Source organism: Rhipicephalus microplus, unplaced genomic scaffold, assembly GCF_043290135.1.
Source record: "Rhipicephalus microplus isolate Deutch F79 unplaced genomic scaffold, USDA_Rmic scaffold_24, whole genome shotgun sequence".
In the NCBI taxonomy this organism is placed as follows: domain Eukaryota; kingdom Metazoa; phylum Arthropoda; class Arachnida; order Ixodida; family Ixodidae; genus Rhipicephalus; species Rhipicephalus microplus.
Genome location: NW_027464597.1, coordinates 6256021 through 6328109, shown reverse-complemented (window position 1 = coordinate 6328109; position 72089 = coordinate 6256021). Strand labels below are relative to the sequence as shown.

At 48.7% G+C, this 72089-nt stretch overlaps 1 protein-coding gene across 1 annotated transcript; it reads right to left on the bottom strand.

Moving 5' to 3' along the window:
- Positions 1-19974: 19974 nt before the first annotated feature.
- On the bottom strand, positions 19975-71484 carry LOC119181565 (MIF4G domain-containing protein B). Its single transcript, XM_075884180.1, has 6 exons — positions 71155-71484; positions 60143-60306; positions 38490-38682; positions 29528-29646; positions 24324-24632; positions 19975-20371 (listed from the first exon to the last, which is right to left on the bottom strand). The coding sequence occupies exons 2-6, from the start codon at positions 60302-60304 to the stop codon at positions 20087-20089; spliced, it is 1068 nt and encodes a 355-aa protein (XP_075740295.1). The 5' UTR covers positions 60305-60306; positions 71155-71484; the 3' UTR covers positions 19975-20086.
- Positions 71485-72089: the final 605 nt, after the last annotated feature.

Sequence of the window (72089 nt, the reverse complement as noted above, 5' to 3'; positions counted from 1 at the left end):
TTCTGGCCATTCCATGATGCACTTTGTTTTCCGCAAGTTTTGCTTCACTATTTTTCGCCCACTGCAATCGCATTCCTTCAAAATACTCAAAGAACCCGAGGCTGGTGAATAACCTGCGTCGCTGTGCGACTGGCTCGAAGGAGAGTTCCCATTTACAAGGAGTCATTCCGCGTCGAGCGGCCGTCCACCGTATACGCCATAGCGTTTGCCTTTCGGCGCCGTCTTGGCGGATTTCGTGCTCCCTCCCCCCCGCTCACCCCAGCCAGCGTTGCTCCCACAACGGTGGCGTAGATAAGCGAATAGTTGCGTCACCGAACACCTGCGTCGACAGCTGCGGCGCCGCCGCCAGTGCCTCCTCCTTCTCTCTCTCAAGGTTGCTCTCTCTGTCTCATCGTCTTCCAAATGCGTTGTGTTGGTCTGGGGTCTTAGTCGCTGTGTGTGTTCTAGCGAACAGGCGCATATTCAATAGTGGTCACGCATGACACCGTGTTCGAAGTGACGCTCGGATTAAGGAATATTCATGGAGTGGCGGACACGGACAACGTGGGCCTGTTAACGGTGAGTGTACTGTTTTCGTAGGTAGTAATCATACAGCACTAGCTGGGCACCTGCAGCAGCTCTGCCGAAGTAGGCTGCCAGCCATTTACAACAGCAAGTGTTCGCGGGCCTGTTGCAGATGCCCGATTAAACGTGTGACTTAACGAGTTCACACTGCTATGCGCGATGTTGTGTAAGTGCCTGCATCACTCATACAGTGAGTGATGTGATCACTTAACAAGGGCGGGATTAGTTGCTGATCGCACATTGTCTCTACACTGCACAAAGTGATTGATATAGTTTTAAGATGTGCTTTGGGCTACATCGTAATAACATTTCTATTAATACTCAAATGTGCAACGTGCTTCTGTAGGTGTAAGTGTAAAAAAAGAAAGAAAAAATTCTGCCATATCCACGAAGTGAATGATGATGAGTGGGCGAAGCTCCGGAGGTAAACCTGGTAAACCATGAATCCTCTGTACATTTTGCCCACTCGATTTTATTACATCGCTCCCCCTAGCGTACGTCGCCGCACTATATCGAACGATTGCCTTCAACCAATGACACGCGCCATATGTGACATCATTCCTATTTTATAGGATCTCGCGTCTTTCATCAACTACAAGTACCGCTTTCTAGTTTATAACATCTTGCATCTTTTCATCATCAGCTACAAGTACCACCATCTAGTAAACACTACAAGAACTAAACGAGAGGTGGCTACATACAGGAGACGGTACCGCGATCTAGTGAACACTGCAAGAACTAAACTAGAGGTGGCTACATACAGGGGACGGTACCGCCATCTAGTGAACACGGCAAGAACTAAACTAGAGGTGGCTACATACAGGCTACAAGGGACGCACAGCCCACGCGCTAAGGAGCTTCGCCCCTAAAAGAAAAAATTATGTACAGAGGCGCACTGTACGAAATGGCTTTTTTTTGCTTAAATACGGTATAGTTGGAGGTGCTGATATACCACGATGCTCCCAGCACGTGTGCCTCGGTCTTTTAAGCTATTTAGGACAAGTGCCACCAGCAACAGGGAAAGATCTAGCAGACTTCCAAAGGCGCGTTGTTGTGGCCATCGCTGTGCGTTGTTTTCCCTCGTTTCTGTTTGCTGTTTTCGTGCTTTGCCTTCATCTGCTATAACGTTCGGCGTTATAACAGAATCGAGAGAGTACACGTGACTGTGGGAGCTATGTGCGGTAGCTCTAGCATAAGCCATGGCTGCTGCAACGTAGACGGCGTCCGCGCGCGTTGGTGTCGTTCGAGCGCTCCTACTTGCTTGATTGTCTTTAACGGAGTATTTAGGCACGGGTTACGTTTGTAAATCCTGTGGCCAATAATCGCTAATAGCGTGCCCTTGATTGCCATCAGAGGATGGGCTTGGTTGTCGAAATATGCCAGACGCTTTTCTGAAGGCGAGCTTTGAAAAAAAATTTTTAAAGAAATACTTTCATACGTGCTAGGCACTGCCTATTGCAGGCCCGCAACTCTTTAAAAACTGGACGAGCTATCACATCTTTTATCAAATTACAATGAATTAAGATTATCGAATTATAGATGACGAATTTCTGTGCTAGATTAGGTGCACAAAACACATGTTCGCAGCCCTACGTCTACAAAGCAGGCAAATAGGAAGCACGGCGTCAAATTTGGATTCGATTCCATTGACGGAGCGTCTTTCGAGGCTAGAAAGAACGAGAAAATTGTTCATTTTTGATGTCCTTATTGAGGCAGTCAGAATTGCACTGATTGGTGACTCGTAACAATTCCTCAGATTGTTAGAGGCGTGGTTAAAGTCAGTAAATCTTTTACTTTTTTTTGCAGACCTGTTCGCTAGTGCCACGCCCAAGATTATTTGTTCTCATGTAAAAAAGAAAGCAGAGATGTCTTCACTGTTTGTACATGAAGAGGTAAGTTTCTTGTGAGTTTTTATTAATGCTACATGTTCAGAACGTTGTACTTCAAGAATTGTTTTTCACACTGGCTCACTACCCTAGAAGCAATTTGATTCTTAGGTGAGTTCAGGCTTTCGTAAGTGCCATTTTGGAGCTGTAGTCTTACACTTCACCTCATTTCGGGAATTTGCTGTATGTTGGAAAACTCTTATCTTTATCATACGAAATTATTGGAATGTATGGGTTGTATGCTTCGAGTTCAGTGTAATGTCAATTACACGCCATTTCGAAGGATACACACTACACATTCTTTATATATGGTGCTGCCAGAACAGCACTAACTTTCTTTTATGAGAAGTCATATTTGCTTTTATTACAGGATGAGAGGGTGCCGCTGACGTCCTGCGTAGTCTACCCCGGCCCCAGCCTAGAGCAAGCCTACTTCCTGAACCTCCACGAGGATAACCGAAAAATCTTCCGTGTCAGTAATGACGAAGAAGGACTGACAGCACTGATGAGTTGATTTTTTTTTATTTCCAACATTGTCTACGGCCGCAAGGCCTTTAACAACCACCGTGATTGAGCGGCTTTTTGTCGGCGTGAGTTTGGAGTTTATCAAAGAAGTTGTTCAGGCAGTACGACGCTGAAAATTTTAGTGTCACAATGCCTGAACAACTTTTTTTAGTGTGGTCATGGCAGATGAACAAATATTGTTATTTGTGTAAGTTATTTTGCTTAAATATAGCTGGACCATTCCATTCCAAACGTCCCAGCCACTTTGGCGACCATCTGAATTATATTTAAAAAAAATGTGCTGAATTACTGCGTTGAAAACAGTGAACTGCTAGAATAATTCAGCGAGAAAAAAAGTTTTGTTCATGTGGTTGGCTTATAACTTCCTGGCATAAAGCCGTCTGTGTGCTGTTTGTGAAAAATTTCGTTTTAAAACTACCGCCTATTTTTTCTAAAGAAAATTCAGTCTACCTGTTAAGTAAATGTGCTTCTGTAAGGTATATGAAGCTCAATAATAATAGTGCAATTTTTTGCCACATTTGTTTCCAAGAATAAAGCCAAAATGTGTTATGTTTGCATTTTTTATTGCAATATTGCACTTTGTATGAATATCGGAGCAGTGAATACTTACTCCACAGAAGGTATATTTTGAGAAAAAAATATCTTTAGACTTCTCAAGCTGCTGAAATATACGAGTAAATATCACGAATTTCACAAAATCGTGATTTTTGTCCGTATTGAGATGCAATTTGCTCCATGTTGTGATACAATGAAAACTCATCATTATACCTAAATTGTAAGAAAATGAAATTCTTTCTGTAATAAAAATCTTATCGCAAAAAGGACAGGAAAGAGCGCTGTCAACTGAACTTTATTGAAGGTGCTACGAGCGTTTTATACTGAGCACAAGACCAGGGCTCATCCGAAACAATACATGTGTGACCATGACAAAATAATTTTAACCGAGAAAAGAATACTCTTTTTTGGAAAAGATAACTGAAGGTGTACTGATGCATTGATCCTTGGCCTTCCTGATAAAAAGTTATAAAATCTCTCATTTTTTCTGCTTGCTTTTTTTAAAAACCGTGTTTTCTGAAACCTAGGACTACATTTAAATTCTTTACGGTGTCCGGCCATGAGACTACTATAATCTTCTTGACATTTAAAGCATGCTGTCTTGCTTGATCATTGAAGCATTGCCCAGTTTGTCCTACGCTTACTTTTCCACGTGTTAGCGGTATCTCATACACATTAGATTGGCATTCAGTAAACCTATTCTAGTGACGAATGGTGCAAGATTGACTATTGTTGTTGCTGTAAGTACAAGCACTTTTGAAAGCTCGCAAGGGGTGGAAAACAACAATGTCATATCTGCTGGCTCTTTTCCTAAAGTTGTGAGACACCTTATGTACTTAGTACCCTGTGACATGCAAAGGTGATTGGTCATTCTCTTTTTTCTTTTGGTCCTGTTTCCTCTAACTTCACTTTCTGCAGGAGGGTTTCGCAAACAAGTGTGATGATGCTGTTGGGGTATTGGCTGGTGCTATCAGCCCAGGAGTGCTAAGAATGTTCTGCCTTTTGATACTGGGCATTCAAAATTAGTAGAAAGAAGAATTGATACCACATGTGTTCAGGCCAGCCTTCAGAAGTCATGTTAGCACAAAGGTGAGGTCGAGCTTAAAAACAAGATTAAAAGACTAAAAGATGCTGGGTATTCCAACAGAATCATCACACCCGTTTGCGAAACCCTCCTGCAGAAATTGAAGAATACAGGACCAACAAAAAACAATGACCGAAACCTTTGCATGTTATACCACATCACGTGTCTCACAATTAAAAAATAGCCAGCAGATATGATATTAACGTGTTGTTTTCCACGCCTTGCAAGCTCTCAAAGGTGTGTGTACTAAACAGCAGGAATAGTCAATCTTGCACCATTCGTCACGAGAATAGGTTTACTTAATGCTAATTTAACATTTGTAGAAGTAATTTTTATCAGGTAAACCAATTATCAGTGCATCACTACACGTTCACTTATCTTTTCCGAGGGGGAGTATTCTTTTCACAGTTAAGATTATTTTGTAGTGCTCACACAAGTCGTCGCGCATGAACACGGTTCTTGTACTCCATATAAAGACACTCGTAGCACATTCATTAAATTCAGTTGACAGTGGGTGCTCTTTCCTGTCCTTTCTGTCTCTTCTTGAAGTTGTCACGCTGTGACTAGCACACAACCACGATGAACCAACTCTCCCAATCTAAGCTCTTGTAACATAACACGTAGACCCAGTTTCGTATGGAAAGAAGGAGCGGTACTTTTAAAATAATTTTTTTCACATAGAACACCTAAACGGCATTCCAGGAAGTTCAGAAGGCAGCCACGTGACCAAATATTTTCCCTCTCCTAAATATTCCAGAAGTTCACTATTTTCAATGCAGCACGAGTTTTTCGAATACATTTGAGATGGTTGCCAAATTGGCTGGGACATTTGGCATAATGTGACCCAGCTGTGTCATTAGCCATAATTATGCATTACCTCTTTTGTTTTTTGTGTGTCCTGACTCAGTTTTGTGTTCGTTTTTAGCTTATTGTGTTTCTGATCATTGTATTGGTTTCTTAAGTATTCGCTAAAGGTATATGTGCAAAAACCCGTATATGTTTGCATGTACATCATTTCTTATAACGAATTGTTATACATATAGGAATACAAAGCTTAAACCACTGTGATTGTATACATTTGAAAACACCATCTATATATATTTTGTGTGCATCACTTCTTGGGAACGATTGTGTACATGAAGGCGTATATAGTGAAATCATGGTGATTATATATATTTGAAAGAATCATAAGTATATATTTGCCTGTATTTCATTCCTATTAACCGATTGTGTACATGAAGGAGTATTAAACTGGAAACCACTGGGATTGTAGATACTTGAAAGAAATATAGGGATATATTAGCGTGTATTTCATTTGTAGTCTCTATGTACTTGAAGCAGTATACTAAACTGAAACCAGTGTAATTGTATGTTGCAAAGAATCGTCAATAAAGTGAAACTGAATAAATATAATAAACATTTGACGTGTTGCATGTGTAGTGTAGGTATACGTGAACGTATATCTGGTGAAAAAGTTGTGTGGCAGAAGAAAAGTTTATGTTTTATTTGCCTAATAAATTAACGCAATATGCAAGGGCAGCAAGGCTTCATTTTCTGTAACGCGCATTATGCATATACTGTGAAGTATATATAGATCCAGCACAAGTTCATACACGATTGTACGCGTTTTTATTTTTGCCCACACGCAATGAATGGAGCTCGACAGGTGGCGCACCATCGATAATCAGGACCACTTTCTCCAAGTAGTGTGTAATCAGGGCATGACGATATCTATTAGTGCAATCTAAAGAATACTGCCACCCCTGCCATGGGCACTCAACACCCTTGTGCACCCTTCTCGCACCCTCCTCAGAGGGTGCTAAAAAAGTGAAGGACATCGAAGGCACCCTTCCTTAAGGGTGTTTTTGTAACACCCTACAGTTTTTTTACATGTACACCCTAGTCTAAGGGTGCATGGTAAAGCACCCTTTTTGGAAGGTGCTGAATTAACACCCTTATGGTGTCTTCCACGGGATAAGCTCATTTACACCCTTCTGGGTGTAAAAATTTTTACTGTGTGGCGCACTACATCACTGTGCCACACTCCGTCGTAACCATGGCCTATAACTGAACATGTATGCCCTTTATCGATTTCGGTTTCACGCAGGAGTCGGCTCAAACACATATTTCTACAGCAACAAGAAGTCTGGCAATTGATCAGTAGCTTATTGGCAATCGCCAGGTGATAAAGAGTGCCCCGGTGTCTTCGGAATTTTCAAATGCTGCTACAACCGTAGCAAGCAGTGCAAGGTGACAAAAAAACGGAAAACGGCTTCGCTTTGGCTTTGTTCATCGAAATTTTGCAACAAATTGTTACGGTAAATGTGTGTTTCACCATTCAGTTTGAAAAACAAAAATCTAAATGATGGTTGCTGCAACGGTTGGTTCTGTATAAAAACCCATATGTGTTGCGCTTCGCAAGCATGAGCTACTCGAAAAAGGTGCATGACAGCAGATTTCACTTCGCTGTTGTGCCGTAGAAAACACGCGTTATACCTTTCAGCTAACTTCGCATTCACAGTGAAAAGAGTGCTTGCGAGGCGGGAAATCGGCTGTCATTCGCTTTCCATTAGGTCAGCGGTTTAACCATGTCTGCCAGAGTTACCTCCGAAAGGTAGAGAGAAATTTCCCTTGCAATGGATTCAGGCGTACTGTATTGGTGGAGATTATTTTGCCAGATGTTTCTGCTTCGTCCTGCTTCAGAATCTGCATTCGCGAAGCTGCTGCCGCTCTCTTGCGTGTCCCAACAAAATAAGCCTCCGACCCAATTACGGAGCAAAGCTTGCAGCGTGCAGCTTGTTGGTTTTCTTCGCGAGCAGTTTGAAAAACTAAAAGCAAAGAAGAATCTGTCTAATTTGCCATGTTCACGGACTTACTATGTGCGTGAGTTGCTGGGTGCAGGAGCCAGTCGGGTAGTGCGCTGTGGTGGGGTCGAACCGCCAAGAGACGCCGGCGTCACTCGGGCCTTCCTCCGCTCTAGAACAAAGCGAACGCCGGGTTCAGTCGGTTCGGCACGAACCGTTGTGTCCGGGCTCGAGGAGGAGCCGCCGTGAGCGCGCTCACGTGATCTCTCGCCTGATTCGGCCGGCTTCCCGAACCAATCATTTCAAAAGTTTGTTCTCCTCTCTCTCTCACACTCTCTACGGAGTTGGCGTGCACGTGTTGTGCTGCCCTTGACTGGAGACCTTCGCTGACTTTGTTTCGGCAAAGGATCCATGTGTGTAGACTGTGAGGGGTGAGGGGGCGACGGGGGCTCTTCTCTTCCGTCGTTCGACGTGGACGGTCGTGCGGCAAAGCACGATGCTGTGCTCCGGCTGGAGAGCATTCTTGCTCTGTCATTCTCGCTCTGTGATTCGACACTCATCTCGCGTGCGTGTTGTGTGAAACCTCTTTCACCGGCGTCGTTCCAAGCGAAGGTCTCCGTGCGTGCAGCCCTTTTCAGTGCTCACCATGGCGACTAAACGGACACTAGGGGATATCCTCAAGGACGAAGACCCACACTCTGTTGCAGCCTGCCGCACCCGCTCCCAGCTATGCAAGCTCTTAGATCGAGGCTCTTGGCAGCAGAGAGATAAAGCTCTTGCGCTGCACAGGCAGAAGCTCGAAATTACTGCTGCTATAAGAAGGCAGAGAGAGAAAGAGAAGGAGCAGACAACACCCACAGCGGGGGGAAATCCGCTTCAAGCCCACTCCGAGCCTCCTGAATCAGCGGCTCTAGTCACTACAGACCACTTCATCACAAGCTCTAGGTATTCCACCAACCTGACCCCGCCGCGCGCGCAAGAAGAGCGCTCCACTCAGGACACCCCTCTTCAAGCGGAATCTGCCGAGACCGACACCTCGTCCGACTCTAGCTTCTCATGGGAGCATACGACGCCTCCCTCGTCGCCTGCAACAACAGACACGACAGGTGCGCCGAGTATTGTCTCTACTCCGCTCTTCTCCGCCCCTCCTCCGACCTTATCCCTCACCCCAGCCGCCGAAGTAAAACTACGGAGGCGCCCGAGCGTGTTGCCCCCCTCTCTTCCACATTTGTGAGAAATCGCGGCGGCACCATCATTTACAGACCCGTGGGGAAGCAAGCCATCTTCCTTGCCGTGACTCGTGACTCAATCACAGCGTTCCTTTCTGGTTTCACTGCGAGCCGGCGTGTCCGCGTCAACTTCCCACGCAACCTCGTTGCCGTCGACATTCCACTGGCAGCAGATCCCACGGAGCTCCTCGATGTTCGGCGGATCTGCTCCCTAAACGTCAAGTCCAAGTTACTCACCAACAACACGTGTGTTGGACTCATCTATGGCATTGACCAGGACCTGGATCCCGCTGACATTGCGGTCAACATCGATTCGACCGTTCCGGTCCTCTCGTGTACACGTCGAGGCGGGTGCGTCACTGTCACGTTTGAGGGGACCGCCATACCACCTGAGGTGTTCCTTTTCAAGCTCCGCCGGCCAGTCCGCCCTCGACTGCCGCGGCCCCTCCAGTGCGCCCGCTGCGGCCGTTTCGGCCACGCCACCGCGATCTGTTCGCGAGACCAACGCTGCCTCCGCTGCGGGGGAAGCCACGCCAAAGCGCCCTGTCCTGCGGAGCGCCTTCGCTGCATTAACTGTGTAGCGAGAGAGAGGAAGACGGGACGGCGGCCAACGTGGTCGTGTCGTTCTCTCGCCACTTTATTCCACGCCTGAAGCGGAGCCGCGGTGGCTGTCCCCGTCCGACACACCAAGTGCGCTAGCTTGTTCTAAACCTCGCGCAGCTCGAGCTAGCATCAGCTGCACGAGAGGCGCGGCGCAGTGATCCAGAAATGATGATGGTGATGATGGCACTACAGGGCTCCCCCCCCCCTAGCGCTTTGCGCGATTTGAAGGCATATGAAAAAAGAAAGAGAGTGACAAATGCTATATACATGAACGACAATCCATAAAGAGTTCATTTGGCAAGTCCAGGTTGTCAACGTTTATGGGCCATCGGTAAGCGTGTTTTTCCGGTGGGCGACTCAGGGAGAAGCGCAAGGGACGAAGGAAGAAGTGCTGGGTCGCTGTGGTAGCCGACAAGCGGGTCTCACGGTGACCTACCTGGTCGGACAGGCCGAGAGTGGACCGTGTGTCGCGAGGTCATGCTGCTAACGTCGGCAGAGGGTTGGTAGTGCGGGTTTTGATGTTGGAGTCGACGCAACACAGACCTCAAAGTCGAGCGGCGTCTGACGTGCCGGTATAGATAGACGTGCCGACGCTCGCAGGATCGTGTCCTTACAATACCGCCAAGTGTGCGGTGGGTAGTCGGATACACGACTAGTGGTGGGACATTGCGTCGGATAGGCCGAGTAGGCGCTTGCGCCGTCTTCAGGGCTGTGACTGCAACTCGTGGCTGCGTAGCAGGGCGGCTCAAATGTTGCTGCAATGTGTAACGCCAAGCACGTTGTCGTCGCCGACGCACGGTAACGGGTGGTAGAGATGTATGCGGTATGAGCGTCGTCGCGGTTGTGACACACGAGCTGGCATGGTGGACACACGTCTGGTTGTTGCCGTCCGGAGGCAAAGGCTCCGAGGAATGGTGGTGGTGGAACCCAGTCAGCGTGGGCTCGCCCGGAGTATTGGACGGGACACCTGTGCTCGTGTAATGACCTCCGGTAGTCCGCGTACGAAGGTTGGCGTGCACGCCCCGCCGCAGTGGTCTAGTGGCTAAGGTACTCGGCTGCTGACCCACAGGTCGCGGGTTTGAATCCCGGCTGCGGCGGCTGCATTTCCGATGGAGGCGGAAATGTTGTAGGCCCGTGTGCTCAGATTTGGGTGCACGTTAAAGAACCCCAGGTGGTCTAAATTTCCGGAGCCCTCCACTACGGCGTCTCTCATAATCATATGGTGGTTTTGGGACGTTAAACCCCACAAATCAATCAGGTTGGCGTGCACGTCTGCATAATTGTTGGCTGCCTCTAGCCAACACCCCCTAGTTTGCTCCACCGCAGGCGTGGTATGCCTGGTGAGCCCTGTCTGAAGCGGACCGGGCACGTCGTCCTCAAGCGCGTCAGTCATAGTCGCAGCGTCTTGGAAGCTTGGCCTTGGTTGATGGCTTGTGGCTTTAACTTCGGCTGCGGGAAACTGCGAGGACGATGGTGGTCGTTGCTGGCAGGACGTGCAGAGCATTGAGGCTGGTCGACAGTCGCCTTCGGACATCGGGGAGGGTGAAGCTTCCGCAACCGGGAGGTGAATAGCAGGCGTGACAATGCCCATAGTCGTGGTAGCCACCAGGGCGTTCGGTGATGTTGCCGTCGTAGAACCTGACGTGTCAGCCGTGTTGTGAGCCATGGAGGTCGGCCGAGACGAGACGGTGGTAAGCATGCCTGCAGCGTCGTCAGCCGAGGACGATGAAAACACAAACCTCGTGGCTGACTGGTTGCATTCAGCCCAAATGTCGAAAACCTTGGCGGATGGGCAGTCGGGCGCAGGACACGCGTCGCTAGTGGCCAGACGAGAGGTTAAGTCTCGTTTATCGGACGTTGTTGAAGGCGAAAGCTTCGAGGTCGGGAAGTCAATAACGGGCGAAAGGTCACCTGTGCCAGACTCCGATGCGGGCGGCAAGGTGGTCGTCATGAAGTATGGTGGGGCCACGGTGTCGCGTGCCGTCGCTTTCGTGGAAAACATGGAGGTAGCAAGCATGGCAGAAGGACCATCGGCCGAGGACTTCGAAAAAACGCACTTCGTGGTGGACAGGTTGTCGGCAGCAGGAACGACTTCAAGAACCTCGTCGGATGTGTGACCGGGTGCGAGACTCACTGCGCTAGTGGCCGGACCCAAGATGGAGGGAGCCGTTGTCGGGGAAGTTAGGCTGCGGTCAGATGAGAGCTTCGGGCCGGAGGGTCCAGCACGCTGCGACGCAGGGAAAACGGCAGCGGGTGGTAGGTGAGGCCATAGCTGGCAAGCACCGCAGAGCAGAGGTCATCTTAAGGCTGCTGGCTGGAGGTTGAAGTGGCAGAGTTATGACGCAACTCTACCGGAAGGGCGTCATGAAGAATGGCGTGCATCAGCGACTGGTCCGTGACGCCATTCAGCGCAAGAACGGCATCGAGCTGCATGAACCATACCTTGGGGTAGGTCGATTGGAACGGCGGCACTGGCGGGCAGAGTTGCGGGAACATGGCTGCGGGCCGCTCGGCGAAGGGCGTGTTCTCCGGGTCACCAATGTAGCGTGAGAGAGGAAGACGGGACGGCGGCCAACGTGGTCGCGTCGTTCTCTCGCCACTTTATTCTACGCCTGAAGCGGAGCCGCGGTGGCTGTTCACGTCCGACACACCAAGTGCGCTAGCTTGTTCTAATCCTCGCGCAGCTCGAGCTAGCATCAGCTGCACGAGAGGCGCGGCGCAGTGATCCAGAAATGATGATGGTGATGATGGCACTACAACTGCAGTGGCACGCATGCGGCTAACGAACCGCGCTGCCCTTCCTGGCTAAATCAGCGCAAGGCCGCCGTCATCATCGCCTCCTCGGGTGGCCCCGTGACGCGCCGCCAAGCGCTGGAGAAAGCCAGAACCGCTGTCAACACCATCGACAAGGGAAGCAGCGCGGAAGTCATCCATGGCCGCTCCTTTCGCGATGCTGTCGCCTCCGGTCGTCCATCGGTGTCAGTGCCTGCTCCTCGCCCTCCTACCAGTGCGCCTGCTGCAACCACAAGTGCCCCTTCGCCCCCTCCTCTGGATTGCCCCGACTCCGGGGCGGACCCGATGGACGCGGTGACCTCCGCACTTGTAGCAGCTATCCGCGCAGTGATGGTGTTCCTGCCCCCTGATTCTCCGGTTCGTGGCCTGTGTGTGGCGGCTATCACTGCACACGAGGCAATCGTCCCGGCAAACTAGAGCGACGGGATTCACACATCGAGTTCCTCAGAACTCTCACCTGTGTGTTCGGCTAAACATTATTCTTTTTTTTTCTTTCTCCTGCTTTCTTTTGGCTGAACTGAACTTTTTTTTTCTTCCCCTTCTCTTTCGTGTTCGGGCTATCTGCCCTTGCAGTGTTCTGTGCCCCAGTGGATTATTTCAGCAAGGTGAACAGGACACTGAGCTGTAAGTTCAACAGTTTTGTTTTTCTTTCTCCTTTCCTTATCGTTGAACTAGAACAATGTTTCGTTTTTTTTGTTCCCCTCTTCCGTCCCTGTGCTGTGTGCCCACGCGCGTTCTCCAGAGAGTACGTTCAGCTTTTTTTATTCTTCTCTCTCGTTGAAATGAAAACACTCGGCTCCTTTTTTTTTTCTTTCGCTCTCTCGTGCTTCCACTTTGTGGTCACGCGAGTGTGTTCGATCATCATTTTATGGGCCTCTTAGGCTCATTCTCTTCTCCTTCGGTGAATTATTTCTCCGGCCTTCCCGGCGGCTTTTCCTGGTGGTTGTGGATCATCGCAGCGGTATCGGACGCACGCTAAGTGATGCGGTGCGAATGCTTTTCACCACTCTACTCTTACCTCTTCTCTTCTATCTCTTTCATTCCCATTCCCCCTTCGCTGCGCTTAACTGTGGAGGTGCCCTCGTTCATGAGAGGCAGTAACGGGACAGCGCTTTTTTCTTCCTTTTCCTCTTTCAAAGCCACTTGGTTGGGGCGACGGGGACGTTGAGGTGTGACGGTGGCCAAGCTGGCATACGAAAGCTGCGCGCATTAGAGAAGCGCTTTTTCGAATATGTGTCCAAGTCGGCGATGGCGGCAGAAGCTAATGAAGTGAAGTTAATGGGGGGGGGGGGGGGAGCTGACTGCATAATGTTGGGTGCAGGAGGTAATGTGGGACGTATGTCGCTGTCGTTCCGCACGACAGATATTAAAGGCATAATACCCTGGTTGTACGAAGAATAGAGACGAATTTCGCATCAATACAGTCTCTACAAGGACAGAGTGAACTATTTCAGAAATCGAAGCGCCGCGCTTTCCCCTCGTGGAGCGGAGCGCCGCGAGGAAGTAGCTGACAACGCTTGCCTGCTTTCCCCTGTTTTCATCGCGTGCCGTGAGTGATTTTGGCTGGCGTAAGGTCTGCTGTTGTTAAGAAACAGCTTCTTCTGAACCTTTCGATTTTCATGCTCATAAACTAGACCGTGTTGATCATCCCGAATAGCCAGAGTTATCACTGTACATGCCCAATAATAAGAAAAGCGGTGGACAATCCTGCTCTGTACTTGGAGTTAACACGCCAAAGACACCGAATGTGTCGTCTCAATGCTCGGTGCTACTTCATGGCTTGAATTATTGTCATGCTGCATCTAATATTAGTAACCGTTGTTAGGATGCTTGTGTTCTCATTGAGAGTGATTGAGGTGATGTGGTTTTACACTTGAAGCATACCGTGCAATCAATACGCAAATTATTAAGGTAATAACCTTATGCATCTCATCAAGAACTCACAGGATCACCTACATTAGGCAACTCGAAGACGAAGGCCATCTTCCTCTCAGTCCATGGACTGATACTGCACAGCCGGTCCATGAGTGTTTGCAGGATCTTGGCATGGGTAAAACGGTGCATATCCGTCTTGTATCACGGCTAAGGGAGGGGGAGAGCACCACTGTAGCTTGGGTGTGGGCACGCCCTGGTGCGAATTGAGGGAGATATTGTGCCCCTTTTGCACCCCCCTGCTGACGCTCATGCTGGCCACCATCCACACCACCCTTCGAAAGCTTGATGCACTGGATGACGTTTCGCGAAGCCTCCAGGTTCGGTGGATGTGGGAACTGTAGTGAAACCTCCGAACTCTGAAATGAGTAAAACTCTTGAGTACCTCCTAGCGGGGCTACCCAACAAGGACGCCGCTCGCGATGAGACTGTCGCCATTGTGTACGCTCGCTGGTGGCCGGCTAATAAAAGCCTTAAGATAACCTCATTTTGCATTGCCTCTGTGATCAAATCACCTTTGACGAAGCTAGGATGTGATTTGATGACATGATCATTTAAAAATCACGTGGCTTCATAACAGTCTCGCAATTGTTGGCGACAATTGATGTCTTACCTGATTTCATCACTTATTGTATTTTCGAATCACTCGACGCCACTGACGCATCAACGGTCCAATTACACATTTGATGAGGCATTCAATTTTTTTGCCTAAAACAGAAATTGACTATCGTAGGCTTTGGCGTCTCGTGGCGGCTGCGCCGGTAAGACTGATGCAAAAATTATCGCGTGATGGTGTGTCTTTATGACATGGTCGTGACATCACATATCCCCAGAATTAGCAGCGTTATGTTGACGTCACCCCATGACATCGTCACTTTGCACTGCCTATTTGATCGGCCCATTGATCATGAAGGCCGAGCAAAGCCAGCTGACGTGCTGATAATCCAGAGCGGCTCCAGTCATAGAACCAGGGTGAAACCACGTTAAGTGTAAAAAATTATGCAAGGGGAGTGGGTAGACCAATAAATCGACTGAAGCCAAAAAAAAACAGAGTGTGGATTTCACATCCAAGTTGTTCTTGGTGAATGTATAAAAAGCTCAGAGAGTTCCTTTGTTGCTCTCTTACGTAGTGTTTACTTTGCTGTTCACATGCCTGGATTTGTTCAATCGGACCAATGCGTTACTCACCAGAAGCCTAGAAACCTCCCCTAATTTGGCTTCGTGCATCTCATTCTTTAATAACCTGTGTCAACGCATTGACTTCTAGTTGTAGTTTTATTGTTATAGATACGAAATCGACACTCAAAGCCAACTTCTTTCACATTTCCAGCTGACGTAGGCGCTGCTTCGGCCTTCTATACCTTCGCGGCACTGACTGATTCTTCCACCAGTGTTTTCAAAGCCACAGTCTCACCATTAACATCTTTGCACAGCAGTATACTTATGAACTTCTTCTGATTGAACATTCCGTGTCCAGGTATTGAGGGCTTATTGGCATGATGACAATGCTCATGCTGCCGAATCGCCCCTTCTGAATACGCCTGCGGTGAGTGCTTCAGCTGTTTTGTCCAAGGCGCTTTCAGAAAAGGTGATATGAACGGCTGTATGTTTCCGGCAGCTTTGAGAGGCATGTGGATCGAGACGACAAATTACTATCAGCGCAATCATAAACTGTAATGAAACACGAAAGCTCGGGAGCTTAAATAGCTACTATGCTGGCCGCGTTGGTTTTAGAATAAACTTGGCTGTTCACGTTGAGCGCGAAATCGTACCGAAACATAATCAGATAACCAAGAAATTTACGAGATATTCCGCATAAACATACAAAATGCAGTGGCCAAAAGTATAACGTTTGCTAAAGATTAACTTTAGGGGACCCTCGCGCTGCGATCGTTCAGCGACATTGGGAGTGATGGGTATGTACACGGACTTGCCTATAGTCGTCACACTTGCGGCTGGTGGATCGATCTTGTGGTTTCGTTTATTGCTGTCTTTCGGTTTTCTTTCGAAAGAAGAAGCGAACAATTTTAAGCTTCGTTACCCGATTTGCATTGGTAAGCCTACAAGGTAAAGGTCGTGAAGCGCAACAGCTGAACATTTGCCGATTGTCGTTTCGTGGCCAAGGAGCTCCAAGACACGTGAATCCTAAAGGAACGTAAAGTACGCAGGCTACATGGGCCAATCCGTGTACCACCCATGCTACCATAATTCCCATGCTCGCTGACGCGCCATGCATTGCAGCTCCCATAGACACTAGCCCCGGATTTCCCTCTCGTGTATATATAAGAAACTCTATTGCCACACGTGTAACGGACTGGTTAAGTTACATGAAGAAAAACGAAGCGAATGGGGCAGTATGTTCTTTTAATGTTTGTGTAGGGAGTCATTCAATGCTTGCACTTCACGCGTGCAGTGAACTCTATTCAAAGCTAAGCTTTTAAATGAGAACTCGTACAATAGGGTTGGCATTTGACTTCAAAAAAAAAAGAACACAGGCGCGAATTACGATCAACCTTTCGGAGCCATCATTTTACGACATATTTTACGTTTTTCTGTATTCCGTTATACGCATAGTCTTCAAGAAGATTACAGAAATGTGGGATAACGTCGTAGTGAAAGAGACCCAGCTAATAACAACTCAGTTTTCAATACTGTCCATACATATGTAACAAAACGGTGGGTTTAGGATATAGACTCGCGGGAAAAGTGCGGCTTTATTATCAAGGGGAAAAGCTCTATTACTAACACGAGCGTAATTCACCCAAAATGAGAAATACGCGTGCACATTCCGGACGTGTCGCCGCAGTTATCAACAGCTGATGCGTAAAAATCCTGTGAAAAGTGACGTCAAGAACCTCTCAGAAGCCAGGACCTGCTATGACCAACAAGCTCCAGTGATCACCAGCAGGACCAGCATACTAAAAAAAATCAGGTTGATTTCTGCATATTATCGTGAAGAAGCTCATGCTAAGCTTCTTAAAAAAGTAAGGATGCATGAACACATATAATCTATTTTTATTGGCGAAAGGAGATAACTGGCACATGTGAGCTAACTTTATTGTCCTTTACGCTACCATTTTCATGAACTGCCACACATTTACAAAAATATACTAACGTCTTCATCTACAAATCGAGACTGAAATAGGTGTTACAGCGAAGTATAACGAACACACATTAGTAAAAATATTTGGTGTTTTATGTGCCGAAACCATGACAAAGCTATGAGACAAACTGCAGTGCAGGACTCCATAAATTTCTGTTATCTGGTGTTCCTTAACGTGTGCTAATAATTATGCAGTACTCGGGCGCCTAGCATTTCGCCTCGCAGAAATGCGACTTCCGAGGTGTGGATTGAAGACCAGACGTTGGTAACAAAACAAACTAATCTCCCGCAAGCAAAGGAATACTTTGGTTGAATTTTGTTGATGGCCAGCACAATAGCACTTTTGCGATACCTTCAGATTGTCACAAAATCCAAAGTGGTAGCCACCAGAGCAAGGATCATGCATCCTATTAAAACAAGCACAATAAGAAAATCATTGACGACAGTGTTCTAGTTGAATGTCGTGAAAAATATTACGCCATTATTCTGCTCAAAACTGCAATATTTTACGAGCATTCAGATGTATTGAAAGTCACACCTTACATGTATTTCGACAAATTTTTTGATGCCTGATTGTTTCTCCTCATTAAGCACTTTAGCAGGCTTCAAAAAAAAAAAACGATTGTCGCATCGCTTGATGAATGGTTACAACAACTTCTAATGTATATTTAAGGCAAGCTATCAAAAGTGGCCCAATGTGTGCACTGTTGAGTGTCGTTCACTGTTTCCCTAGTGATTTTCGGGTCTTCGCACATTATTCACAGGTACACGAAGGCTAGCTTGCTCCCAAACTTTCGGCTTCGCGCAAAAGCAGCGTCGTAGCCATTGCAGTTTCTCTGGTTCTTAGCGAACGTTCTAAAAAAAGCAGTTCTTATAAACCCTCGCCCGTTTGTTGCTCTTCTTCGTCCCTTTGTTTTCGGCACGTGCTTGTCAACTATGAATCTATTACAATTATAGGCCGACTCAACGTTATGCTCAAGTCAAGATCTCTGCTATCAAGAATTCTTTCCAGCATTGGATAGCTTTCCTTTCTTGACGCTAAGCGCATTCGCACACTTCTGAGCGTGTTTCCGCTTGGTGCAAACAATAGCGGCCATGCTAGCTTATGCACAGTGAACGTTGCATAATGGACCCTCACATGCAGTTTCATTGTATTAATTATTACACAGGTAAACTATTCAGCCACCTCAGGATATATATATATATATATGTTCATAATTTTCTCATGTATTTTCACCGCGTTGAGCAAGTTACCAGAAGAAATGGTTAATGCGGACTCGGCACAATCGTTCATATATCCTGTCAATAGCCTTTCTGCTGACTTTTGAAATTCTGCTCTGTATTTGTGTTCCTTATTCAAGTGCCGTATTTTTTTTTTTTGCAGTGAAAGCTGTTATGGGATAACAACATGGGTTACGTGCACCGTAGTTCTCTGCTGGCAATGGTGTCTGTAATCGCGCAAAGCGAGAAAAAACTAAAGACAAAGAGTAAGACCACAATTGGATTCGAACCCGAGTCCACTGCGTGCCGACCGAGCATTCTACACTCAGCTACGCCGGTGCTTGGAACTCCGTGGCAGGCTGACCCTAGGCAGGCTTTATGCCAGGAAAGAAATTGCCATTAATGTGTGTAAATAAGGCGTTCAGAACAGCAACAGAGCAGTCAGCAACCACACCATGCGAATTTCATATTGAGTGGGCCGTCGAATGGTACTACCATATCATAATAGCGTTAGACATAATCCTTCCTTGTCGTCAACCACGGCAACAAACCACAATTTCACAAACTTTCCTGCAAGCGTGAAGCGGATGACGCTGCACCGCATATTGACGAAGGATGGCATACTGGATATTATGTTTTCTCGGCTGCAGAGTGGGTATGTATCATATATTCCAGGCTACAAACAAACAAACAAATTCCCGCACCAAAATTATGGCGTAGTGGCTACACCGAGAGTGGGCCTTGTAGCCTTTACCCAAATCGTTTGAAAAGGCACCGAAATGCTGCTCTTTCAGCTGTCGCAGTGTCTGTGCTGCGCGTTCCGCTCAGGCCTGGAGGGTTTTTTTTTTTTGTCATTTGTGCTGTATTGTTTTTAGCGTGTTCAGTTTCCGAAATTATCATTGAAATTCATTTACTCACTCCTGCTGCAGCCCGAAAGCGCTCTGTAGTATTTGTAATTATGTAAATAAATAAATAAATAAATAAATATTCACTGTATTCATATCATGAAATACTTGCCCCAATTGGTATCGTTTCAATGTTTCTACTTCAGGAATTTCGATATTCACTTCTCATCTGAATTCTTTCGGAAGAAATTATTCATTACACAGAGTGAATTTTTTTCGGTAAATTCCACCACGACTTTCTTCAGGGATTTGGAGAGACAACGCCATGCTTATCGGTCATTTGTTCCTTTCAGACTTCTCCCTTTTGTCGCATTGAGTAAGACTCTCCGCAGTGCAGAGTGATTGACAGCCTGAGCCGAAACAAAATGGCGGCTGACGCTGGCGGCACAGCCGACCTGCGTGAATGGAAATCTACGAAGGGACAAAACGCGCGTTCCTTGGTGGCCGATTTGGACTGAAGCAGCAAAGGGTGCACTTGAAAGGGCATAACCGAAATGCCGTTGTGAATGTGGTTCTGATATCCTCTTTGAATGTTCCTGCGTGTATACAAACACGTGCAAACTCGAAAAAAAATATTTGAGGATGGAAGGCGGGGAAGCCCACTTGCCGTCCGCTCGAAACAAGATTTATCATGTCGCAACTTTCCATTCTGGGCCGTGCTGTTACCTCGTTTCAGCTGAGGCATTCCATCTGTATACTTAAAAAATATCACTGTATTTGTTCAAACTGAAAATGTTAAAGATAGCGCGTAAAAGTTATAGGTGTATCTATCAAATAGAAATACGTTTATTTCACATAAAAGAAAAAAAACTAAGTACTTGAGTGCAGCTGAAAGCGTTTTGACGGTAGGCATTCGTCTGCGGGTGCAAATGTAAGGAAGTCTCATTCGGCGACGCGCCATGGGAGAGGTGACAAGTTTTGAACATCGTCGCATTCATCTCCGACGGCATCGTTGAGGCTAGCGTACGAGAGTTGCTGCTCAGGGGATAGTTTCCATCCTGAAGCGCGCAGCTCTATAAGTTCGAGCAGAGTCAGGCGATCATCCTCCGGAACATCGGACGACAAGAAAGCGTCCCGCAAGCAGGCCACCAGCGACACCATGCGGGCAGGGGCACCTCGTTCCGCTGCTTCGCCGGCTGTAGTTAGGGCTCTGCGGAGGCACTCGACCTGCGGTGGCAGTTTTAAAACATTAATATATATTATTATATGCTTAGCAGTCTGTTAAGATGTGTTGTCCGACTGAAGAAAAAAAATGCGCATCTCTACAAGGCTTCAATTGCCTTGACCTACACTCTCATAAAAAAGGCAGAGCTACTTACTAACTTTCAGGTAGTAAATTGTCGCAACATTCACTACCTAAGTAGTAACTGCAGGTAGTAAATCACAGACATTCAATACATCTCGTTTCTTCTGGTAGTAAGCGTCTGTGGTCTACTACCTGCAGTTACTACTTAGGTAGTGAATGTTGTGACAACAATTTACTACCTGAAAGTTATTAAGAAGCCCTGGCTTTTTTAAGAATGTATGAAGGCTTGTTAAAGAGTCCAAGTGATGGATTCAAGTCGCAAAAGCTCGGCGCACTGTTCCTGCTCTTGCTCTTACATTACCGATGCTTGAAAATGCGCTAGCATTGGTCGACATCTTTTCACGGACCAGCCAATCCCACTACTACTATCTCTCCTCCCTACATACACCACCTGTTCTAATCCTGCCGCAGCTTCCCCTTCATTCTGGTTCTTTCTACCTTGCGTGGCCTTCGCCACAATGCTATGCTTTCTCTACCTGGCTCAAGTAGCTGCTCTATAGGTTTCCCAGAGCTCCTCGTAGCTGTAAACCTGTTCTCCCTCTTGTCAGGCTTCGCTCTCACGCGTGGGCTAAAAATTGCGCACGGCCGATCCTCGCTTTTAAACAGTTCCATGGTTAGGAGGGCTCCATGAAACATGTGTGTAACAGACACGAGTCAACTGTTCTGCAACAAAGTTCTTGGTGAAAACACCCTATACATGCATAATGTAAGGTGAGAAGTGTGAAATCAGGGGAGAGGTGGGAACTCGTGGCCTAAGCACGCAATTTAACTGCCAGTTTCACTGAGTCAACCAGTAACAAGCGGGGGTTCGGAGAGCTTCACTGATGTTATAATGGACACAGCCATAAGTAATGTTCTAAAGCAATATATCTACTTAGGAAAGGTAGCTAGTAACCACGTTGCCAAACCACGAGAGTCAATTAGCTAGAAAAATATAGATGGAGTGAAGCATATTTGACACACATTCTAAAATCATTATTGTAAGTATACCACTATCCCTCGTAAAGAGTGTATGTAACAGCTTCATCTTACAGACACATACCTTCAAAGCAGGAACCTGGAAGCTTACAAAGAGCTAGAAATCAACAAAAATTGTGGATGATGTAGCGAGCAATATAAAGGAAAATGGTATCTGTAACCTCAAGAGACAATAACAGAGCAGAGTGGGTGAGGGAAAAATCCGGGTTTAAGGCTATCATAGCCAAAATCAAGAAGAATAAAAGGTGATGGGCAGAACACGTAGTGCGTAGGCAGGATAACCGCTTGCCAATAAAGGTAACTGACTGGATTATAAGAGAAAGTAGACGTGTGAGACGGAGACAGAAAGATATGTGGGCAGATGAGATTAAGAAGGAGGTTGAGGCACACCGTTAAACTAAAAGCACAAGACCAGATTGGTTGTCGGAACAAGTAAGAGGCCTGTGCTCTGCAGTGGGCGTAGTCAGGCTAATGTTGATGAGAATAACTAGTCCCTGTTGTGCAGAATGTAAACAATACAGTACAATCTTGTTAATTCGTATTTTACGAAACCAGTAAGTGTATCAGAACTCATGGAATGCCGAGCTATCGATTGTACCAATAAAACAATAAAAGAAATGTCTTACATATATATATACCTACATTTTCTTTATGAATACGTGAATGCTGCAATTATTCCGCTTAAGACCAGTGTAAAAGCAGAACGTGTTGACCCAGGTGCCAGACTACCATGTTTAATTAAAACGAGATGTTCTAGGCAGGCCTCCCTCTTGCGTACTGCCGCCATAATGGGGCAACCACCGCAAGAATGCAGTCACTAACTGATGAAAATAGCAATCAGGACGCCTTGCCTTGTTTCTGTTGGCTGCGAATGCTGTTTTTGCTCTTTCGTGACAAACAATAGCGGTGTATCGTGTTTAGCGAGCTCCGAGGATTATCCGAACGAACCGGGCTGTGGCCTAATGTGACCGAATAAAAGAGAGTTTTCTGCCGTTGAGCAACGCGTAGGCTGGCCAGAGCCAAATTACCAGTGCGATATGCTATATACTTTCCGGATTCTTAAGGTACGACCTATGAAGCTTTTACTGCATTTGCATATACGTATATGTAGGTGCACAGAGTGCCCTATACAGACGCGTAGTGGCTAATTTGTTAAAGGAACAGTGACACCAACTTTATGCATGTCACGTTTATGGCGTCAACGCGTATTGGTTGATCCCCTGGTGACGGTTCGGCACTGATCACGCAACATAGGGACGAATTAATATATGTGATCTCGTTCACTATGACTCGCATAGAACCCGATTAAAAATGGGTGCAATGCCCGCCGATTTTCAGCGCTGTCAGCACTGCTAAGTGGTCCCCTCCCACCGTTCTGCCCCATCTAATTACTCGGCCACAAGAAATAGTGACTCAATTTTCACTTGAAATTTGTTTTGTTCGGTGAGCATGTGTATAGGCATGCCTCTGCCACAGCTACTGTAATCACCGCCATCATAAGCGTCCACAAGCGATGATCAAAACACTGGCTAATATGGAATCGCAACGATTCTTGCCGCGGCGTAGCAATGTCGGTTCAATCCTCTTCAGAGCGCTTATTCTAGAATCGACGCTGGACCAAGCAGTGACGAGGAAGGTGGAGGCGCATGCTTGCGCAACGCTGGCTGGTAAGACAAATGAACGCTGCGTGCGTGTTGCCTGTTTGCGATGAGCCTATAGCTTCAACTAATCACATTCGCACACACTAATTCCCAACAAATCTATCGAAGCGGCAAAACGAAAACGCAGAAATAACATGAACGCGCTGCACAAACCAAGCAAAGCAAGCGAAGCTGTTGCCAGGCAGGCAGGTGTTTCCAACAGACAGTACCACAATTAGACTCCGTGATGACAGCACTAAAATTGTCGGCATCAATGCTGCTCACTCATTGTCACTTGGCGATGCCACTTTGCGTGGCCTAGGAGCTTGCCGAACACGCAAAAATACTGTAGATGAGAGAGAGAGAGAGAGGGGGGGGTTCAGGAAAGGAAAAGCCGCAACTTCTGCAGCACTAATTGGGAGCACGGCTCAAGGGGGGGGGGGGGAGGTAAAGAGGACACTAAGGATGTGAAGAAGAGAGAAGAAGAGAAATGGCGTCCATGGCCGAGAACGTGGCGGGCGGCTTCTACAGCCGGTTGTTTAGTCCAGAGTCCTGAAGGAAGCGAAAACTGCCTTGAAGACCTGGGTTTGGTGCCGTGCAGGAAAGAGAAGGTCCCTCTGTGCAGCCATTGGCAGACCGTGGCGACGAAGTGCGGCGAGCAAGACACCGCGTTGTGTGCGAAGCACTGGGCAAACACACAACAGGTGCTCGATGGTTTCACCTGTCCCGCACGCAGTGCACGCACGGGACGAGGCTCTGCCAAGCCGATGACACCGGGCCCCAGGCCAGGAGCAGCCGATGCGTGAGCGAAGTGGAAGAGACTTCTTCTACTAGATGAACTCAGGTCAGGCAGCCGGGTGAGTCATGGCCGGAAATGCGCCAATAAACTTTCTCAGCACCACCTAGTTTTCGCGGTGGCGGTGGCTTTGAACGCTCTTTGCATTTGAAACAGCATAACCTCTACGCAACAGATGTGATTCCTACTTCACCAAAGAGCTCGTGCTTATCAAAGAAGCGAATGAACTCCCAATTTTATGTTTGAATTTTGGTGTCACTGCTCCTTGAGAACTTAAGACGGTGATTAATAAACGGCTTGTACTTAGCAACTATACTTGTGTAGGTGCACCAACAGAGTTTATTACGTGTCCTAAGGCGAGCCATGGTGGTGTTGGTGGTGATAATGATAATAACATACCTTAGTGTGGGGGTCCATCTCAGGCGACCTCATGACAAGCTTGCAGGCATCGCACAGGAGCGCAGCGATGCAGAAGATGTGTCCGGGGTGGCACGAGCCCACTGATGCAGCCGTTCCTTTCCCAGGAATGGACGACAGAAGCGTGGCCATGAAGCTAACAAAAGCGGTCAGTTGGTTACCAGCATGTTGCTGCGGCTGCGGCTCCCATAGCACCCTTGCAGTGGATCTCCGCAGTGGGACATCGTGTTGCTTTAACCAGTCGCGGCAGGTCCACAACAGCCGAACGATGAACACCCCGTCCTGCTCAGCCTGAAATATTATACATTGGAAATAATTAAAGGAGGTTTAGCGTCTCATAATAAAAGGAATTATATTAGCGTCTCATAATAGCGTCTCATAATTGAAGGAATTAAATGAAATAAATAAAGGAATTATCGGAAGTTTAGCGTCTCAAAACCGCAATATCATTGAGAGACACCGTCGTGAAGGTCTCCCGAATTTTCGACCATCTGAAGCTCTTTAAATTGCACCTAATTTAGAGCATTTTCCCCTCCATTGAAAATGTGGCCGGCATGGCCGGGATTCGATGCCGTGGCTTGCAGACAGTAGTCGAGTGCATTGACCACTAGAGCACCGTGGCGGCTCATTGCCAATACAGGCGTCACAAAAAATAATATATAATCAGTAGATAGTAACTAATGGCAAATTTATGGCACGTAATTGCTAGTAGCTTGGTCGTAAAGGACCAAAAATGATATCCCACTGTCCAGAGACGCCCCAAGAAGGTCATGTCTTCTACCATGTAGCTGACTAATCTATAGCTCGTACCACACGCCTGGCGAATTTCGCAATAAAGTTTGTCCACTCATTTCTACCATTACAGTACAATGTTGATGGAGAGTTTAGCAAGACGTGGATGACTGAAGAATGTTATCTCCCTGCTGGTTGCTGCTTAAAAAAGTTTCACATCTGCTCAATACACTTCAGTTCAAAGTATAGTGTCTGTTCTGTGTACTTCTATTTTATTCCCCGCTTCGTAGCACTCGTCTGTATTTCATCAGATGATGGAGGAGCTCAAAATGAGAATGACCAGACCTACGCCGAAAACGGCGCAATCCCAGCGAAAGCTCTAAGAGTGGCCTCTCTAGCGTGCTATGTAAACACTCTTGAGGCAGTTACCCTTTGCAAGTACCCCGTTGTTATCTTGACACTTCCCTGTCTATTTTTTCTGTCTTGCCGTCCATAGAACTGCACAGGCTGAGTAATGGTGTGAACGCGAAAAGCAGATCTGTTCGTTAGGTCTGTAGATCTGCTAATTTATTATTAACTGTACTTTCTCTATTATTATTTCGTAAATCTCTTGATGTGTCACTCTAGAGCTGCAAACGTAACCATCTTGAATGATGGCCTGCTATATAGAGATCGAAGTACTTTCAGGGACATTTCGACCACAGGGAGACTCACAGCAGCAGCTTCCAATAACAGTGAAAAATTTCCATGTCCCCGCAGAACTCGTAGAGCATTCCCAACGAAAGCTGCAACAGCGTCCTTTCCACAGCCAGTTGTAGACACCCCTAAAGCAACTACTACAAGTGTAAGGTACCCATTACGCCATGAACTAACGTAAGTTTGAGAAAGTAGGGAAGTACTCAAATATACGCTCACTTTGTGCTGTGGCCACCGACGGTGAAGAGGTATGGCTGAACCTTTTATAATTGGTCAAAGTATTGAATTTTGGTCGTTGTGCAATTCATATTAAGTAACGCCTGCTTGTTATATATTAACATGGTTCCTTGTTAGAAAGACCTGCATAGCGTGTTTCAACGAAGGAGCTTCAACAACCACCGTCTCTCTAAGTGCTGGATGGCCACGCAGAAATCCCAAGTTCAAATCTCATCCATTCCAAGAAAAATTTTTTTTCTGATTACATTTAACTATATTTCTCGCAATAGTATAGCGGTTGCGGACACCAACGTTGACAGCGGCGTATAACTGTGGCGCCTAAATCAGTTCTTGTTGTGATCTCAATGAAGCTTTCACTATTATATCATCATGGTGCGTGAGGCCCTTATTGGCACCAGAGTCATAGCCGAAAGCACAGAGCAAATGCTAGATAGGTGGAAGGTGGCTGTATAAGCCACCCAGGTTGACTCCATTGCTTGATACGGAAAACCAAGGTGAAGGCCACGAAACCGACCCTGCAGTTGAACGTGCTCATGGTGTCATGACTATGACAACAGGTGTGGTCGACACCTTTACATCTTTTTCCTTGGTTCATTTTCTTGTATTAATTCCGCGGATAGTGGTTGTGGACACCAGCGGTTGTAGACAACAGCTCCCACTGTTTCTTCCTTTGTTATCTTATAACAGCTTTCGCTGTAAAAAAGTACGCCATCTCCCCGACGGGAATGAAGATGGAGGAGCTCGCTCGGAACTGATCGGGAGAACCCTTCAATTCTCTCAACGAGGCACTTCTCATGGCATGACGCGTTAACGAGCCGCGGCACTTGAGGTGTACGTCGAAGGCGGCGTCGTCGAGCGCGTTCTGCTGCAGGCACTGCACGAGAGGAAACTGTCGTTGGAGCACAGTGATGGCGTTCTCGCGGGTCTGGTTGTTGCGGCTGGAGATGACGGTGGTGATGTTCTTAAGCCAGAAATGGTCGTGGGGTCACATACCCTAAATCCATGGCCGAACCAGCGATTGAATAGATCTCACTTTAAGCGGGCGTCGGTTCAGCCAAACTCAGGTCCTTTCGGCGCTGAATCGCTGTTTACCGCGCCCGCTCCGATTAGAGGTTTTCTTGCCGCCACGTACGTGCCGCCTCTGCTTCGTGGGCTCTCACATGAGAATCCGCTTGTCGACGAGCCCTCTTTGCTTCGGCTGCGCGAGCCCTTGCCGCTTCCGTCACTCCCTCATTGATGCTGGCGCTATAGTTTGCGATTGCTGCCGACGTTACGGTCTTTCTTCAAACACGCGAGCTCTCATTGCAGGTTCTAGGCAGCAGGCCCGCATGGCAGCCGTACTGCGAAGTCTCTGTGCCAATGCTTTTGCTTTAAATATATTCATCATGAGTAGCTGTGTCGAGATGTGCACTCACCGAGCTACCAGCTATCAGAAAGAAAGTGCGCCAAAAGCCCTCGCCTCGATAACTAGCGTAATGACAAAGGACATGCCCCGAGCATAAACTTGGCGATGATTTGATTGATTTGTGGGGTTTAATGTCCCAAAACCACCATATGATTATAAGAGACGCCGTAGTGGAGAGCTCCGAAAATTTTGACCACCTGGGGTTCTTTAACGTGCACCCAAATCTGAGCACATGGGCCTACAACATTTCCGCCTCCACCGGAAATGCAGCCGCCGCAGCCAGGATTTGATCCCGTGACCTGCGGGTCAGCAGCCGAGAACCTTAGCCACTAGACCACCGCGGAGTGGCATCATAAACTTGGCAAGCTAATTCCTAACGAGAGGTGCGTTCCTCGATAAATAGGATTCCTTTCAATTTAACGGACTGCAATGCCACATGCAAGAAATGTTCTAGATCGCCGACACGGGGTTTTGTTGAGTGATTAAGGCGAAACCCTTTCATGCTTTACCAAACGCTAAATTTGACCATCGCCAGTGTGCTGTATGCCATCAGTGAGTGATGCAAACATTATTCTAAAGGAAGACTGAATAGAAAAAAAGATTTTTCGTGTATTAGTGAAGTACACTGGCATAATCATGAAAACACCCCTCCTATTGCAAGACGATATTCGGCTAGGGAGAAAACTAGCGAAAAGAAAATGCGGGCGGAGACGTTACTGTGAGATTCCCGCACCAAACACCATGACGAAGTAAATTTGGAAAACGTGTACTCGTACCTAGCATCTACTGAATAAATAAGAAGTACCTTGTCTTCTGTCGGTGTCCTAGACTTGGCATAGGAGATTTCGACAGTTTTCATCCAGCCAATGTCGCGAACATACGAAAAGTACCTTTTGAAATCTTCAACATCACGCGTGGCGATTTCGGCGCAAAATTTAACGATTTAACTTCAGTATAGTTTCTCCACTAATATTTAACTTGTGATAGCAAAACTTGAAGTGTACGAATTCTTAAAGTGCACTTTATCAACCTAAACCAAATTATTGCTTCTTTTCGGTGTCTCTTTAGCAAAATGAACTCGCGGATTTCAAAAATTTGGGACGTCGCTGTGAAGTCATGAACACGCCACATGTTCACGTCATCGCATGTCTTTGTCGTTCTGCCAAAGATTAGCCAATCCTGGAGACAGTTTAAACCGCGTTACTTACCGGAAGCTTTTGTAGAGTGGCTGGGCAGTGTCATTACATCAACCGAAAAGAATACAAAGACTTCTACTGCCTTCGTGTCGTCTCAGCCTAATGCATATGGAACACTGAAAGTTCTGCCATGCGGACTCTAGCTGAGTTGAACATTTTTCCATTCAACACAGGGAAATTTCCAATGACAGGAATGCTGAGGATAGTGGTTTTTTTTGCAAGATTTGAAGTTAATTGTAAGCATAAGCCCATCCAAGGAGTTATTATGACACTGCGTTCGAGATAAGGAAAAGGGTTGCGAAACACATCACCAGTCTGTTGATAGATACGAATTGAGATGGTAGTTGTAACGATGGTGGCGGCTCTACACGCCGGACAATTGAATACGGAGACGTCCTTGTCCGCGAAGTACACATAGTTTTGTTTCAAGATAAAGCTCGCAGGGTCCCTCACGCATCTTTGTCAGTCGACTCGAATACGAAGTCCAACATCTTTTTCTCTGAAATCAATAAAATAAAACTTCTGCGCGTCCCTCCGAAAGCTCTGTGGAACAAGTTGCGTTTTGCAATGCGTTGCCGCCAGGACGGGAGTTATTTTAGGCTTGCTGCTTCTTTCTTTGTTTTACACAGCCTCCGTGATCGGCCTACGTTTGACCAAGCACTGATGTGATTACGTCACCATGTGACGTCACGTTATACATGACGTCACCGAGACGTTGTTATGAGGTCACATGTTTTAATGATGAGTGGCGTCGCGGTGACATATCGTGATATCATCGCATGATGATGGTGTTGTAACCTTACTGTATTAACGCCACCGACACTAGGCCGTCTAATCACGGGACCCCAGCCAATGTCGGCATCTGACGGGGCATTTTCGTATTGAAAAGCAAGGTGCATCGTCGAATCCTAATGACTCACCGTGATGACGCGGACGCAGAACCTCGCTGCCGGCTCGGCAATGTCGTCGTCGTGGATGGCTTTCCAGAAGACAACGCGCACAAGACAATCCACTTCCACTGGCGTCAGCAAGTCAGGCTCTGAAACAAAACGGCGAACGGGACACGTTGCGACAAACGTGTCAAAATTTAGCGTTTAAGTGCATTGGTGAGGTGAATTCATACTAAATTTTACAATTGGTATTTACGGAATGCATTCGATAAATATCTTGTGTACAGCACTGTTACACAACGCAGAATATGTTGCAAGGCGAATTATTTGTTCGCAGGACGTCTTTGAATGGTAATACTATTCTATACAAGTGCCTAGTCGCGCGGCACTTTCTAAAGTACGAGCATTTTCTTACTACTATGAAAAAAGGTAAATCCATTGTACCTATCACGACAAAGAGGTTATATTTCAGCCCGAAATTTAGGATTAAATGTAAATCTTCATTGTATATATTGTACATATGGAAACAGCAAAAGTTCTCAATTATTTAGCTAAAAGCCGCATACAGCTCATAAAATTCGAGAATTTAGTAATGTCAGCACGAGGGATGCAACAAAATCATAGGAGCCCCGCCGCGGTGGTCTAGTGGCTAAGGTACTCGGCTGCTGACCCGCAGATCACGGGTTCAAATCCCGGCTGCGGCTGCTGCATTTCCTATGGAGGCGGAAATGTTGTAGGCCCATGTGCACAGATTTGGGTGCACGTTAAAGAACCCCAGGTGGTCGAAACTTCCGGAGCCCTCCACTACGGCGTCTCTCATAATCATATGGTGGTTTTGGGGCGTTAAACCCCACATATCAAATCAATAAAATCATGGGACGGCGTCACCATATGAAGTCATTATGATGTCACTGATAGCCAAAATTTTTGTATCACTTCTCGTGAATTCATGTGAATGCGCTGACCAATGACGACATGAGGACGTTTCTACGACTCAACTGTGAATTCACATCAAGTGACATGACATCGTTCTCCTGTTCATAGGTGGGCCTAAGCTGGAGGCAGTACAACACCACGTTAGTTCCAGAAATTTTGGGGGGGAGAGAGAGGAGGACTATGAGGTTCATTTCATTGAATTAGAAGACAGAGAAGGAGATGGATTGCGCCTTCAAGTCAACTCAAGTGGATTGCTAAGGAAGCCTGGTCCTGTAATACTGAAAAAAAATCAGCAGTGAATCCGCAGCCACCATAGTTTTCCATAAAACAACGACAGAATTCCGTTAAAGAACGGTGTAAGTCGTGGAGACATGGTCTCTTCAACACTATTCACCGCGTGTTTACAGGAGGTTTTTGAGGGCCCTAGATTCGAAAGAGTCAGGAATAAGAGTTAATGAAGAGTATCTTAGTAAACTGTGATTCACCCATAACAAATAATAAATTCAGGGAATGGATTACAGCTCATGATTACAGAGCTGGACACGGAAAGCACATAAGCAGGTCTAAAAATCAATATGCACAAAAAAAAGTAATGTGCAACAGTCTTGGCAGAAAAGAGCACTTTGCGATTTGTGAATAGGTGCTGGAAGTTGTAAAGAAATATATCTACTTAGAACAGATAGTAACCGCAGAGCCGAACTTTGAGTGTGAAATAACTAGAAGTTTAAAAATTAAGTGGGTCACATTCATTAGGTATCCGCAAATCATTCATTGATGGTAATTTGCCACTAACCCTCAAAAGGAAGGTATCAAACAGCTGCATATTGCGAGTACTCATCTATATAGCAGAAACCTGTAGGCTTACAAAGAGGGTTCAGCTTAAATCGAGGCCGACGCAGTGAGCGATGGAATGGATCATGATAGATGCAATCTTAAGAGACAACGACCGCGCAGAGTAGACCAGGAAATAAACCAGGGTTAAGGATATCATAGTTGAAATCAAAAAGAAATGAACACGGGCCGGGCACGCAGCACGTGGGCAGGATAATCGCTGGTCATTAAGGATAACAGCCACTGGCTGGATTTTCAGAGAGGGCAAACGCCCGAAGGGGAGACAAAGCTAGGTGGGCCAATGAGATTAGAAATGTTTGCAGGTATAACGTACGTGGCAGCACAAAGCACAAGACTGGATTGATTGGCGGATCTTGGAAGAGACCTTCGCCCTGCTTTGTGCGTAGTTAGGCTGATTATAATAATGATGATGACACATGTACTCGTTTGATACACGCGTCATGTTTATGTCACCTGTACGCTTAAGTACCCTCCCGTGAAGTCGTTCTATAAAGCACTAGCCAGGGCTAACCATGTTTCTGTTGGCATCGTAACGAAACACGGAAAAATTGGTTTAATAAAACACACGCACTGTTTAACATACGTCTATGCGTCTATTTGTACATATATTTAGCGACATTTTGAAACGTTTTGCTCAAATAAAACATTACACCAAATCACCTTCTCTATACACGCTTTCTATAACGTCTATTTCCATGATACATAAGACCTGCAGCTTTTTTAGACAGAAACACACACACACACACACACACACACACACACACAGCTAGCTAAGATAGATAGATAGATAGATAGATAGATAGATAGATAGATAGATAGATAGATAGATAGATAGATAGATAGATAGATAGATAGATAGATAGATAGATAGATAGATAGATAGATAGATAGATAGATAGATAGATAGATAGATAGATAGATAGATAGATAGATAGATAGATAGATAGATAGATAGATAGATAGATAGATAGATAGATAGATAGATAGATAGATAGATAGATAGATAGATAGATAGATAGATAGATAGATAGATAGATAGATAGATAGATAGATAGATAGATAGATAGATAGATAGATAGATAGATAGATAGATAGATAGATAGATAGATAGATAGATAGATAGATAGATAGATAGATAGATAGATAGATAGATAGATAGATAGATAGATAGATAGATAGATAGATAGATAGATAGATAGATAGATAGATAGATAGATAGATAGATAGATAGATAGATAGATAGATAGATAGATAGATAGATAGATAGATAGATAGATAGATAGATAGATAGATAGATAGATAGATAGATAGATAGATAGATAGATAGATAGATAGATAGATAGATAGATAGATAGATAGATAGATAGATGCGTTCACGTCAGTGTAGAGGTCTTGATAGTTTTGTTAAGAAAAGCGTTAATTTGGAAGACAGAGATAGATAGATGCATTCACGTCAATGTAGAGGTCTTGCGCACAGCCATCATAACAGCGGCTAACATTAAGATCGAAGAAGCGGAGGACGATTCGTTTGCGCCGAACACCGCCCAGAACATTATAGTGCTGAGCACTCCTAGCGAAGCGAGATCTTTTGCTACGGATCGATCCGTAATATCACGGTGGAGGAACGCACGTATGAAACGTTTGCGTATAAGAGCACCCCAGACAACACCTCACGGGGTGTAATAAGTGGAGTGGGCAGAGAGGAATCCGAGGAACAGATCACTCGGTTCCTAGTGAACAAGCATAACCCCACCGTTATGGCCGCACACCGGCTCGGAAATTCTGAGTCGGTGGTAATTCTGTTTGAAGGAAACAAAGTACCGCGCTACGTAAAGTATGGCGGCTTTGTCTCAAAGTGTACGCTGTACAGGCAGCACCGTGAGGTCTGCACTACATGCGGCAAAATAGGGCACAGGAAAGATGTGTGTCCAACACCGAATGCTAGGGTGTGCTTCGCTTGCGGTAGAAACAACCCAGGAGAAGACCATGCAGAATACTGCAAACCAAGATGCAAGTTCTGCGGCGGCTCCCACGTCACGGGCGCGGGCAAATGCAAGAACAAATTCAAAACGCCGCTACAAATCAAGCAGCGGCAGAGGATAAAGCAGATCACTGAAACTATAACCGAGATGACGCCCGCGAAAGCGCCCGGGGAGGCTGCGCTTTCTAGAAGATTCGACTTCCCGGAGCCGGGAGCCAGCGGGACACGTCACGAACAAAACGGCGTGGCAAGCCGTGATAGGAGCAGAGCGGAACCGGAGGACGTGAAGTGGGCTGACGTCACTTCCGGAAGACCGAAAGAAACGCGTCCGCCAAGACCGGCGCCGCAGGTGCAAGCGCACCTGAGCGTGACAAACAAGTCTGACATCAATGGCGCGGCGATGACGCAAACGAGCGGGGCCCTGAGCAGAGCAGCAGCTGCAACGCTGAAGGAGCCTGGCAAGATGCCAAGCGGCGGCGGCTGCAGCGAACAATGCAAGAAAGAGACGCGGGAGTTGAAAGCTACCGTTAAGAAAATGGAGAAGGCGATGGAGGAACTCCAGACGGCGATGGCGGCGACGCAGCTCACCATCAAACAACAACGAGGCGTCATCGACGAACAACGAGACGCCATTAGAAGGCTTCAAGAGGGGGGATCAAGGAACGAAGCCAACAACAAGATGGCGACAGACGCCGATGAGGATGACAACGGAACCCCAACGAACATCACGGGCAACCGCTTTGTCAACACTACAACCCCTAAGACCTACCAATTCACCGCCAAAGCGAAGACCCCAACAAGGGCATCCATGATTGCGGTGGCAAGAGGGTTGGAAGCACAACACGAAGAGGAACTAGAAAGCGAAAGCAACGAGGAAGAAGATGATAGTGCCTCGGTCATCTCGGTGGCAACTACAAACAACGGAGACAGGACCAAACCCCTCGGCTACGGGAGCTTCAGTAAGAAGATCGGTCGGAACGCGAGAGCTATAAAGAAATGGGGCAAGAGCTTTGAGGGCATCGAGCAGAGAATCCTCACGAAATGCACCCAAGTCATCCAACAGCAACTTGCGCAAATGATTCAGCTCCAAATCGAGCAAGCGCTAGAGCGGGCCCTGAGCCCTGAGAAGCTGCAGCCGCTAATTGGTGAAGCGGCGCATCAATATTGCCAAACACAAAAGGCTCTCCCTCATAATGGACAGCAACAATAAGATCAAGATCTGGCACTGGAACGCCAACGGGTTCCGGTGCCGAAAAGCAATCCTACAACAGTACTTGAGATCGCTGGCACCGACGGCTCGCCCGGACGTGATAGCGGTCCAAGAAACCCACACTGAAGACACGCCGACGCTGCCAGGGTACCGGACACACGCCTGCCCCCCGTCCGCTCGCACATGCGGGAAGGGTGCGGCGCAGGGCGTGTGCACGTTCATCCGGAAAGGCATCGCCCACGTGAAACACCAACAGTTCCTGGGCAGCAGGGACACCGCCATCGAGCTGTGCGTCACCGAGCTAGCGATTAGCGGCAAAGGACGAGGAACCCGGGGTGCACGAAAGAAGAAGACATCAACCACCGTCTTCATCGCGAACATCTATAGCAATCCAAGACATGGAAAGCAGAAATTCAAAACTCTTTTCCATAAGATCAAGAGCGCCACATCACAAGCACAGAAAGACCTGGCCAAAAGAGGAGACGCTGCCGCGGTAATATGCGGTGATTTCAACGCGCAACATCGAGAGCTCGGCTACACGACCACCACGTCCAAGGGAAGGAACCTTCTTGAAGATGCCGGCGAAGCCGAGTTCACGTTACTGATCAATCCAGCCCAACCATCAAGGATCGGAACATCGGTTGCTCGGGATACAAATCCAGACCTCACCTTTGCGATGCTGCCCGAAGGTGGCACCGCGAAGTGGAGGAATACGGGAATCAACCTGGGCAGCGATCACTTCATCATCGAAATTGAATTACCGCTGGCTCATCTCAACGGAAACCCGAACCGCGACAAAACAATAAAGCACAAACTCGTCGACTGGTGCAAGTTCCGTAACACAGAACTCGGCGAAGTCGACAATATCGACGAGTGGTCAGCGAAGCTGCTGGCGGCAACAGAAGGGGCCACAGAAGAGATCGATGCACCCGAGGAAATCGAAACCATGGACCCGAGACTAGCCCACCTCCTCGAAGCCAGGCGCTCGCTCCAAAAGCGTTGGCGGCGGCAACGTCACAACAGAAAGCTACGAAAGAAGATCGCAGAACTCGGCCGAGAGATCGAGCGACACAGCAGGCAGCTCTGCTCACAGCAGTGGTTTGCACTCTGCAGCCAGGCTGATGGACAGCTTCACCGTGGCGGCACTTGGAAACTCCTCAGGCAACTGATGGATGAGACCAAGAGCTGCGAATACCAACGTACACGCATGGCCCAAATTCTACACACCACCGCTCGTCAACTGGGCGAAGAGGAGATGTTCAAGCGACTCAACGAGCGCTACCTCCCCATCACCAGTCACAAAGATCACCCAGACTACGCCGGCCAGCCGAACCTCCACCTCGACCGAGATCTAGAGGAATGGGAAGTGAGGCAGGCGGCCCAGGACCTGAACTGTCGTTCGGCCGCCGGACCCGACAGAGTTACTAACAAAGCTCTACGCAACCTGAGTGACTCAGCCATCACATCACTGACACGCTACTACAACGAATGCTGGCGTAACGGCAAGCTGCCCAAGGCCTGGAAGACAGCAAAGACGATCCTGCTGCCAAAACCAAACAAGCCACCGGGTATAGAGGGCCTGCGTCCTATCTCGCTCACGTCCTGCGTGGGAAAGGTACTGGAGCACGTTCTTAACACCCGGTGGAACCGTTACATGGAAGCGCACCATGTCTACCCGGACTCAATGCTTGGCTTCCGGGCCAAATTGGGAACGCAAGACGCCATGCTCCTGATCCAACGAGAAGTCCTTGACCCACCGGGCGGGACTCCAAAGAATGACAACCGAGCGATCTTGGGCCTGGACCTGCAAAGCGCCTTCGACAACGTTAGACACTCGTCGGTCCTGGCTCAGGTGTCCCGCCTGGGGCTGGGCGCAAGATCGTACAACTACATCAGAGCCTTCCTTTCTCGCCGCACGGCCAGGCTGGAGGTGGGAGGAACGAAGCTCGAAGAACGAGAGCTGGGCAGTGTCGGGACCCCACAAGGCTCGGTCATCTCCCCGTTCCTGTTTAACATTGTCATGATCGAGGTGGCCAGGCGTCTGGAGGCGCTGGGCCCGGGGATACGACACTGCCTCTACGCCGACGACGTAACCATCTGGGCCACGGGTGGAAGCGACGGAGACATCGAGGCGGGTCTGCAGGCGGCGGTGGACGCCGTGGAGTCCGCACTCTTGGGCACGGGCTTGCGGTGTTCGCCACAAAAATCACAGCTACTCATCCTGCCACCACCTGGGAGGCACAGAAAGAAGGCAAGTCGAGAGGCGGCCGAGAACATCATCGTGCGCACCAGTGACGGTATGCAGATCCCGCACGTCCCGGGGCTTCGAGTCCTGGGGATGTTCGTGGACGGCACCCAAACCAACGCCACGGCGGTCAAGAACATCACAACCAAGATGGGCATCGCAGCGCGCCTGGTCAAGCGAATGTCGTCCCGCTACCGGGGCATGAAAGAGAGGGGGCTCCTGCATCTGCTGCAGGCTTTCGTTATAAGCCACGCGGCATATGCGGGGGCCTTTCACCGCTGGACCGGCGCGGAACGAGCCAAGATCGACGCTGCCATCCGGAAGGCTTACGCAGGGGCTCTTGGGCTTCTACCAGGCACAAAAACAACGGCCTTGCTGTCTTTGGGAACACACAACACGCTCTCGGAGATCAGCGAGGCCCAGAGAGCTTCGCAGCTGAGCCGCCTGAGCGACACAGCCGCGGGCAGAGGATTACTCGATCGGGTAGGATTATTACCTCCTGGAGAACGCCCGGGCGCAGGACCGGACAGGGAGCTAGAAAAGCAAGTCCCCCTGAGCGATGAGGCAGCGAGGAAAATCATTGTCTACCCGCTGCCAAAGAACATGGACCCAGAAAGGGACGCGGGCAGGCGAGCGGCGAGAGCAGTGGCGCTGGCCCGTCAACATCAGAGAGACGAGGGCGCAGTCTACGTGGATGCCGCAAGATACTCGGGAAGACGCAACGCCTTCGCAGCAGTGGTGGTCAGCGCCACTACCGGTAAACTACTAACAGCAAGCACCGTGCGCGCCCGAACAGCCGGCCAGGCAGAGGAGGCGGCGATAGCCCTGGCCACAGGTAGGCCGGGCACGCGCACGGTGCTAAGCGACTCAAAGCAGGCAATTAGGAATTTTGCCCGAGGCATGGTCTGGCGGGGCACGGAGCGGCTAGTGACGTCCATCGCGGCCTCGCGGGCTGCTCGCGGCGCCGCTGTAGGACCAACCATCGCCCTCAAATGGTTCCCAGCCCACATGGGACGACACCTGGCTCCCGACATCGAGAACCGCAACGAGGAGGCGGACGCTGTGGCCCGTGATCTCATCACGTGCCGGACCGCGGCAGCCCGTCTCCCTGAAACCAGCGGTGAAGAACGAGAAGACCTCGATCCCCTCACCGACTACGGAGGGATCCTGGCGGCCTACAGAGAGGCCAGGAGAGCCTTTCCGCCCCCGCATCGTGAACTGTCACGTGCGGAAGCAGTGAAGCTCCGACAACTGCAAACGGAATGCGTGCTAACGCCAGCATTGGCCCGGCACGTATGCCCCGACATGTTTGTGGACGCTAAGTGTAGCGCGTGCGAACGTGAACTAGCCACCCTCCGCCACATCATGTGGGGCGGGTGTAACAGTGGTGTGAACAATGGGAATGGGCAGTGCCAGGACGCCACGTATCCCGATGAGGTGGGAGCATGGATACGCTCCCAAGACTTAAACACACAACGAAGGGCCATCCAGCGGCTTGAGGAGGCCCTGGCAAAGCAGACGAGAAAGGGAACCGACGCCCCGGACAACGGGAGCGGAGGAGCCCGAGTATCCAATGCCTAGCCAGAGCACAACATCCTCAAGATCTAGAGCCTGGGACTATAGGACTATTAGCTATAGTTTTTAGATAGGGAATACCCGCGCCCTGCGCGGACTTCCCGCACGCCGGATGCACAAAAAATGTTGTTTCTCTCTCTCTTGATAGTTTTGTTAAGAAGAGCGTTAATTTGGAAGACAGAGAAGGTCGTACCTGATAGAGCTCTGCGCACGATGCTGACGCGCCCCTTTGTGGGTGCATCGTAACGTCGTCCTTGCATCTTTGACGTTGCTTGAGCCGAGGGAGTGGCGTCTCCATTCTCAACGTTGCTGCTGGTTTCTCGCTTTTTCCGCTGTGCCCGCGTCAGACGTGTCTTCCCTCTGGACCTGGACTTCTTCGATGCACGCTGCATGAAGGAGTGCACAAGAGCAAGATGTTTTGTTTCTTTATCAGGGCTTTGGGTTCAAGTATAACTTGGGTACTCTCAGGCCCTGCATCCTCAAAGGAGGATGCACCAAAAACCACCCAAATGAGCGCGCACTCCAAACATACGTCATGACCTCGATGGCTGGTGACTGTACCTTCAAGTACATTTCGCAGTGCATAAGCGGGAGTATTTAGGCATTTTGGTTGCGGACGCGATCGTCATCCTTGCTTCCCTCGACTGGACGTGGCATCTCCGGACTGAAGTAGTATGCCACTACAACTCTCCATGTATAATTATATATATTAAGCTTGAGTTTTACCAGCGTTCGGAACCATCTTTAATTATCATTCACATTACAGAATCAGCAACGATACTCAACATACAGAACTGTTTTTGCTATGAATATGATCACTTGAAATCGCGCTAAGAAATTAAAAGATGATATCATGTAGAGGTACTCGAACTTGCGTTGTGAGTGCTGTAGCGAAGAGGAACGAACGCTATAGTGATTGACTGTCCCCAGTGATGTCTATATTATTGTTTCAGTCTCTGCTGAGCATTGCTTGTAAATATCCTTTGCTCTCAGGGTTCATGAATTCAGGCGTTGATGAACTATTACGCTTGCGTTCCATAAACGCCTTTCGGAGGCGTACTTCCAGGTGTCTACTCAGTGTTATTTGAAGGTCACAAGTTCGATCCCTGCGAGCGCAAAGTTATTTTTTATACCCATATTTCTTTACGCTTACATTGGAATTCCTTCTAAGATCCCTTATACTTTGCCTGCACCATTGTGTTAGTACCCATTAACATTATCTGTCAACGAAAAGCAATCTCTTCAATTTCCACTTCTTTCTCCCCCTCCCCCACACACGCTCAGAGAGACAGAGAGAGATTAAAGAAGTTTTAGTTTCATCATTTTGTATTGTGCCCCATGAATATAAACATACCATGAGTTTACATAAAGGCTGGCGCTAAGTTCCAGCATTCATCCATCAAAAAAAGAGAGGGCGAATTTTTGTTCGCCTGAAAACGTATACTGATTGAAACGCTTCAATCTTTTTAAAGGGGCACTGACGCGATTTTGAAGCCCCCCCCCCCCAAAAGGGTCATCTTTCATTTCCGTGGTGTGCACTACCATCAAAGTTCTCCACACAACGAAGCCAGACAACACCCACAAAACATTATACTTTCATTTCAAGGTTAGTCACCTAGCATCTGCGAGCTGACGCCATCGAAAAGGGTATTACCACGACAAGTCCACACAGTTTACTGGGTCTGCAAAATCCACGTCCTCCCTGCCGTCTAAATTGCAGAAGTCAATGCGAGAGCCTCTGGACGACAGTTCACGCATCATTGTTTACGTGAACCACGTGTCCCCGAAAGCAAACAGACTACTTATACCTGTATATCGTGAGTCACAGTATCTCCGTGGCGTCAGACCTCTATTGGAATATCACTGCGAAGTCGCCTTCCCGATTCCTAAACCAAGATTTCCGTTTTAAGGTTGCGGTATAAAAACAATCCCAGCATATCCATGGAGCGAATGACGAGTTGGGTGAAGCGTCCGTGCGTGCGTACGTCTGTCTGTCCGTACGTCCGTCCGTTTGTCCAAGTACCGTCATCTTGTTTCTTTTAATCACACATTTTTCATATAGATAAATATAGATATAGATTTCAGGGGCGTAAGGAGCTTCGCCCCTGAAATGCATTCGCTGCATTCCCAAGCTCCACGACACTCTTTTTAGTGTTCCTGACACCCTCGTTTACATTAAAAACAACCCGAAAATGTTTGAATTCCTGTCAGTACTCCCATAATGAAAGAAATATTAATCCTGGCAAGTCTGCCAACAAAGCTAACGGAGAAACTTCTTTGATTACAATATTGTACAAACTGCAATTCTAACCCCCGTATTCACAAACGCCCCTCGACTCGACTTTCACCCTTCACTTGAGAGAGTTGAGCATTGCGCCGCTGCGCGGCTGAAAGTGACGCTACGCTACTCAAGAATCGCTGCAGATTATCGCTGATATGCAGTGACTTTCCCTGTCTAGAGACGGCGCTCCCATAGGTCTTCTCAAGTGAAGGTGAAGCGCTAAGTGGAGGGACGTTCTAGAATACGGGGGTAAGAGTCCACACCGCATAGAGGATAATGTCCCTCTCATAGGGGTCAGCGACGCCACTAAAAATGCAGCCATTTCAACTTTCCGGTGCTGCCTTCTCCCTTTCTTGTATGGTTTTGGTGGAGGTTGGGGCGAACTGTAAGGCCAGAATGAAATCCACCGACATCGACAGTTCTCTGCGGCTTTCCCGCTAAAAGCCTAGCGCACATGCCGTGGTATCGTGAGGAAGTCGGATCGTTTGCTTAGCTTTACCGAGATTCGTGAGGAATATACGTCTTGCTCATACATGACTCTCCGATATTGTATAGCGAAGCTGCTAAACAGCATCGTTGCTGTTCGCTGCATTTCTTACCTCATACATATGGAGACAAACACCTGAAGGGCACAGACATTTAGGCTAGTAGGTTCGTCACTTTCTACGAATCGGGTGCGCAATCTGCTTTCTACCTCGGCCGTGGCGCCTTCAATGAATGCAACCGAAAAGTATACATTACAATCGACCTGGGCTATGCTTACGCGGCATTACATTACGCAGTCGGGGAACAATCCACCCTTGCGTTTCGCGCGATGATTGACGCGTCAAAGGTTTTGCACGAGACCAACTGCCGCCACGTTCGGTGCCCTGGTGGAAAGCGATGCGTTCGTTTATAATATCGAGGTAGGAAATTCTGAGTGAGCTGAAAGATTGGCATGCTACATGCTTGCTTTCTCTTCCTACAGTTTTGCACACCACTTGGTTGTTTTATTTGTGTCAACTAATAGCTAAGAAATGGCAATATACATTAGGCCTCTTCGTTTATTTCAGGACGAGGCGCAATGAACGTATGCCCAATTACCTCTCTTATTTTATATTGACGTACGTGATTAATTTGCTGCAGTAACTATCAAGTTTGAGGAGTCGTACAGTTTGCGGCTTTCCACAAACCACGACAAAAACTAAAACATATTCTTGAATTAATGCAGCTGAAAACAAAATGTGCTACATAGTTTCTAGGACGAGATTTCTGTTATTTATGAAAAAACATCGCAGTGCAAATTTCAGGATAAATATACCTTTGATAACTATTAGGAATCACTATTCAGAAAATAATCATTAACGTATTGCAGATTTTTTGCATTACAACAGAATGCAGTATGGCTTGGAATACTGTTCAAATTTTGTGCTTTTGCAGACGGGTCTTGATAACTCACGCCTGAAAAAGAGCTTACACGCCACCTAGCAGCCTTGTAGGCGCCTTTCGGCAGAAATGCGAAATCTTGCGGTCGCTCTGTAGGCGTCTCAAAAAGGAAAAAGAAAATTACGTGGAGGTTGTAAATGGCCCCGTGCGCAGCAATGGATAGTCTACCCTAATGTTTCAGTGCATGCTGCAAACATGCCGCAAGGAAACGAGTGATTGTGCTAGTACAATTCGGAAATTTCTATCAAGCCATATACATATATATATATATATATATATACATATATATATATATATATACATATATACATATATATATATACATATATATATATATATATATATATACATATATATATATATATATATATATATATTTGTATTGTAGCGAAGCCTCCGAACTATGAAATGGGTCGAACTCTTGAGTACCTTCTAGTGGGGCTACCCAACAAGGACGCCGCTCGCGCTGAGTGCCCGTGCTTGGCTGTGACTGTCACCATTGTATATTCTCGCTCGTTGCCGGCTAAGAAACGCCTTAACAATTTGGTGGAGAGTGCTGCGATCCCTGTCTATGCCTTTGGAGCTACGATCACGTACCCTGCCATCTACTATGTACCAAGACGCTTCTCAGCAAACGCCTCCTCCAATGCCACCCCCTTGTCCCGGTGTCCCCAGAATCCGCGATCCACCCATCTTCACTGGCGCTGATGGCACTGACGTGGAGGACTGGCTCGCCATTTACGACCGCGTGAGCGTCCCCAACAAATAAGACGAGGACGGCAAGCTGACCAACTTGGTGTTTTACCTTGCTGGTGTCGCCAGTTTGTGGTACAACAACCACGCGTCCGATTTCGCCACCTGGCCCGATTTCAAGACCGCAATCGTCAACGTCTTCGGCCGGCCTGCTGTTCGCAAGCTGCAAGCCGAGCAGCGCTTGCGTGAACGTGCTCAGGAGGCTGGTGAGTCATTCACCAGCTATATTGAAGATGTCCTCGACCTATGTAACAAATCCAATCACACCATGTCCGAGTCTGACAAGATCCGAAACATCATGAAAGGCATCAACGATGATGCCTTTACGATGCTGCTCGCCAAAAACCCCGGCACGGTGGCTGAGGTCATCACACTGTGCCAGAGCTACGAGGAGCTCCGCCGGCAGCGTTCAATGACCCGACGCTCCCCACCACGAGCTGCAACGCTTGCTGGCTTGGAGGCCAGTTGTGACCAAGTGGCGTTGATGGCAGAACTGAAGTCCTTTATCCGTGAGGAAATCGCGCGTCAGTTCTCCCTCCTGCCCTTTTCCCACCAACCTGCGTTTCAACAATCGGCTACTACCCTTCTCCCTCCCATCCGCCGAGCGATTGAACAGGAAATAGTGGAGGTAATGCCTGCTTACCACCCCAAACAGCCTCCGGCTCCTGCGTCCCTGAGTTACGCGCAAGTGGTCGCCAGGCCACCCCAAGTCGTTCAAGCACCCGCCCCTCTGACCTACGCTGAAGCTGCTGCACGACCTCCGTCCGTTGCAGCGGGTATGCCCGCTACGTATGTTGACGTAACCCCTCAGCCTCAGCTTCAGTCCACCATGCTGCCACCGTTCCGTCCATCAGCCCTTGCGACATGGGTGAGACCTACCCCGGTGAACAGATGGCGCACACCCGACAACCGGCCCATCTGCTTTGCCTGCGGTTACGCCGGTCACGTGGCCCGTTATTGCCATCGCGTACAGCCGGCTCCAATTTCTTCACCTGTTGCTGGCCAACTCAGCCGTCCTTATCGCGAAGAACCGCCGTCTATGCCACCTCGATCTCGGCCAGGTCCATCTCGAAGATCACCATCTCCACGACGCCGTTCCCTGTCTCCCATGCGGCCAAGTGCGGCAGCTCATGAGCGGGAAAACTAGTCGTCGCAGTCCCTGAGGCAAGGACTGCGACGCTATCGCAATGTGAAAGCCCTCAGAGCAGCCCCTCGAATGTCATTGACGTGCTTGTGGACGGTGTTTGTGCATCGGCTCTTGTTGACACTGGAGCTGCCGTATCAGTTATGGACGAAAAACTCTGCCGCTTACTTCGAAAAGTGACAACGCCACTTTCTGGGTTATCCCTCCGTACTGCAAGTTTGCACCGGATTCATCCTACAGCAGGGTGCACAGCTCGCGTTGTCATCCAGGACGTTCTGTATGTCGCCCAGTTCATCGTCATTCAGGCATGCTCTCATGACGTCATCCTGGGATGGGACTTTCTCTCCCGCCATGACGCCGTCATCCATTGTGCCGCCGCCGAAATTGAGCTCTCACCCTTCTCGCATTTGACGCCAGAAGACAGTCCTTCAACACTGAGCAAGATTCTAACGAAAGACGATACAACAGTGCCTCCAAACTCGACAACGGCGGTGTCTGTCTACTGCGCTGGTCTCTCCGACACCATTGGACTTGTTTCGCCATCTGACCGCGCTTGCAGCAGGAAAGGGTTGCTAGTACCTTTCGCGAACGTGCAGGTCAACCAGGGCAACACTGCTATTTTTGTAACCAACCCGTTCCCGTACGCTGTTACCTTGCTTCGAGGGGAATGTCTCAGCAGAGTGGAACCAGTCGACGACGCACAAGTCCTGGACGTACCCGATGACACGCGCGCTCCCAGGTCGTGTATCATCAATGCTGTTTCCACTTCTGGTTCGTCGTCTGCTGATGTATTTGGCCCCTCCATCGCTGACAACCTTACGGCCGTACAGCGTTCCCAACTTCTGGACCTGTTACAAGAATATCGTTCTTCTTTCGATGTCGGGCGAAGTTCTCTCGGTCGCACGTCCGTTGTTACGCATCGCATCGACACTGGTGCCCATCCACCTTTACGGCAACGCCCATATCGCGTGTCGCCTGCTGAACGTCGAGTAATTAATGATCAGGTTGACGATATGCTCCGACGCGACGTTATTCGGCCCTCCGACAGTCCATGGGCGTCTCCTGTTGTTCTTGTTGCGAAGAAAGACGGTTCTGTGCGGTTCTGTGTGGACTACAGACGGCTCAATAAGATCACTCGCAAGGATGTTTATCCACTGCCACGCATCGATGACGCGATTGACAGCCTTCATGGAGCCGATTTTTTTTCTTCTCTCGATCTGCGCTCGGAGTACTGGCAAGTACCCATGGCTGACGACGCTCGACCAAAGACCGCCTTCGTCACGCCAGACGGCTTGTACGAGTTTAACGTCATGCCGTTTGGTCTATGTAATGCACCTGCGACCTTTGAGCGCATGATGGACACAGTTCTGGGCAACTTGAAATGGTACACGTGCTTGTGTTACTTCGAAGATGTCATTGTCTTTGCTCCGGATTTCTCCACGCATCTACAACGTCTGAAAGAAGTTTTCGCACGTGTGAGCAATGCCGGCTTACAACTAAATCTGAAAAAGTGCCGCTTTGCAGCACGGCAACTCACCATACTGGGGTACGTCGTGTCAAAAGACGGCATTCTTCCTGATCCTGCCAAGCTTCAGGCCGTGGCCGAATTCCCCAAACCTGCACCTGTCAAAGAACTGCGTAGTTTCGTGGGCCTATGCTCATACTTCCGACGCTTCATACGAAATTTCGCCACGATCATATCACCGCTGACGAAGCTCCTTGGAAGCAACGGGCCCTTCAATTCGTGGTCATCCGAGTGCGACGACGCGTTCGCGAAGCTCCGCCATTTGTTGACGTCGCCTCCCATTTTACGCCACTACGACCCTACAGCCCCAACGGAGGTGCACACGGACGCCAGCGGAGTAGGCCTCGGCGCTGTCCTGGCACAGCGAAAACCCGGATTCCCTGAATATGTCGTAGCATATGCAAGCCGTACGCTCACGAGAGCCGAGAAAAACTACACCGTCACGGAGAAAGAGTGCCTGGCGATCGTCTGGGCTCTTACAAAGTTTTGACCTTATTTGTATGGTCGCCCATTCGATGTCATCACCGACCATCATGCACTATGCTGGCTTTCATCATTGAAGGATCCCTCAGGCTGTCTCGCCCGTTGGGCTCTTCGCTTACAAGACTACGATATCCGCGTGCTCTACCGCAACGGACGCCAGCATGCTGACGCCGACGCCCTCTCGCGCTCCCCTCTGCCTGAAGGTGATGTGCTCTGCTCAGTATCCTCGGCTGCTGTTTCTGCCATTGATGTTGACATCATCGCTACCGAACAGCGAAAGGATAGTTGGATCGGCCCGCTCATCGACATGCTCTCTGATCCATCCGCAACGCCATCCACGCGTGCATTGCGTCGTCAAGCTCGCCATTTCGCCATTCGTGACGGCCTCCTACACCGACGCAATTACGACGCCGACGGCCGGCAGTGGTTACTCGTGATACCCCGCAGTCTGCAGTCTGAGATATGTGAATCCTTCCATTCTGATCCACAATGCGCGCACTCTGGGGTATTCAAAACCTACCATCGCATTCGACAACGCTACTTCTGGCGCGGGATGTACCGCTATGTGCAGCAGTTCGTTCGCTCTTGCCTCACTTGCCAACGCCATAAACCGTCAGCCCACATGTCGCACGCCAGTCTACAACCGTTAGCTTGCCCTGACCGTCCCTTTGGGCGCGTAGGTATCGATTTGTATGGACCACTTCCTCTGACTTCGGCTGGTAACCGCTGGGCCATCGTTGCCGTTGACCATTTAACGCGATACGCTGAAACCGCCGCTCTCCCTGCGGCTGCTGCGCGCGATGTTGCGTCCTTCCTGCTGCATCGATTTATACTGCGCCACGGACCACCCCAAGAGCTTCTCAGCGATCGAGGACGTGTCTTCTTGTCGGAAGTCGTCGAAGCCATTCTGACGGAGTGCCATTCTGTCCACCGCAAAACTGCTGCTTACCACCCACAGACGAATGGCCTCACCGAACGCTTTAACCGCACCCTCGGCGACATGCTTTCTATGTACGTCGCTGCCAACCACACTAATTGGGATAATATACTGCCCTTCGTCACCTACGCCTACAACACCGCCCCTCAGAGCACGACTGGTTTTTCACCTTTCTACTTGCTGTACGGAAGGCACCCGTCGCACTCCATGGACACGATACTCCCGTACACGCCGGATCCATCTAAGTGTACACCTATTTCCGAGACAGCCAGGCTTGCTGAAGAGTGTCGCGAGCTTGCCAAGACGTTTACGATGCAAGAGCAAGAGCGGCAGAAGAGTATCCGTGATGGCTCCACCACTTCTGAGCCCACGTTCCTTCCTGGTGCGCTTGTATGGCTCTCGATCCCGACCTCTGCCGCTGGCCTCTCTTCCAAAATACGTCCAAAATACGAAGGCCCCTACCGTGTCATCGAGCGCACCTCACCCGTCAACTATCTGATCGAACCCGTTGAACAATCTTCGGACATGCGCCGCCGTGGGCGAGACATCGTCAACGTGGAGCGCCTGAAGCCTTATTATGACCCGCTCGTAATAACAAGCTGTTAGGTCGCCAGGCGGCTCCCTCTTCGACCCCGAGGTAATTGTAGCGAAGCCTCCGAACTATGAAATGGGTCGAACTCTTGAGTACCTTTTAGTGGGGCTACCCAACAAGGTGGTGGTGGTGAAAACATTTAATAACCATTAAATGGTTACAGAGAGGTGATTGGGTTGGGGCCTTATTGGCCTCCTACCCTCACAGCACTAGGTGGAACCCCTATTCCGGGGCTCCATTGGCAAGCAACGCCGCCCGCGCACGTTGAACCAGAGCCTCTTGGGCCTTCAGGTCTTGACAGCCGAGCAGGGCCGCCTCCCAGTCCTCTCTCGTGGGATTGGGGTTGGGGGGGATAGATGGATTAGACTGGCACGCCCAGACGATGTGAAAGGTGTCAGCCACCTCACCACAGAACTGGCACGTGCCATCAAAGGATGAATTGAAATGTTTTAGCACCGCCGGGCACAGTACGGTATTGGTAAACAGTTTTAAAAGGAGGCGCTCGTCAGCGCGATGCAGTCCCTTACAAGGGTCTGGATAGCGCCGGTGCTCCTCCTTGTAGTAATTGGTAATATCTTTGAATGAAAGGGCCGAATTGTCTGATTGCGAGTAGGCTTCCAAAGACAGGGAGATAGCCCGGGAAGAGAGTGCGCGGGCGGCCTGATCGGCCTGTTCGTTACCCCTGAGTCCTTGGTGACCGGGTGCCCAAACCAGATTTCGCTGAGTTGGATTAACGTATCGGCAGCTAGGTTCCAGTATGCGCTGAGCAAGCGGTGAAGCCCACCCTAGCTGATAGTTCCGACAGGCCCCTCGTGAGTCGGTGATGATATGTTTAGAAGAGGGATAGGTGAGAGCCAGAGCGATGGCAACCTCCTCCGCGTGTGTTGCGCTGTAGGCTTTGAAAGTGAGCCCGTTTACGGTGTTTGCGTTGTGTATGACTGCGGCAGTATACCACCCCCCATGGTGCGGGCCGGCAACGTCCACGTAGCACACGTGTTCCTCTTGACCAAAGTGTCACTGCAACGCTTCCGCGCGCGCCTGGCGGCGACCACTGTGGTTTTCTTTGGACATGTTGCGGGGAAGGGGTCGGACCCGGAGGGCGCGTCTCCAAGGTTGTGGCACTCTCACCCTTTCCTCAATATAGTAATCGTGTTTGATGTGTATTCGGTCCAAGAGGCGGCGACCGGAATGGGTCTGTGCAAGGCGCGTGTATTGGTTAACGAGGTGGGCTTCTCGAAGTTCCCGGTAGGTATTCACCACGCCTAGGGCCAGAAGTCTCTGGTTGGACGTGGTGATAGGGAGGTCGAGAGCCCGCTTGATAACTTTACGGTGGATGACCTCGAGTTGATCATCCTCGTGTTTGCGTAGGTGCAAGTAGGGAGTCGAGTAGAGTATTCTACTCGTTACGAAAGCATGGGCAAGCCGCATTGCATCCCTGCTTCGTAATCCGCCCCGCTTGTTGGAGACCCGGCGGACCACACGGCCCACCTGGTCTCCCACCATGCGAAGTTTGGCTATTGTGGTGTCGGCCTTGCGTTGGTGGTGTATGAAGAGGCCAAGGACGCGGATCTCCTTGGCCTCACGGATCGCTCCCGAGGGAAGACTGATATGGAGCTGAGTTGTGTCCTGAGGGGAGGGACGTACGTGCACAAATTCTGACTTAGCCGGGGCACACTGGAGTCCGCAGTAGGTTGCGTAGTCGTCGACTACAGTCGCTGCTGCTTGCAGGCATGACTCCATGTGACCCAGGTTACCTTGCGTGGCCCAGATCGTGATATCATCCGCGTAAAGAGCGTGATGTATCCCTGGTAAAGAAGCCAATTTGGGGGGAAGATGAAGCATGGCTATATTAAATAGGAGGGGAGAGAGGACCGCGCCTTGAGGAGTTCCCCTCGAGCCGATGACGTAAGGCCCATGTTCCTCATCTTGTATGCGTATGTAGGCTTGACGGTCTGTGAGAAACTGTCTAACATAATTGAATGTTTTATAACCACAGTTGGTCTGACTGAGGTGGTCAAGGATTACCTCATGCTTCACGTTGTCCAATGCTCCTTTAAGATCCAAGGCCAGGACTACCTTGTCATTGTGGGGGCATTCAACAGGATCTAATATGTCATGGTGGAGCTGTAGAAGTATATCCTGGGCTGACTTCTGAGGGCGGAATCCAAACATGGTGTCCGCAAAAGTGTGCTGTGTTTCTAGAAACTCGGAGAGTCTGTCGCGCACCATCGTTTCCATCAGCTTGCCGACACAAGACGTGAGGGAGATGGGGCGAAGGTTCTCCACGTCAATAGGTTTACCTGCCTTCGGGATGAAGGTCACGAGAGCTGATTTCCATTCAAGAGGGAGAGGAGTTTCTCCGTCCCAAATGCTATTGATGTATTTGAGGAGCGTGGCGTAGGCTGCGTCGGGAAGATTGGCCAACAGTTTGACCGTAACCTGGTCACGCCCTGGTGCAGTGCCACGCTTCATCTTGCGTAAGGCCGCCTGGAGGTCGTGGAGCTGGAACGGGGTGTCCAACTGCGTGTTCTTTTTGCCTGCGTAGGAGTATGCGGCCGTCCAGGGGTCCTTGGTGGTGCACAGGTATCGGTCCCTGAGCGTGTTTTCCAGCTGTGTTGTCGTTCCTGTAAAGTTGTGCATGACCTTATGTAAGTGACGTTGAGTTTCCGTGCGTGTTTGTGTTGGATCGATGAGAGCGCGAAACAGGCGCCACGTGTTGCGACCAGACATCTGGCGTGCAGCCGTGTTGCACCTGTCCACCCAGTTAGTGTCGGCTAGCTGAGCAGCATATTCCGCAGCTTGCTCCGTGAGTTCTAGGATGCGTTTCTTGAGGCGTCTGTTATGTTTCTGTTTTTTCCATCGTTTGGTGAGGCTGCGGCGGGCCTGCCAAAGATGGAGGAGGTGGTTGTCCACGTCCGTTTGAGTTTCCGTGAGCTGTATCAGCTGTTCGTGTTGTTTCAGTGTAGACGTCAGTGATTTAGACCAGGTGTCGTATCCCGACTGGAGAGGGTCTACAATAGGTAGAGTGGTGCGGAAAGTTGTCCAGTCTGGGATACGAGCTTGTGTAAGTGGTCGTTTTAAGGGACGCATGTACACAGTTGTGTTTAATACACAATGATCACTACCGAGAGTGTCCTGTGTGTTCAGCCAGTCGGCATGGCGTATGTTGCGTGTAATTGTGAGGTCCGGGCAAGTATCTCGTTGAACAGAGTTGCCTACACGTGTTGGGCTGGCGGGATCAGTGTGGAGGGTGAGTCCAAGTGTAGAAAGAAGTTCCGCAAGCTTCCTTCCACGCGTGTCCTCTCGTGGGTAACCCCATAACCTGCTTGGGGTATTGAAGTCGCCGACGATCAGGAGGGGGTCCCGTCCTGCCACCTGCATAGCTTGTGTGAAAGTTTCGCTGAACGTGACGTTCTTAAGCTTTGGGGGACAGTAAATGTTTAAAATATTTAAAATATGAACAGGTGGGTCAGATCGCCTTATAGGCAGCACCGACACCATTGTGTATGGGAAAGGCGGTGTTGTGGGGAGTGTGACTTCCTGGGCGGTATATTGCTTGTGAACAAGTATACATGTCTCCGGGTTGTGTTGAAATGTAGTGTAATTTGTGAGTTTGACGTCCGAGCCGGGTTCCTGAAGGGCAACCACGGCAACAAGGAACTCAAAGGTCTCAAGATAGAGGCGGAAATGAGCCCGCTTCTTGTGGTTCTTGAGACCTCTGCAGTTCCACTGTGTTAGTAACAACGGCTGAGTTGCTCTGGCTCGCGACCTAGGGTTGGAGGCCATGTTCGGAGATAGAGGGTGGGGTTGTGTTGTTAAGATTACTCAGTTCACCAGCACCCTGTGCTGACGTACTAGAGTCTTCAGAAAAGTCCGACTCATCTGGAGTCACTCTGTTAAGTTTTGAGGGGCGATTAACGTCCCTAATTGGCCCTACGCGCTTGAGGACGCGTGGATTGTCTTGTATCCACTTTTGGATAATGTGAGTTACTGTTTGTGTCACCTGTGCGATGACAGTCTCCATATGACGCGCGATGGTGTCGTGGATAATTTTGGGGAGGTTGGCCAATTGTGTTTCTATTGCATTCACCTGGGTCTCCAGGGCCGCGACGCGACTCTCTACAGTAGTAGGAATCTCCCTGTCTGTTATATTTTCCTCTTCGTCGCTCAACGAGGGCTTAGTAGTGAGATTGGTTTTGAGCGAGTCAAGTTCGCTGGCTAGTTTTTCATTCTGAGATCGCAAAAGGGCGAGCTCATGCCTGAGTTTTTGTGTTTCGGTAGTGCTTGTGGCAGAAGAAGGTGGAGAGGAGAGAGAGGAGGGGGAGGAGGCGACCTCCACCCAACTGCCCACCTTGGGTTGGTTGCGTGCAGCGTTGCCAGATGGAGCGCCGAGAGCTGGAGATTCCGCCGCGCCAGGTGGTAGCGTTGCCGTTGCTGCTTTGCCAGGAATTGGCACTTTGCCAGTTGACCGGTGCTTTGGTTTTGTTGGGGTCCCCGATGTCCTGGACCCTGGTTGCTGAAGCCTGATGAATTTTTCAGTGCATTCGCGGGAGCTGGTGAGGTGCGGACCCCCGCAAACTATGCACGTTGGGTTGCATTCGTGGGGGGCCATCCCCTCAGGACCAGCGCCCACGTTTTGGCCACAAAGGCTGCATCTTTCGGTGACCGGGTTGGGACAGATATCCGCCCGGTGCCCCAGTGCACCACAGCGGTAGCACGCTGGCACTGTCTTCTTGTACTCCCTGACGGGAGTCAGTTCTGCGTTATAGTGGACGAAACGCGGAACCTTCCTTCCCGCGAAAGTCAACACATCTACGTTGGAGTTCCCCAGCTTGCGCGCATAGACTAGTTCACCGCCACGCCACTGCACACTATGTTTCAGAGACGCACTGGTTTCGAGGTTGTGCACAGAAATCACGCCGCGACACACATCACCGGTGAGCTTGAGGTGACCGCGAAGCGGCAGCGGTCCTTTGCTGGTGTTGATTTGAAAGTCCGACAGCAGTTTCTGAACCACCTCGTTATTCTGCGTGCCACAGATGATGATGTTTTGCTCCCAATTGGGAGAAATGCTGATGTCATTCATGTGCTGCCTTCCGATGAGTTGGGAAATGGCAGCGCCGAGTTCACCTTGTTGAAACGCTGCCTTGAGGGCTACTGTGATGCGTGGCTTGAGCACGATCACGTAGTCGCCAGGATTCATCCTGACCGTTGGTTTCGGCGTCCACTTGGAGACTGGTGAAGTCTTTTGTGGAGCTTTAGGAGATGGAGCGCGAGCGTCTCCAGTGGCTGAATTGTTGAGAGGAGTTTTCAGTGCAGACGCTCCTTCCGCGTTTCTTCGGCGGCGACGCCGACCCTCGACGAGTTGAAAAATGTCGGCTTGCTCCGCCGAAATGGTGGATGGGCCGTCGTCTGATGGATTTGTCGGGATATACGACCACGACAGAGTCGTAGGGTCGTAGCCACGTTGTTCAGGCAGCGCCATGTTGAGGAGTTGACTGAGCGGCGTCTCCGCATCCAGCAGCGGCGGAGCCGCCGCCGTGAGGCTTAGCTCGTTCGCTACGTTGTGATGCAAAGTTGCTCGAAGTGACCGAAAATTGGGCGTACCTGGGTGAGATCGGTGTCCCCAGAATCTTGCTGACTTGGCAGATGCAGTCACACAAGTTTTAGAGCAGCCACATTGAAGAGAGCACGGTTCCAGCCGAAAATCGACGGAGCCGATGAGCGTCGCGTCCGATCACTTCGCGAAGCGCCCGCGTCTCCCCCAACAAGGACGCCGCTCGCGCTGAGAGCCCGTGCTTGGCTGTGACTGTCACCATTGCATATTCTCGCTCGTTGCCGGCTAAGAAACGCCTTAACATATATATATATATATATATATATATATATATATATATATATATATATATATAGTTTTCACACTCGTCGCTTGGCTTGTAGATGGCGCTGACTGTCACTGGTACTTCTAAATTCACATATAAACCCAAAAAAGTGAATTTATGGAAGGCCGCTGTGGTAGCTCAGTGGTTAGAGCATCGAATGCGTTATTCGAAGCTCGTAGGTTCGATTCTTGCTCACGGCTGGTTATTTTTTCATCCACTTTTCTTTCTTCTTATTTACATTTCATTGGTTTCAATAACTTCCCCTGTACATTCCTTGGCATTACTGTCTCTTAGATCACATTAATATTGTGTTAAAACACGGAAAAACGAGCCCTTAGGTATACACTTCTTTCCCTTATTTCATTAAACGAGGGTCTCGTACTGGCAAACTTGGTGTCATTAGGTTGTATAGGAGGGACTATTAATCAGCTGTCCGCTTTTAATAAGTTCACGTGCTACGTGACGCCAAACATGCGCATAAAAGAGTGTTTTCACACTCGTCGCTTGGCTTATAGATGGCGCTGACTGTCACTCCTACTTCTAAATTCACATATAAACCTAAAAAAGTAGATGGAGGGAAGGCCGCTGTGGTAGCTCAGTGGTTAGAGCATCGAACGCGTTATTCGAAGGTCGTAGGTTCGATTCCTGCTCACGGCTGGTTATTTTTTCATCCACTTTTCTTTCTTCTTATTTACATTCCATTGGATCTAATACCTTCCCCTGTACATTCCTTGGCATTACTGTCTGTTAGATCTAATTATTATTGTGTTAAAACACGGAAAAACGAGCCTTTAGGTATACACTTCTTTCCCTTATATATATATATATATATATATATATATATATATATATATATATATATATATATATATATATATATATATATATATATGTATATATATATATATATATATATATATATATATATATATATGTAGCGTGTAGCAATTTCACAATTGTACTAGCACAGCCACTCGTATTCTTGCGGCATGTTTGAAAACAGAAAAATAAGGTGAGACTATGCATTGCTGCGCACGGGGTGTGCATATATACGTACGTACGTGTGTGTGTGTGTGTGTGTGTGTGTGTGTGTGTGTGTGTGTGTGTGTGTGTGTGTGTGTGTGTGTGTGTGTGTGTGTGTGTGTGTGTGTGTGTGTGTGTGTGCGCGCGCGTGTGTGTGACGTTATGATGACTGCGAGACGTGGCATGGCTCATACTGATGCTGATGACCTCAGATGGATGGCGCTCACCCACAGAGAGGGATGGGCCAAGTACCGGGCGGTAGGATACTTAAGTGAAATTAAAAGTCAACATGAAAAATTATATTTAGAGATTAAACTGCCAATACACAAAAATGCTTGCTGAGCTAGCGGTCAAACCATCTCTTGTTCCTGACAGACATAGCTACGAATTATAAACTAAGGATCTGAAAAGGTTAGGGTTGACTAGCACGGTAAGTTTTTAGTTGCATTGATGTAGTCAAACACAGTGGAGCATATATTCATGTGGCAGTAACCAAACGAAGTGCCGCCAAGTGATCAAAGTACTTGTACATTTACTTGAATTCCTTACTTCTGTAGTGGGGCTTCTAAAAATCTTTTCCTCTGATAAGAGAAACGACGACAGAATAAAAATAAATGTTCAGTTGTTGCAATTTTGTTGCAAAAGCTGCACAGCGGTGATGCCCTGAGTCGAGCTTTGTTATGGTAATAATTTAGTTATGGAACTGCAGCGCAATCTGGTATAAGTGAATTCTAACTGGCAAGATACACACCGCTGTTTATTCCAGCAATACCTTAAATGCTCGAAATCTTTTTCATTTATCAAAGTTACCTATTCCCCAATCCAAAAGCATTTCGGAACCTTAGCGCTGCCACGTAAGCCGTATCTGGCAAAACTGGGTTGGTGGCCCACTCAGGAATACTGTTGCTAAAGAGTCCGCCATTTCGTTCAAAAATAATCCGTGGTGACCTGGTACCCATAGCAAATGCAGCTTTTTTTACGTCTTTTGGTATTAAATGACGAAACGTATTCATCAGCTCTGCACTTGCTGCCACAGAAAGTGCATTACATACTGATAATGAAACTGCTGATAATTTGCTTGAGGGAATTTTGCATAGGGCAAGAACAATAGCCAATAATTCTGCAATGAATACAGGGGTATAATATGGGAGTCGTATTGAAAAAAACCAGCCCACCCTAGCCTTTTTTTTTGGACACAGATGTATGTGTCGCAATGATATTGCTTATCTCCAGGTGAACTATATAATCTTCTAACCGATGTGCCAATTGTTTTGCGTTATGAGAAAATAAATCATCAAATTGTATGCTAAGCATTGACTATTTGTTGTCTATTAGGCCAACGTTTATATTACATTCAGTTTCTGATTTGATTGATATGTGGGGTTTAACGTCCTAAAACCACTATATGAATATGAGAGACGCCGTAGTGGAGGGTTCCGGAAGTTTCCACCACCTGGAGTTCTTTAACGTGCACCCAAATCTGAGCACATGGGCCTACAACATTTCCACCTCCATCAGAAATGCAGCCGCCGCAGCCGGGATCCGATCCCGTGACCTGCGGGTCAGCAGCTGAGTACCTTAGCCACTAGACCACCACAGCGGGGCTTACATTCAGTTTCTGTAGCATCGCTTGTGCAAATATGACTTGCGGGGTGTGTAGTCGCGACCAACTTGTTTCGAAGAATAAAGTTGGTTCTTGAATCAAAACGTAAAATAGGCGTCTTTGGTAAGATCTGTATATTTTTAAGAATGCTTGCACAGTAAGAATTTCAAACCTATTTAGCAGAGAAGGTACGCGAGCTTCCGTATACAACATGTTGTTTGCAACAAACTTTGGGAGACCCAGACACAAACGCAACGCTTCTCTTTTGAGCAATATTATAGGTCTCATTTTATAAGTTGCACTGCCAGAAAGCATTAGAAATCCGCAATTTCATGATAGTGTGCACATAAAGATTATATATCATTATTAGCGCATCTTTTCTTAAACCGTAGCCACCCCATGGCGCGTGTTGCCTTGAAGTACACACCATCCAGTTTGATGTATCATAAGATGCCCAAATATACCCATGTTTATTCTATTCTGATTTCTTCCTTCCTGGCTTCTATATATATATATATATATATATATATATATATATATATATATATTTGAAAATCAGCTAATGGCTCACGATGCATTATTAAGGCAATACGCGAAGCTATACCACTGTTGCAAAAGTAATTTCTAAAGAGAGGGACATTAAAAGAAGCACTCGTCGCTCAGTTGACATGATTCGACGTGTGGCGGGATTATACGTGCCTCCCACGCACGGAACGCGTTAACGACACTTCTTCTGCTACATGACATTCATCTAGTGTTTTCGTTACTCTGAAAAAGTTTCAAGCAGCATTGCGGCTGTGTGGCAGAACACCTGCTTGCCATGCGGATGGTCCGAGTTTCATTCTCATGTGGTTAGCTGTTTTTTTTTTTTTTACAGTGAAAGCTGTTATGAGATCACAACTCGAGTCACGCGCAGTTGTCTGCCACCACCGGTGTCTGTAACCACATTGCCCGAAATACAAAAGAAACCTAGCACCAAAGACACAATGGGGATCAAAACCCGGGTCCGCTGAGAGCCAGCTCAGTATTCTTTCACTGAGCTACGCTACGCTGTTGCTTGTGACTTGTTGGCAAACTTGCCTTAGGCAGGCGCACTGTTTTATAAAGCGACTTATAAAGCATTTTAAAACAGTGAAAGAACAACTAGTTGTCGCACAATGCGAATAGCTTAACAAGTCGGCCATCCAATGCTCCAACCCATTACAACAGCTTGTTCTTGTTACTCTATTAACTGGGGCGCATGCCCCCTTCACCCATAATTCCTCATCGTCGTCAGCCACGTTATAAACAATTGGCCCTAAATTCCTTGGAGGTATTTAGCAGATACCACGCTTCTCAGAAGAATGACAAAAAATAGCATAGCTAACGCTTACCTACTACCAATTTTTTTTTATTATTAGTGCCGTAGTGGGCATTAAGCAAGTGGGCTTGCAGTAGTCACCAAATGAGTGTTTAGAAAAGGCTCTGAGAGGCCGCTCTTCTAGCTTCCGCTGTGACTGTGCAGCGCCTACTGCGCAGGCCTGGCGTTTTCGTTTTTTTAAACAAGGAAACAACAGACTTTTTAGGCCACGAATATCGCTGACTATTCGTTCACAACCAACCAAGCTTAGATCGACACAAAAATTTGGTTGTAAGCAGCTGCTTAATGTTAATGCGTTATTATGTGGCTGTAAGCAGAACTTTGAGGAAGTGCTACTGCGTATGCAGGAAGAGGCAAGTTTAGCCGAAGTGTGGTGTGCATGCAAAAGCGCCCACTCGTGCGCCAAGTTTGTTCAACGGTATTTTCAGCCACAAGAAAACGATGGGAGAACTTCAGCGCATTTGTAATAGATAGGCACTGTAGACAAAAGATAAAACACTGCAATAATAAAGCTAAGGCATTTCTAGATAGCAGCGAAGACAATCTAAACAGCCATGTCTGAGTCAGTCCTCCCAATTTTTATTATACGGTAGAAACTTTACACGACTCATCAAGCGTAAAATATCTCTTCTCAGCGACTTTTACAGCGAGAGCTGTTATGACATCAGAACGCGTGTCACGTGTGTCGTAGTTGTCCGCCGCCACCGCCGGTGTCCGTAACCACTATCGCGCAAAGCTAAAAAAAAGAATTAGGTAAATAAAAAACACAAAGGACACAACGGGACTCAAACCCGGGTCCTCTGCGTGCCAGCACCTCATTCTCCAACTGAGCTACGTCGGTCCTAAGAACTTCGTGGCAAACTGACCCTAGGCAGCCTTCATATCGGGAAAGAAATCGCATCAATGGGTGCAATGAAGGATTTACAGCAGTAAAGGTACAACCAGGCGTCAAAGATAATAATTGCGTAACGGAAGAGGTCGTCGAATGATACAGCACATACAATAGCGCTAGGCATGATTCTTCATCGTCATCAGCCACACCATCAAAAAATTGCACGAAATTACTAGCAAGCGTGTACTATATGAATGACGCTTCACTGATAAATGCCATAGTGAAGACCTGCACAAACTTTTTGATTGATTGATTGATATGTGGGGTTTAACGTCCCAAAATCACTATATGATTATGAGAGACGCCGTAGTGGAGGGCTCCGGAAATTTAGACCACCTGGGGTTCCTTAACGTACACCCAAATCTGAGCACACGGGCCTACAACATTTTCGCCTCCATCGGAAATGCAGCCGCCGCAGCCGGGATTTGAACCCGCGCCCTGCGGGTCAGCAGCCGAGTACCTTAGCCACTAGACCACCGCGGCGGGGCTGCACAAACATTTTGTGATTTATGGTGTAGTGTGTATCCTGCAAGTGTGCTTGTAACAGTTACCCAAACAGTATTTAGAAAATGCTGTGAAAGGCCGCTCTTCCAGCTTTTGCTGGTACTATGCTGCGTGTTCCGCGCTAGCCTGGCGGTTTTTCTACTCTTATAAGTGACTTTCGAAAAGCGACCATTTTGGCCAAAAAGGTCCCGTGACATGAATGACGTAATTATACATCATGGCATGAATGAGACGCTTCGTTGTTCGAAGGGCCCATTTTTGTAGGTTGATATCAGGAGACGGATCGTAAACCTTGTTGCGCTCTTAGAGCTCACTTTGCATTCAGAGAAACCACAGCATGATAACCGCTTCCATCCCTAAAGTAACCGTAATCCTTTCATCAAGCGTTTTGTTGTGTTAAGCGAGTTCTCATCCAAAAAGATTAGCTCTTAGCCTTACTTTGTAGATTATAATTTGTGGCTCTCGCACTGATTGCCACGCGCTTGAGGGGAAACTTTGTGTTTGAGATGCGAAGCATCTCTGGCTAACCCGTATAACTGTGTCCCATCTGTCCGCACCAACTCCCTCACCGCCGGTGTTGGATCTTGGCGAAGTAGGTCAAGTCACAGCTGCGTCTTGACGTCACTCTTTCACACCCGCAGCAGCTGCCGGCTCCTCCACCCGCTCGCAACACCCTTCTCGCTCGCTTCGCCGTCTCCACCACCCGCAACGCTAGACCGCACGTCCAGCGGAAACACTAGGCAGATTTATGATAATAAGGGTTGCAGCGCGAGCACGAATGTGCTAGAAAAAACAGACGAAAGTCGAGGTATGGAAGCAACTAGCCCAAATCGCCATTCTTCTTCTAGGCAGATTTAGTTGCGCGTCCACAGCAGCCATACGGATGCGCCCTGCCAGTGCAAATGGCTAGCAGGCTGCGTACGGCTGCTGCGGACGCGTGACTAAATCTGTCCGCTCTTTCAACTCGTTGATCTGTGCGGTGAAGCTGGCAGAAAACCCAACCTTCCTCTCGTGTATTTTCGTTTCAAACAAACGTTAACTCAAGTAAACGCTACACCAAGTTTCACTTCAAACCGTTCTTCAAGCACCCGCGTCGACGCCCGTTTTAACCGGGAGAACGCTGTACGCACCGCCTCAGCTTCGTATCTCATCTGGGTTCTTTTCGGAGAGGTGGTGCAATTTTTTATGTTTTGCAGAGTTCTTACCGCTGATGTCAGGGACAAATGGATGGTTCTCACTTCCATGAAGGTAGAAAAGTGCTATACAGCAGCTACCACTTGGTTGAGTGAAAGGCGGTTGCCCCGTACGGCGGTGTCATCACAGCGAACACCATTCACTCAACCAAGTCCATGTCCTGGAAGTGTTTATGCGACTCCCTCTAAAGAACGTTTAAACACCAAAGCCACTCACAGACATTCGACAACGGGTGCAGGATGACTCACGTTCGAATACACCACCGTGACAACTGTGGACTTCTTCGTGCGAGACTCAGTCCCGGTTGTGACCGACACCTTTACGCCACAAACGCCTTCCGCACCCCCAGTGGCCGATGACGGTATTTCTTCATCGGTGTTTTTCTCTCTAGACGCGATCCTGTAGCCCATGTCTGCGAGAAACAACATAGGATCATTACTTCAACAGGAGCAGACAAGGAGATTGGGTGAATTGGTGATGCTTCATGATGAAAATATAAAACAGCGCATAGACAAATCACGAAGGCGGGAAGTTATACACGCAGTGCTATGTCTTATCTTTCCTGGGTCTTGTGTCTTAGCGCTGATTCATGTTTTTATCATGGAACAAAACTAAAATCGCTGACGATCATGATACTCCTTAATGCTAACTGTGAGTGCAGCCTCTAATTAAGGCATTGCCAGCCGTATATGAAGTTTTGGCTATAGGCACAGTTAAGAAATTTTAAAATTCATTACATTTTGTCACAGAAACTACCAGTGCTGAAATGATTTGCACAGCATTTGGTGCGTTGCGTGCGTCGCGAATAGTGTGAAACGCCGACAGCGCGTTACGACAAGCAAGGCCAGCCGTAGGGCACGCGCCAGCCCTGCATACGTGCGCCCATCGGAGGGGCCAGCACGCGTGTCAGAGGAAAAAGGCAACGTTGGAGGCCAGTGGCTCGTGATGTCGACAGACTCTACGTTCTCTCTCTTTCGTCTGTGTTCGCTCAATCGGTTACGCCGAAGCCGGCAAACCTTTACGCTACTAAGCACACGAACGGCTGCCTAATAGATCAGCTCTAAGAAGTATTATGATCCTGATGCATTTCCTTGTTTATTTCGCAACACTGTAGGCCTGAATACCCTGTAGTGTTGTGGAGTTACAGCGAAAAGATTAAAGAAGGGGAGTTATACAAAAAGAAGAACAGTGCAGAAATAATTGATAACGCTGGCACGACATGCAATACGACAGTGTCGCTAGTACGATCTTTAAAAAAGGAATGAAAAACAGCTCTAAGAGTTTAAAACAACACTCGCAAAACAAGTATTACACCACTGTCAAATATTCAATATAACTACGACAAATGCTACTCAAGGAATTCATCAGAACTGTCTGCCTCGTAAACGAACTCAGGTACACTGTCCCAAATCGAAGAAGAAAAAAAAAACTCTGAATGCCTTCGTTTTGGCAAAAAGCGTGCTTTAGACTGTGAGTGTTGCGCGAAGTTCACTGTAGTGGTAGTTAAACATGAATTTGCCCATATTAACTCGAATGCGAAAGCCGAACTTCGTAGTCTAGTGCATTGATATACACACCGCCGCCCGAAAGCTTTAAACACTCTGCGCAGTTTTGCATTGCCTCCGAGATCTGCCCCATCTGATCAAGCAACGATGTCGCATGATGACGTCCTCGTTTGGCCTCATGATGGCGTCAAAATCTATGGCGACCAGTGATATCACGATGACGTCATGAGGCAACGTTATCAACTACTGAATTCTTCCATAGCTGGGGTTGATGCTGACGACATTGATGGTTATTTTTCTTGTTTTTTAAGTATTACTTCAACAGTAGTATTCACGCTGAAATCATGAAACCAGGGCACCATTCTCGCAAATGTAGGAGTTCCATCATGCATTTCTCGTTGGTTTTTTTATGCGAAAAGAGTAACAGTTCAGTTTTGGTCGCGGGTTTGATTCCGGCTAGGGAGGTCCCATTTCAGTGGACGTGAAAGGCCCGTATACTGTGCGCATTACGTGCACGTTAAACACGAAACGGTTGAAATTTCCAGCGCCCTCCACTACATCTCTCACAATTATATCGTGGTTCTACGAGGTTAGACCCGACTTAATATTAGTATCTTTTTCGAACTAGAATACAATCGATTGGCTGAACCAAATATCGCATCTAGTTCATGTTATTATGAATTCCAAAAGATGAAAAGAAAGAAAAAATAATGCCCGGCAAGACACCTGCTAAAGAAAACTGCTTCAGAAGTGCACTCAGAAGTGTTCCTGTAGTGTAATATTATCTGGGAATCTCAGGCCTCAAATGCTTACTAATTAATTGGTACTAGGAAACAGTGAGCTCTGTTTCAGGCGCTCGCTAGATGCAGGGGTGTGATCGGAGTGTATCCTATGCTAGCGCTGCTCCTTGCACCTCTCGAGAGTCTAGGCGCACACGTGTAGTTGTTGCTAAAATCTCCTAATATAGAGAAAGTACCAATACTCTCCTCCATATCCTCTCTAAAGTGCCCTACCTTCCTCTACCAAGTGTCCATACCGTCTTTATATCCTCTCCCAACCGCCCCGCCGCGGTGGTCTAGTGGCTAAGGTACTCGGCTGCTGACCCGCAGGTCACAGGTTCGATTCCCGGCTGCGGCGGCTGCATTTCCAATGGAGGCGGAAATGTTGTAGGCCCGTGTACTCAGATTTGCGCGCACGTTAAAGAACCCCAGGTGGTCAAAATTTCCGGAGCCCTCCACTACGACGTCTCTCATAATCATGTGGTGGTTTTGGGACGTTAAACCCCACAAATCAATCAATCTATCCTCTCCCAACCGACTACCGTGAGGGCGCTGGCTTTATCACCCGTTTCACGTCACTGGACTATCAAGAATGCAATGCCACGCTGATAACACGCGTGATGCTCATGGCAGCCCGAGATAACGGTGCGTGGTGGCTTGGTTAAAATAATGACGGCACTTTCCTAAGAATATCCAGGGACTTTATTTGTCGCTACCTTGTAAAAATAGAGGGGCCTTACTGCGATCAAGTTCGACCCCTTCCCCCATTCCTTATGGACAACTGTGCTCACGCTTACGCTAGCAAACATTTTTCGACTGATAACACGAGTAACGAACGCTGTCACGGTGAGCCGCAATTCATTGATAAATTCATATGTGGGGTTTAACGTTCTAATACCACCATATGATCATGAGGGACGTCGTAGTGGAGGGGTCTGGAAATTTCGACAACCTGGGGTTCGTTAACATGCACCCAAATCTGAGCACACTGGCCTACAGCATTTTTGCCTCCACGAAAAATGCAGCCGTCATTCGATCCCGCTGATTTATTTATTGATATGTGGGGTTTAACGTTCCAAAACAACCATATGAGAATTAGAGACGCCGTAGTGCAGAGCTCCAGAAATTTCGACGCACATGCTGTGAAATGGCCGCGTCCGTCGCGTTTTTTTTTTACTTCAAAGCACACTTTCACATGTGTAGGCGAGTCGTTCTGTAGTCGTTTACGATGGCGTGTGCCACTGGTGCTACTTCCACGAAGACAACGTGGTCCGACGATGAGACACGGGCGCAAAAGTAACAAATATATATTTTCACGGGGTCATAACGTGGCCGAAGACAGGAGACTTCGTGTTGGGATTTAACTGTTTATTTGGGCGAACCTGTGCCCGGTAAACAGAAGGTCCTAGTACAGCAGCAGTCTTGCACAGATAGTCTCGGACTGATAGCGGCGAATGGAGCGTCAGCCTTCGATCAACAACTGACAAGCGGCGAAGCGCGTCGGCATTTATACTCTTGCCGTCGAATGTTCTAGCGTTATCGCTGGCGGTGACGTAGGTTCCAGAACAATCTGTACCGTTCGCACAGTGGGCATGATCTTATCGAAATGATCAACTACAGTCCGGAACCTTCTCAAAAACTGCAGGCGCGGTTAGCGCTGAGAATCGTGTGGTGTTTTGGGACGATAACAAAAACTTGAGAAATGAAACGTGGCATTGCCCCCCTCTGAAAAAAGGCATCGTCCTGATGCTTTAACTAAAGATGAAAGTACAACAATAATGCAAGAAAGTACAATGAATAAATTACGATACAACAATAATACAAAAACACTGTTTCAGTTTGTTAACGCGCATGAAACGGCTTGAGGCGCGCGACATGGATGACTTCAGGTCGCGATCGGCGTCGTTGAGAGTTCGTGATGCCGTCGGGGACAACCTCGTAATCAAGTGGGCCGAGACGTCGAACCACCCTGTACGGTCCGAAGTACCGTCGCAGAAGCTTTTCACTTAGTCCACGTCGGCGTATCGGCGTCCACACCCAAAAACGTTCACCGGGCTGGTATTCCACGGAGCGTCGTCAAAGATTGTAACGGTGGCTGTCGGTTGTCTGTTGATTCTTGATACGGAGACGCGCAAGTTGTCGGGCTTCTTCGGCGCGTTGAAGGTACTCACTCACATCGAGGTTTTCTTCGTCGGGGACGTTGGGTAACATGGCATCGAGCGTCGTTGCCGGGCTCCTTCCGTAGACCAATTTGTATGAAGATATCTGTGTCGTCTCCTGCACCACAGTGTTGTATGCGAATGTCACGTACGGAAGAATGGCGTCCCACGTCTTGTGTTCGACATCGACGTATATTGCCAGCATGTCGGCGATCGTCTTGTTAAGCCGCTCGGTGAGGCCGTTGGTCTGTGGGTGGTACGCTGTCGTCCGGTGGTGGTTTGTTTGGCTGCGTGCTAAGATCGCTTGAGTTAAGTCGGCAGTGAATGCCGTTCCTATGTCGGTGATAAGGACCTCCGGGGCGCCGTGACGTAGGACGATATTTTCGACGAAGAACTTAGCTACCTCGTATGCACTGCCTTTTGGCAGGGCTTTTGTCTCGGCGTAGCGCGTGAGTTGTCGGTAGCTACCACGATCCACTTGTTTCCGAAAGCTGACGTCAGGAACGGCCCCAGTAGGTCCATACCAATCTGCTGGAAAGGTCGGCAAGGTGGATCGATTGGCTGCAGAAGTCCCGCTGGCCTTGTCGGCGGTGTCTTGCGTCGCTGACAGTCCCGGCATGTCCTCACATAACGAGTGACGTCGGTGGTAAGACGTGGCCAGTAGTACCTTTCTTGTATCCTCACGAGCGTGCGAGAAACATCGAGGTGCCCTGCCGTCGGATCGTCGTGCAGGGCCTGCAGGAGTTCTGGTCGCAGAGCTGAAGGCACCACAAGAAGGTACATAGCTCGAAGCGGTGAAAAGTTTTTTTTTTTTTTTTGAAGACCGTTTCGTAGAAAGAACGACGCAAGTGCGCGCTTGAATACCTTCGGGACTTCGGCGGGCCTGCCTTCGAGGTATTCTATTAGGGCCTTAAGTTCCGGGTCGGCCCGCGGTCGTTCCGCGAAGTCGTCGGTAGTTATCGTTCCCAAGAAGTAGTCGTCATCTGGGTCGTCGTGTAGCGGTTGGTCGACAGGCGCACGAGAGACACAGTCGGCATCGGAGTGTTTTTTGCAGGACTTGTAAACGACAGTAATGTCATATTCTTGAAGTCTCAGGCTCCGTCGTGCGAGGCGACCTGAAGGGTCCTTCAAGGTGGCTAGCCAACACAAGGCGTGGTGGTTGCTCACAACTTTGAAGGGCCTGCCGTAGAGGTAGGGGCGAAATTTCGACGTAGCCCAGATGATGGCGAGGCACTCCTTTTCTGTTGTGGAATAACTTGCTTCTGCTTTGGATAGCGATCGGCTGGCGTAACTAATAATCCTGTCAAGTCCGTCAGCTTTTTGCACAAGAACGGCGCCAAGACCTGCGTGCTTGCGTCAGAAGGTATTTCTGTCTCGGCGAATTCGTCGAAATGGGCAAGTAACGGAGGCGTCTGGAGGCGATGTTTAAGCTCCTGGAAAGCGTGTTCCTGTGGCGTTTCCCACTTGAACTTCGAGTCGGCCTTGGTAAGGTTAGTGAGAGGATCGGCGATGCGGGCGAAGTTTTTCACGAACCGCCTATAATAGGCGCATAGGCCCAGAAATCGGCGCACGGCCTTCTTGTCAGTGGGCGGCGGGAAATCGGCGATGGCGGCTGTTTTCCGTGGATCGGGACGAACTCCAGACTTGCTGATAACGTGCCCCAGAAACAAGAGCTCCTCATACGCAAATCTGCACTTTTCTGGCTTCAGCGTGAGTCCGGACGTCTAGATGGCTTGAAGTACAGCTTCAAGGCGCCGAAGGTGCTCGTCAAAACTCGTGGAAAACACGACGACTGTCGTCCAAGTACACAAGGCAAGTCTGCCACTTCAATCCTGCCAGTACTGTATCCGTAACGCGTTGAAAAGTTGCAGGCGCTGAGCAAAGGCCGAAGGGCATCACCTTAAACTCGAAGAGGCCGTCCGGTGTTATAAACGCCGTCTTCTCTCGGTCTCTTTCGTCGACTTCGATTTGCCAATAGCCAGTCTTGAGGTTCATTGACGAAAAGTACTTGGCGTTATGGAGCCGATCAAGTGCGTCGACTTTTCGTGGGAGAGGATACACGTCCTTTCTTGTGATTTTGTTCAGGCGGCAATAATCGGCGCAAAAACGTTTTTCTTCACTAACACCACGGGGGATGCCCATGGACTCTTGGACGGCTGGATAATGTCATCCCGCAGCATTTCATCAACTTGTCTCTTCATGGCCTCACGTTCTCGCGTCAAAACCCTGTACGCACTCTGACGGAGTGGTCTGACATTGTCTTCGGTTATGATGCGATGTTTCGAGATTGGGGTCTGCCGAATTTTCGATGATGACGAATAGCAATCTTCGTATTGCAGGAGCAGGGCCTTGAGCTGTTTTTGCTTATCGTTCGGAAGTCTGGGATTGACGTCGAAATCTATGGGAGGGGCATGGTTCCTCAGAGCATGTTCCGCAGAATCGGCGAGGGTGAAAGCACTGGTGGCTTCGACAATTTCTTCAATGTATGCGACCGTTGTTCCTTTGTTCACATGTTTGTTCTCATTGCTGAAATTCGTGAGCATAACCGTTGATTTGCCTCCCCGCAGCTCTGCAATTCCTCTTGCGACGCAAATATTTCGTGTGACCAACAGATGCTGACTGCCTTCAACGACGCCTTTCAAGTCTTGTGATTTACGAGCGCCGACTGAAATAATGACGCTTGAGCGAAGCGGAATGGTGACTTGTTCTTCCAGCACATTCAAGGCATGGTGTCCCGACGGCGTGCGCGGCGGTAGTGCTTCTTCTGTGGATAACGTTATCGACTTTGTTTTTAGGTTGATGACAGCACCATGCAGGCATAAGAAGTCCATGCCAAGGATGACATCTCTCGAGCAACGCTGTAGGGCTAGGAAGTCTGTAGGATAAATACGGCCGTTAATGGTGACTCTCGCTGTGCAGATTTCTGCAGGCGTTACGAGATGACCTCCGGCTGTGCGGATTTCAGGGCCTTTTGAAGCTGTCCTAACTTTCGTTAACTTCGCGGCGAAAGACCAACTGATGACAGAATAGTCGGCTCCAGTATCGACGAGAGCGGTCACACTGTAGCCGTCGATAAGAACGTCGAGGTCGCTAGTTCGCCGTCTCGCATTACAGTTAGGGCGTGCCGTCGGGTCACGGCTGCGTCGGCTTGTTCCGCTGCTTCCATGTTGCGTCGTCAGGCCACCTTTGGTAAGTGAGCTTTCGCCGTCAGGGCTTTGCCTGGTTGGCGTTGTGTTCGGAAAGCTCCGTCGCGGCGTCGTCGGAGGATCTTCGGTAGTTCGTCGCACAGCAACCGCCACTCCACCGGTTGCTGCCTTTAGTTTCCCGGATACGGGCTAGGAGACCGGCCCCGCGTTGGGCCGGGGAACTGCCGGGGGTGCGGTGACATGCGGCGGCTGGGCGACGGTGAACGGGAAGGACTTCGTGGTGTCCATTGAGTTCCTGTCAGGTAGTCGGCGATGTCACGTGGCCGTTCCCCTGGCTGCGGACGTGGTGCATTGACGACGAAGCCACGCAGTCCCATCTGTCGGGACTGGCAACGGCGGTAAGTGTGCCCGGCCTCGCCGCAGTGGTAGCACAGTGGGCGGTGGTCAGAGGTGCGCCAAACGTCGGTTTTCCTCGGCGCACTGCGCTGGCCCACTGGCGAAGGGTAGGTCGTCGGTGGGGGCGGTGGCGGTGGTGGTGTCTGGCTACGGAAGTGCGATGAGGCGGCGTTTTGGTGTGCGCGTGGAGGAGGGGCGCGGCGGCGTGCTGCAGCAGCATAGCTCATGACTTCTTACTGCGGCTCTTGAGGCCGAGGAACGCCCAGCGACTGCTGGATCTCCTGGCGTACAACGTCCGCGATGGATTACACGTGAGGCTGCGCTAAAGGAAGTAATTTTCGCAGCTCCTCTTGCACGATCGCTCGGCTCGTCTCACGCAAGGCAGTAGTTTCGAGCGCTTGAATGTCGGCGTAGCTTGTAGACGAGAAGCTACGGTTATATTGCCGCGTGCGCATCTCGAGCGTCTTCTCTATTGTAGATGCTTCTGTATTGAAATCGGTGACCGTCTTAGGCGGGTTTCTGATCAGCCCGGCAAAGAGTTCCTGCTTTACTCCTCGCATAAGTAGACGCACCTTCTTCTCCTCGGACATGTCGGAGTCAGCGTGGCGGAAGAGTTTAATCATATCGTCCGTGAATATCGCCATGTTTTCATTTGGCATCTGCATGCGGGTTTCGAGGAGAGCTGCGGCCTTCTCCTTGTGCACCACACTTGCGAAAGTGGGGAGGAACCTGGCGCGAAAGGCGTCCCACGTTGTGAGGCTTCGCTCTTGATTCTCGAACCAGGTCCGAGCAGCATCTTCCAAGGCGAAATACACATGCCGTAGCTTGTCTTCGTCTGTCCTGTCATTGAAGGCGGCGAAGCGGTCGTACCTTTCGATCCAGCTTTCCGCGTCTTCCAGTGGCGAACCGCGTAAAGTTGGCGGCTCTTTGGGTTGTCGGAGCAGGAGTGGTGCAGGCTGCATGGGGGCGGTCATGGTTGCAGTAGTTGATGTCGGGATCTGGGTCTGCCTGGCTGCTTCAGGAAGGGGCCCGTACTCTGGTTGTACTCCCCTCTGCCTACGGCTTGTTCGCTGTTCAGGGTTACCGTCCGTGTCTTCTTTGCCGCTTGGGCGGGGGTCGAGGCTTGAAGGGGGCGTCCGGAACATAAAAGAAGCAGCACCTCCACCAGTTGTCACGGGGTCGTGACGTGGCCGAAGACAGGAGACTTTGTGTTGGAATTTAACTGTTTATTTGAGCGAACCTGTGCCCGGTAAACGGAAAGTCAGATTACAGTAACAGTCTTGGACTGATAGCGGCAAACGGAGCGTCGGCCGTCGATCAACCACTGACAAGCGGCGAAGCGTGTCGGCATTTATACTCTTGCCGTCGAATGTTCAAGCGTTATCGCTGGTGGTGGCGTAGGTTCCAGAACAATCTGTACCGTTCGCACAGTGGGCGTGATCTTATCGAAACGATCTACTACAGTCCGAAACCTTCTCGAACACTGCAGGCGCGGTTTGCGCGGAAAATCGTGTGGTGTTTGGGACGATAACAAAAATTTGGGAAATGGAACGTGACAATATTGCGCTACAAACCCAACAATTGTCACAGTCATCCCTTCCAAAAGTACACTTCACTTTCTCGTGTAGCAGCGAACCGCCAAAATGACACTTCGTGAGCGTAAATACACTCGCTCAAAGTGCACCCAAGTTTCCACGTGTTACAGGAGTATTACACTCGATGCGGCGCTGTTATAAAAAATAGCGCAGCGAACAAGTTCCCGGCAAGAATATTCACACGTTCGCCAGCGCAATACTATATCTACTCGGGATAAATCCTGAGTGGGCTTCAACACGTCGAAATGAAACCACGCCACTGTAAGAACCATTGTCGATGAACCCAAAGTGTGGGGAGTGCCAAGGCACACATCATTCGTCCCGGCAATTAATGTGGCGCAAGTTTCCTAAATAAACGTTTTTCTCAGAGTATGCATCCAGTATAAAATTACTGTTGACCTTGACAAACGACTAGGCTGTTTTTTCGAAAGGAGCATGAGTCCTTATTTTAAAGTTTTTGTTATTTCATTTCAGTGCATCCTTAGGGCGGGACTTTACCACAACAAGCGTTGTCCAGCCGTCTATAACCAGGGGAGGATGGGCCTAAGGAGGTTAAGCAAAATGCCCCCATCTCCGCGAAGGGATTCGTGAGGAAATGGGAAGGCATTTTTTTTTTGGCCGACAGAGGCTACCATTGCCGTCATACATTCGCCTTCACAGAGTTCAGCCATCGCCTTGAGAGGCGCTCAGCCAGCGAGTAGTCCAGAGTGAAGAGCGAGCGTTCTCGGTTCGGCGTTAGTGTTGTCGTTTCACAGCGGCATGTCGAACACACATTTCCCGATGTTCTTGAGAGGCGCCAAGCCAGCGAATGGTTGAGAGTGGGGCGTGAGCAAACGTTTGAGTGGAGCGCAGGAAGAAGAGAGTGAACAGTGAGAGAAGGAGCGGCTAAGATTCGCACTTACCCTCTCCTACCCTCTCTCACACCACGTGCTCCATTTGCTAGGGGCGAGGTCAAGCTCGCGTGTTCGCAGCTGTTGCTATTCGAGAAGTAGCGAGTGCGTAGAGATAACACCTGCCAGCGCGCGGAAAACGCCGCGAACAACGTGGCGTCTGGTATATAGCCCGGCTCACGGTGCAAGAATACTTTAGGTGAGCGAACTCCGGTATTATCCATTGCCCGATAATGTCCTGCTTCGCAAGGAGCCCGAGCGATGGCGCTACAAACTTCGGAAAGCGACATTACGCATTCACCTAACGCGACTCGAAGGGGAAAGATAGGCTCTGCCTTTCAACAGCGAAGGTATTCTTAGTCGAGCGTTTCATGTCCGGGGGCCGTCACAGTTCATGGAAGGGTATGTGCCAACAAACGTGGTTAAATCCTACACCATACGATTGCCACCATGCCCACTATTCGCTACTCTGCCAATTCACCAGTACTCCCGCAACTACCCCAGGACTACTCACACGTCATTCATCCTCACTTCATCAGAATCCAATTTCATTGAACCAGCTAATATAATTGGCGAAGACTAAGCCCCTAGCTTACCAGTTTCATCAGTGTTCGCCAAGCGGGGCTGCCTGAATTTTTTCTTCTCAGTCAATCGTGTTAACCCTTCAGCACAGTACTCCTTGGGTCCACTGTTCTGAAAACAGCCCTCCTGCTGTCACGTTCAATGCACAAACCATTCAATGTTTTCATCATCCTTTACAGTAGAAAAAGGCAATCTGCGCCCCACTCACCTGCAGATTCCTCGACGTTGGATGGTAGGTTCAGTCCTGTATGCACGTTGATGCCGATGGTCGAAATAAAGCGGCTTCGCGTCGGGCAGAAAAGCGGAAGAACGGTGAGCAGACGTTGCCCTTTCAGCGTTACTTCATGGTGTTCTTAAAAAACAAACGAACAAAAACGGCAAGTTCTCCCGTATCACGCGCCTGCGCCACGGCGATCCATCTGGACAGTTACGTTACTACCAGCCCCACGGAAATGCTGGTCTTTTGTCTCCGGTGGCTTGCGTTTCTGGATTCGAGTGATATCAGCGTTTCGATAACGGTCACGATCTCGAGGATATCACGAGTTCGTCGGTTGCAAAACTATCGCCCGCGAAATCACGCCCACCTTCTGCGACGTTCTTCGAGTTGGTTAGCAGCTCAATAAAACTGCATATTTGTCCAGTCATGTTTCACAAAACCGCAGGCGTATGGCCATCCTTGTTACGATGAGTACCGCATCTTATTAGAACACTGAAGCGAAGTAGAGGGGAAAAGCGGCATTTCGTCGAAACAACGCATTATGCATCCCTTCAAACGAATAATCCGGTGCCGTGACCTGGCGTACAGCCGACTTGAGAGTGTAGAAAACGCGAAATATAGAAAACTGAACTTTCCGGCAAATTAGCAATGAATCTGGTCGAATTTCATTTTACGATCTAAAACCATGCGGCCACTTCTGCATGCAAGCAGGTGACTGTTTTTATTGTCTCAAGAAACCTTGAGGTCGTGCGAAACACGCCTTTGCACGCAGTAAATGGGTGACACCCACGTCTGCACCACCAGGTTTCAGCCGCATCGCACCCTTGCTGTTCACTCCAAAGCTTGAAAACGAAATCCATATTCCTTTCGAAACTCTTCACAATCCATAGTTTTTCAAAACTATTTTCTTCTGCAGGGTTGATTTG

Bases quoted from the DNA above. Each gene is read 5' to 3' on its own strand.
- LOC119181565 (XM_075884180.1), bottom strand. From the start codon at position 60,304: ATGGGCTACAGGATCGCGTCTAGAGAGAAAAACACCGATGAAGAAATA. The intron at 29,647-38,489 runs GTACGACCTTCT...GTTTTGTTTCAG, and splicing joins CGTGCGCAGAGCTCTATCAG to AGCCTGACTTGCTGACGCCA. The intron at 20,372-24,323 runs GTATGTTATTAT...CTGCCACCGCAG, and splicing joins AGATGGACCCCCACACTAAG to GTCGAGTGCCTCCGCAGAGC.